We start from the raw sequence: 72,089 nt of genomic DNA, 5'->3' as shown, positions 1-72,089 counted from the left end.
GATAGATTGTTGACTTGACATCTAACTTTTTGACTGTGTGCTTTTGACAAAAACAAAGGCATCAGGGATGGAGGCACAACTCAGTAGTACAGTGCTTACAGCAGTCCCAAGGCCCTCAGTTCAAGCCCTAGCAGCACAAAAGTAAAAAAAAAAAAGACATATTTTTGATATAGAAAATGTCTTGTTACAGTTTCAGTGAAGTCTCTTCTGATATCACAATAAAACATAACTATATAGGAAGAGAACATGTAGCATGTAAGAAACTTATGAAGGCTGCTTTATTAAATTCTACAACAGCCCTAGAGGGAAGCACTGTAGAAGGAATTTGATGGAAAGGCAATAATCACATTTTAGAGAGGGAATAAGGTGTGCCTCAATGACAAACACTTAAATAAGAAGTTGTGGGTGGTGCAGGCTTCTGTGTAGTTGAGTTGTCCATGCATGTGTGTGCAGAGAAGAGCATTTTGTGTCTTCCTGTATTTCTCTAGACCTTATTTTCATGAGGCAGGGTCACTAACTAAGCCTGGGCTCATTGGTTTGTGGCTGGGCTGGCCTGTTACCAAGTTTGCATCCTCCACAGCACTGGGATTACAGCTGTGTGAAGCCATGCCCAATTTTTTGTGGGTTCAGGGGAACCAAACTCAGGTCCTTATGCCTGAGTAGTGAGCACTCCTACACACCAAGCCCTTTTTCCAGCCCTAAACCAATATATTTTCCCTCAGTTTGATGTAATTCCCATTGTAGATAATATTTTTATTAATATCATAATCATTACATCATTTTATTATTATTACCAAATTCAGAATTACTGATTGTAGAAAGTGCCAAATAAAGATAAAACTCGACCTTATAACTTATTACAAATATATTAGCTGATTTTCTTTAGTCTGTTTTTCAAAGAGATTTTTTTTCTTTTTTTTTTTTTTTTTTTTTTTTTTTTTTTTTTTTTTTGGTTTTTCGAGACAGGGTTTCTTCTGTGTAGCTTTGCGCCTTTCCTGGAGCTCACTTGGTAGCCCAGGCTGGCCTCGAACTCACAGAGATCCGCCTGGCTCTGCCTCCCGAGTGCTGGGAGATTTTTTTTTCTATTTTTAGATTTCTATGAATACACTGCATAATTTTATATCGTTTGGGAAGATTTTTAAATCTTTTTGCAGGATAGAGTAAAAGGAATTCAAATGATATGAGACTGGCTGAAAATAGGAGGAAACATAAGCTAGAAGAAGCGGAGAGAGATATTAAGAATTAAGAAACTGCAAACCCAAGAGCCTGTCAATCATTCTAACTTACGTTGAATTTTTTTTTTTTGGCAGTCTAAAAGGCAGCGTGTCCTATCACTGCCAGACCCATACTTAGAAGACACCTGTACCATCATGCAGCCAAACTTCCAGAAACTAAGCCAATTTCAATTAATTTCCTTGCCCTCTGTATCACTTGCACACGACAGTCATTTGGTTATTAAGGTAGCTGGGTTTTCTCTTTAAATGAAGAAACGGTCACTGTTGAGTGAAGTCGTGTGGGCTGTCTGTAGGGGACTCTAATTAACTATGAGAGCTTGTTAAGACTGTCCAGTGACAAAACTACAATAAAAGCAGGGGGGATGAATCCTATGACCCGTTCTCAGAAACTCTTTCCAGCTAGTAGTTTGAGATGGTGATCGGGAGCCAACCAAGCCCTGTGACTGATAAATTTGAATGAAGGTTAAATAATTATTTTCAAGGAGCTAATTATTATAATCTAGCGCTCAGTTCATTGCCTTAATAAATAGATCACCTTACTGCAGCCATGCAAATTAGCATGTACTCTGGAACCCATCCAAGGGAGGCTTTAAGACTTGTGAGAGCAAGTGAAGAGCTTCATGCCTTTCCAACCAATTAACTCCTTTATGGATGCTTTCCTGGAGCAAGATTTGTCTTTCCTGAGGGTTACATGTTTGCTTATATGAAGGTGTGTGCATGTGCATGAGTATTAATATGTATGTGGAAGCTAGAGGACAGCTTCTCATGTTCTGCCCCAGGAGTTGTCCATCTTGTAGCTCTCCAAGTAGGTTAAGCTGGCTGGTGAGGGAGTTTTGGGGATCTACCTGTCTCTGCTTCCCTTGCAGTAAGATCACATGCATGAACTATAATGCCTGACATTGTTAACATGTGTGTTGTGGATTAAACTCAAGTCTTCATTCTTGCAAATCGGGTATTTAGCAGGTTGAGTCATCTTGTCAGCAAAATATAAGGTGTTGTGACTGTTTAGCCATATAAGTCAATATTAAGTGTGATGTATGTATGTATGTGCATATATGGTAGGTGTTATGTATGCATGTGTTGTGTGTGTAGTATTCATTACTAAGGTGTGGTAGTATGTGTGTGTGTGTATCTGTGTATGTGTGTATATATAAGGTAGTGTGTTTTTGTTTTTCTTTATGGTGTTTTTGTAGGAGGTTGGTGTTTGTGTGTGTATTTTGTTATGTGTGTGATAGGTGTTATACATGTTTATGACATGTATGTGCATGTGTTAGGTAGTATGTAAGTGTGTATGTGTGCTATAGGTAGTGCATGTGATATGTATGTTCATATACTGCATATTGTATGTGAATGTTTATATTAGCAATGATTAGATTTGGTCGTGACAACGTCATAAGTCATAATAACAGAAAAGCAGACATGAGAATGAAACTGGTTCACATTGTTAACTATTAATCTAAACAGTACACATAGCTCTTCCGTAAAACTTAATTCACCCTTCCCTGGTGTTCTTTAGGCAGTCAATGGTTGCTGTGGGAGGGAGAGAAATTTTCCTAAGTGTGTAGCCACTGGTAAGTCATTCACGTTCCTGTACATAACCTCTCACTCATGCACCTGTACACACACACACACACACACACACACACACACACACACACACACACACAAAGGAAGAGAGCTAGTTAGGACGAGGAAAGAGTCAGCAGAAGTGGAAAAAAGACAAGAGACGAGACGGCAAGAGAAGTAACAGGGAATGGATGTGATCCAAGTGCATTATGTAATTCTGAAAAGGACACAATGAAACATTATTATGCAGAACTAATATGTGCTAGTGGAAACCTCTGAAAGCCACTTGCTTCTCTAGACCTCCTTGAGATCCATCATCTTCCCCACTGCATAGACTCAGGATTGCGGCAGGCAAGACCTGGGTCACTGCTTGCACAGTTGGCCTCTGTCCTTGCTCACACTGCTCTCTTCACTGCCAAGCTATCCCCTACTACATGGAAGGTGGCCAAGGACATCTGATAACCTCTACATCGGGTAAGTCAACACTATTACTCTCTTCACATAAGATGAACCTTGGAAAGCCTGAAAATGATTGATAAGTGAAGATTATAGTGTGAGTGTGTGTGTGTGTGTGTGTGTGTGTGTGTGTGTGTGTGTGTGTAAAGGAAGGAAAGTTGTCTTACAGTTTGAGAGGATTCAGGCCATCCTGGTGGGGCAGGTATGGCAAAAGAAGAGGGAGAGAGGGAGACAGCTGATCACTTTGAGTCTGCAGCCAGGAAATGGGAATTAACAGGAGTTGAGGCTGAGCTAATTCGAGGCCTTCCTCCAGTGACCCATTTTCTCCAGTGATGTTCTGCCCCCTGAAAACGTTCAGCAACCTTCTCAAACAGTGCCAGCATACAGGGATCAAGCTTTCAAACAGGTGAGCCTGTGGGAGACAGTTCCCATTCAAACTACAACAGCTTTTAGTGGAAGTTTGAGATCTGAAGAATATATATTTCACAGACGCTTCAGTAGACCTGACAGCTGCCCATATACCTCTTTTTCCCTTTTAGTAGCAGTCCAGTTTTTTTCAAACTGGGCATGTGGACTAAGTACCAGGTGTACTGTGTCAGTGTGGCTTGCTTCTGACAGAACTAAATGCATCTTTTTCAATGACAAGAATACAGGTGAGGGGCCGGCACTTAGCCAGTAACCTGGGATGACGAGATAAAAGGCCTCTTCTCAAGTGACTAAGAAGCAGAGATACATGCTCTTCAAAAGGGCATCAAGCTTCTCTGTTTGGGGTTCCAGCATATGGAGAGAGGAAAGGGAACAATCAAGGCCCATCCTCATTTGTCATCATTACCTTGTCTTCTGACAAAGACTAACCCGACCCAACAAGTCTGAGGGTCCTTAACATGTTCTGCAATAAGCACTGGGATTTCTCTTGCAAATGCAAGACATTTCAGAATTTTTGCAGGGAAGGGTGTGTGCATGGCTCAAGATAGGTTTTCTCTGTGTAACCCTGACTGTCTTGGAACTTGCTCTGTAGACCAGGCTGGCCTTGAACTAAGAGATCTGCCTGCCTCCGTCTCCCAAATGCTGGGGTTAAAGGTGTGCACCACCACAGCTTGGCTATATTTCAGAGACTTTGCTTGGATGAGATAGACATAGAATAAAGCCATTATTTATTATGCATCATTTATGTAATAAAGTTTCATATTACAAACTATTTTATTGTCTTATGTACTCTCTCTCTCTCTCTCTCTCTCTCTCTCTCTCTCTCTCTCACACACACACACACACACACACACACACACACACACACACATTTTGAAGACCTAGAATCATTTCCAATGTTTGTTGACAATGTGAGGTAGCAAGGCATGGGGAATTAAATCACTAGTTAAGAGCAATCACTGTTCTTGCAGAGAACCTGCATTTCGAGTTCCAGCACCCATGTTAGACAACTGCATGTAACTCCATCTCTGGGGGATGTAATGCCTCTGACTTCCATGGGCACTGCACCACCTGCACATATACATGCATATATCCACACCTCCCCACACACAGCTAAAAATAAAACAAAATCTTTAGTAAGAATGATTAAAGTACATATGAAGTATTCTGCAAGATGGTTCAGTGGTAAAAGCACTTGCTGCTCATTGTGAGGACCTGAGTTTCAAGCCTGGAACTTACGTGATAGAAGGAAAAACTGACTTCCTCAACTTGTCCTCTCACCAAATTTATGTGATGGTACATGCATGCCCTACACTCACACAATATAAGTGAATACCTTTTAAAAATATAGGGAAATACATGTCATATTTACCACTTAAAGTCCAGAAAGCTATGATCATACAATTTTTATCATATGTTTAGTGTTGCCAATAAGTCTCTAGTTTAGACACAGATTCCCTTTGAAGACCATACTCCATTTGTCTCTGGTTAGTTAATGAGTGCATTGTATCTGGCACCCAACGTTCGTGTTACGAATTCATGAAAAAGCTGTTTGCCTGTGGCCTTGTGATCCCCAGCTCAGGCCCACGTTACACTCAGCCGATTGTGGTGGCACACGCTGGTAGGATTTGCTGAAGGAGACAGAGGCAGGAAGATCCCGAGTTTGAGGCCGGCCTAGGAGGTTTGGGAGAAGCTTTGGCCCGGACTGAACCACAAACAGTGGTGGGACCATGGAAGCAGTGGCTACTGCTCCACGTTGCCAGCTCCTTCTCATCATGTTGGTGACTGCGGTGATGCTGCTACCTGGGATGAAGAGTTTACTGCTGCTGGTTCAAAGAAGAATTGCCAGGACCATCGTGTTACAAGAAAGCATCGGCAAAGGTCAGTTTGGAAAAGTTTGGCAAGACAAATGGTGGGGAGAAATTGTTGTGAAGATTTTCTGTTCTAGGGAAGAATGTTCATGGTTCCGAGAGACAGACATTTATCAGACTGTGATTGCTCCAAACCACAGAGGAGGCAAAAAAAAAAAAAAAAAAAAAAAAAAAAAGTCTGCAGGAAACCATGACCATGCCTAACAGTGACTTTGAAATCTTCAAAAAGATGACAGGATCCTACAATGATGATTCCACATGGACTATGATAAAGCCATTAAGCCGATTAACACCATGGAAAAATCGACTTTGGACTACAAACTGATCAGGACAATTTTGAGAGGACTAGTTGAGAGGATCCAGCCTGACAGACTACTCGAACAAGGACTTGAAACAAGCCCTGAACTTTCCTATTATGCAGAGACTGGACAAATGATACAGAACTTGATGATTAACCCAAAAATTTTCTTTTCAAGATTCCCTAAAGATGTCTTCAACCCTAGAAAGCAAAAAGAAAAAGAGAATAAGATATGAGATAGATCACTGAATCTACTCTGAGAAAAAAGATAAAGAAATAATAGGATAAATAGGCAGATCATTGAATCTACACTGAAGAAAAAGGGGAAGATATAAAAATGACAAAAGGTAGACTACTGAATGTATTATGAAAAAAAAGAGAAAATATGGATATGATAAGATAAAAATGGAGATTATGAAACCTACTTTTAAAAAAGAACTACTTGTTTTAAATAAGATAAGTAATGAAAATTTTTTGGTCTGAGTTTATCAGATGTTACTGGACTGGACATTGTTAATATATATATAATGGAGTTTTTTGTCTGGATCTGTCAAATGTTAATGGACTAGACATTGTTAATGTAATCTTGACTGTATATTGCATATACTTATTGAAGATAGTTTTTCTTGTATTAGTTATAAGCTTTTTTAATTTTAGACAAAAGGAGAGGAAATGTGGTGGTATTGTGTTCCCCAAAATATTGTGTACTCTAATAAATTTATCTGGGATCAGAGAACAGACAGTCACTAGATACAAAGGCTAGAAAATGGTGGCACTCACACCTTTAATCCTAGCATTCCAGAGATAGAAATCTCTCTGGATCTCTGTGAGTTCAAGGCCACATTGGAAATAGCCAAGCATGGTGACACATGCCTTTAATCCCAGAAAGCCAGCCTTTAATCCTAGGGAGTGATGGTAGAAAGCATAAATGTATATAAGGCGTGAGGACCAGAAACCAGGGGCTGGAGAGATGGCTCAGCGGTTGAGAGCACTGGCTGTTCTTCCAGAGGACCTGGGTTCAATTCCCAGCAACCACACGGTGGCTCACGACCATCTGTAATGAGAAATGGCGCCCAACGTGTTGGCAAGAGTTTCCACCTAAAACCTGAGAAAAGATTCTAAAACGGAACTAAAAACAGCTTCCTAATTGTCTCTCTCAAATGAGTGGCAGCCTGTCGGTTTGAGTTACTGGTGGGTTCCTAGCATACGAGCTCGGTCTGCAGTATGATGGGAATGAGGCCTCTGCAAGTGGCACATTAAACTGCGTGGTGGATTTAGCCTTTGCTAGTACAAAACAAAAAGAGGTTTCTGGGCTACACGCTGCTTGGATAAAAGCATAGACCCACGATGGCTTCCAGAGCCATGTTGGGAAGCTGAAGTGGGCGGAGCCAGCAGCCACAGCGCCGTTTCAGGCTTAAAAGGCTGCAGTTTAAAGCAATAGGCTCAAGGTAATATAAAAAATAAGCCACATAAAGATGGCTACCACACAGAGAATCTGGATTATGTTCTCTTTGATATTCATAACTGAAGAAAAACATTTGATTGCAAAAGCTGTTAAGTTATGCCAAAATGTGTATTTTAAAGGTACCTTGACTTCAAAATTTGGCTATAAGGATATGTTGCTTTGGAAAGGAGTCTCTGCTTTTGTTTCTACAGAAAGCCAGAGGCTATGGATTTGTTCCAGATTAAGATACATCAGGTTTGACCAGCCAAGACCACCTGAAAGGTCTCCGATGACACCATGGCCCAGATGATCCAACATCCAGAATCATTTCAAGGCAACTGGCTCAGATGATACAGCCTCACGGACTACTCCATGATCCTAAAATTTTCTTTGTGTCCCCATAAGATACAGCGCCCCCCTCCAGCAGGAAGTAGTAAGAGAAGCTACGCCCAAATTCCCAAATATACCAAGCTGACTTTGGAGATGTGTAAAAGTTAAAACCTTCCTTTTAAAAAAAAAGAAAGGGGAAGTGCTGTGGGACGGTCTGTATGTCAAATTGCTCTGATTGGTCAATAAATAAAACACTGATTGGCCAGTGGCCAGGCAGGAAGTAGGTGGGACAAGGAGAGAGGAGAATTCTGGGAAGCGGAAGGCGGAGGCAGAGAGACACTGCAGCCGCAGCCATGACCAGCAGCATGTGAAGATGCCGGTAAGCCACCAGCCACGTGGCAAAGTATAGATTTGTGGAAATGGATTAATTTAAGCTATAAGAACAGTTAGGAAGAAGCCTGCCACGGCCATACAGTTTGTAAGCAATATAAGTCTCTGTGTTTACTTGGTTGGGTCTGAGCGGCTGTGGGACTGGCAGGTGACAAAGATTTGTCCTGACTGTGGGCAAAGCAGGAAAACTCTAGCTACAACGTCCAGTGCTTTGAGGATCACTTATTACCTAAAATAATCTTCAGGGCTGGAGAGAGAGCTCAGTGGGCATACTTGCCTTGCAGATGTGATGGCAAGAGGGGACTTGTAATCCCAGCAGAGAGAAGTGTCCCTGGAGCTCATTACATTCGAGCTAACCTACTTGGCGAGCTCCAGTGAAAGACCTTGTCAAGAAAACAACAAACATCAAAACAAGGATGCTCCACCCTTAAGATCACTTGCTCTTTTCTCAGAGGACTTGAGTTTAGTTCCCAAGAGCCAAGAGAGGTGGCCCATGATTTTCTACACCCCCTGCTCCGTGGGATCCAAAATTCTCTTCAAGCCTCCACAGGTACTTATACACACAGACAAGGTTACTCATCTCTCTCTCTCTCTCTCTCTCTCTCTCTCTCTCTCTCTCTCTCTCTCTCTCTCTCTTACACACACACACACACACACACACACGCACACGCACACGCACACGCACACGCACACACATTTAACTCACTAGACTTTTCCTTAAAGCTCAAAGCCTTGCTTCTCTATTCCTGCTAGTAGCAAAAATATGGGACAAAAGCTGCAACTCATTTCTTAGAGTCACCATGCATGTTTGCAGAGATTCGTTAAAGATGAACATTTTCACCCCACTGCAGCTTTTAACATTTGGCCCTCATTGATGCTGATGTCTTTGCACAGTAAATGTGACATTTCTTTGTCCATGTGTGTGCATGTGTGAGGGTATATTTGGTGTAGGTGTGTAGCATATGTATAGTGTCTGTACACAGGTATGGGCAGGAACATGCCCCTATGTGGCATGGGTGGAAGTTGGAGGTTGGAGGGAGGGTGACATCAGATATCCTAGTCTATCGCTTCCAAACTTAGTTCTTTGAGACAAAGCCTCATTGACCATATAGCTAGCTTGGCAGCCAGCAAAGCTCAGTCATCTTTTTGCTCTTGCTCCCCTCAGTGCTACGGAGGTGTGTCTGTGCATGTGTGTGTGTGTGTGTGTGTGTGTAACATGTGTGTGGATGTATATATGTGTATGTGTATATGGCTTTTATGTTGGTTCTGGGGACTCAAACTCTTGCTCAGAAAGCACTCTGATCCACTAATTCATTTCTTCTGTCCATAATACAGTGTTTCTTTGGAGAATAACACACATTGATTTTCCTTAGAACTTTTCTATTTTCTTACTTAAAAGCAGCGGTTTTGCAAACCATGTTACTGTGTGACATAGGAATGTGCCTCCTGTCGTTGATTAAGTGGATTAAGGTGTCGACATTATGGAGATTTGAGGTAGACTTATTTGAAGTGGAAACAGACTTTGATCATTGTGTTATAATGAAGCCAGAGATGAGCAAGCTAGCCATGACTAAGCTTCAGCATTAATAAAGGGAGATACCAGGGGGAGAAGAGATGCTAGCAATAATTAGCTCCTTTCCCTGCATCCAGGTGTTGAACTTTGTTCTTTGAGCTTTCTCTCTGCAGGAGAGGAAAGCCTGCTATCACTGGAGGCAGAAAGAGGTATTCTCCCACTGAGAGACACTTGTACCACTTAGAGATGAGAAGCTGTGCTAATGAAGGTGGGCACTTCTGCTGTGTGTTTGTATGTGGCTAAATATATCACACATCTGCACGTGCCCTAGAGAATCTCCCAGCATGCCTCAGTCACAGTCTTTGTAGGACTTTCTTATGAGAGTTGTGTCTTCACCTTGACACGAAGCTGAAAGTCTGGGTTAAAGATAATTTTAAAAAAGGAAGCACTTTTATCTATGCCATTCATTTGTTTATTTGTTTTTACATTTGCATAAAGGCAGTAAATCAGTTTTGGGGGATTTTGAAATTCAAGTTAGGAAATGTTTACATAGTTTCATAGACTCCAAGGAGTGATTTTCAGATTTTAGATAGAAAATGTTGACCAAGAGGGCAAGGTTAAGTGGGTGAAGTGGGGTAAGTGTGCTCAGTACTTAATGTGCTCCCTGTACAAACTTGGGGTCCTGAATCAGATCCACAGGCCCATGTAAAGCCAGATGTGGGAGTGTGCATCTGTTACCCTAGCACTCCTCCAGCAAGATGGGAGTTAGAAATGCACAGGCAAACAAGAGACTCTGTCTTGAGCAAGGTGTACAGTGGGGATTGATACTCAAGGTTGTCCTCTGACTTCCATGTGTGTGCTGTGGCACATGTGCACCTGCACTTACATGTGAATATATACAAACATGCATCCACACTCATACATGCAGACACACACACACACACACACACACACACCATTTTAAAGAGAGAGAAAGAAAGAAAAGAATGAAAGAAGGAAGGAAGGAAGGAAGGAAGGAAGGAAGGAAGGAAGGAAGGAAGGAAGGAAAGATGAAGGGACTTGCAGAAGGAAGTGTGAGCTGGCATCAAAGTCTAAGATGGGATGCAGGCTGGACTTCCTCCAAAAGGACAGAGAATCTTAGCAGAGGATATGAGAAGCTCAAGTTCCCCAGCCCTGCCCAGTGACCAATGTCTTTCTATGACATACATTGGGAATAAATTTAAGTAGAGTTGTGGTGAGAACATGGGCTTGAAAGACTATGAGTTAGGAGTGTGATGATGAACACATGACAAGAATGCCTTAGAATACTCCTGTGGGTGGGGATTCTGGAATTGAGGTGGGCAGGATAAAAGAATACAGAAGACATGATGGGAGTGGGCAGAAACTGCTGTGGGCAGGGTAATAGAATACACAAGACATGAAGGTAGAAATGGGACTTCTAGGGGCAGACAAGTGTAAGTGGGGGTGAGGGGGAGGAGTGTGGAAGGAGTATCAACCAAAGGTGAGCATATATGAAAATGTCATAATGAAAACTGCTGGTTCATATGTTAATTTAAAGGTGAGTTGTAAAAAGTAAGAGGGGCTGGGGAGGCGACTCGGTGGGTGGAAGTGGTTGCTGCACAGGATGAGAACCTGTGTTCAAATTTCCAGAAACCACATAAAAAGTCGGGCGTGTCTGTGTGCATCTGTACCTCCAATGCTTGAGGCAGCGGCAAGGAGAGGAGGATCTCTGGGCTTGCCAACTTAACTGAAGTGTTCAGTTTTATGCCAGTGAGAGACACTGTCTTGAAAAAGAGAAAGAAAGAAAGAAAGAAAGAAAGAAAGAAAGAAAGAAAGAAAGAAAGAAAGAAAGAAAGAAAGAAAGAAAGAAAGAGACACTGTCTTGAAAAAGAGAAAGAAAGAGAGGGAGGGAGGGAGACAGACAGAGAGAGAGGGGGAGAAGGAAGAAAGGAAGGAAAGAAAGACGGAAGGAAGGAAGGAAGGAAGGAAGGAAGGAAGGAAGGAAGGAAGGAAGGAAGGAAGGAAGGAAGGTTGATAGTACCCGAGGAATGACACCTATGCTCTCTTCTGGCCTCCATATGCATATACACAAGCACTCATATAACTGCATACATGTGTGTCCCCCCACATGAAAACACACATAGGCATGTATACACAAATGTAAATACACAGATACATACATACATAATACTTACATACCACTGAATACTGAACAATCATATTCATTTTATGCAAAGGGCTATTCTAAGTCCTCAGGACTTGAAAAAGAACAGAAAACTTTAAATCTGAAGACATGCTAACCTACAGCACCAGAAGACTAGGAATCAAGACAACAGTGTGACAAGTGTCTGAGTTTTACCTTGAAGGATGCGGAGGACAGAGGGATGCATGGTTTAAAGAGAAGCTTAACAGTTAGTGAAGCCTACCTCCAGCGTCCAGTGGAAGAGGGTAAAAGAGGTTGGAAACTACTGACTAGACCTAGAGTCAGCTTCAGGTATGGTGAAGCGAGGAAGATGCCCAGAAAGGTGGAAACACCTACTTCTATATTTATCTGTGAGAGTGTTGCTAGAAATGATCAGCATTGGAGTAAGCAGACTGAGTAAGGGTCAACTGTCATCAGTCAAGCATGTGACTGAGAATCATCCAACCAACCGAGGGTCCATCAGCCTATTCAGAGACAAGAAAGGGGAATTTTTCTATCCTTTTCTATCTCAGATGTCCATCTTCTGCTGTGAGATACATAATTTGCTCATTCCTGTTTTATTGCTAGGAACTTTATTGGCTGAATTGTTTTTATTTTAAGAATTTTTTAATTATTAGAGAGCTTTATTTTTTTGCAGTGGACACTGGTTACTTCGGAGACTCATACTCATCAAAGTGCTGAGGATTCATGTGTGCTGAATTCTAAAATCATCCGAGGTTCAGGTAACATCACAGAAAATGGGGCAGAGACAAGACAGGAGCTGGAGAAACATGTAGAGTTGTGGAATACTATCTTCCAGGTCTGATGTGCACAGTGGGCCTTTGGATTCTCAGCAAAAGTGATTACTTGTACAAGACTGTGTTGTTTACACATAGTCATGGAGGAAGGGTCTTGTGAGGCCCTTCACCTGGTTGAGAATCTACAGGTAGTTAATGGTTGCTAAAAAAGTACATTTTCTTCATCTGTGTAGTAACTGATGAGTTGCCCACGTGCCTATAAATAACCCCTTACCTATGCTCTGGCAAGTAACCCCAATTAAACCCATTGGTTCACACACAAAAATAAAATATATTAAAGTTGATGGGACTAATTAAGAAAAGAAAGGGATCAACAGGAGTGGGAGGGGGACATGAGAGGTTGGTGGAGGATGAATATGATTAAAATATACTATAAACCTATTATTATATAACAGTAATATGTATGTTATATTACTGACAAGCTAAGGAAGATGTACTCACTAATACAATAGTAGTATGACTATTATGGGTATGAACAACCACTTTCTGGTTAGATTCCTTCCTTCTGACATAGGGGTGAATTCTGGGTCTTTATCCTTTGGGTTCTGGGACTTTGATGAATGTTTCTGCCATTGCTAAAAACATCTACAGACAAAATTCAGCCTTTTTATCAGGCTATGTTATGCTACAAATGTTCTTGCTTCTCCAGTTTGCAAATGTCATTTCATAAGAGTTCTTGGCCTCCACAAATCATAGACACCAATTCCCATAATAAATACTCTCTTATTTGTTGTGAGCATTCTGGGATTCTGTCCCTAGAAAATTATGGCTGATACAAATCAACTGTCCTCGCTTCACATCAACATTCTTGAGCCTTAATGTCATTATCTTAAGTTTTTATGGTATTTAACTTCTGAAGTTTTAAGTATGAAGGAGAATGATATGTGAAAAAATTTCTTCACTAAGTTTGGGAGCCAATTTTTATTTGACTTCAAGTTGCTTCTTGGAGTGTTTACAGGAGAAAGACAGGCATCCTGTGACCAGCTGTCAGCCCTACATATCACCACAGCAGTTCCTTGAAAGAGTGAAAAGTCTCAGGCCTATCTCCAAATGCCAGACCACTGGAGTGCCTACCCATCTAGCTTCTCTCTGAGGCAGCATCAGGTAATGAGTTTTCAACACCTGCTGTGTGTGGACTTGGAAGCTTCAGGAACTCCCATCCCAATCGAGAAGCAAAGCACCACCGCATCACCGGAGGAGCAGCATCTGGAGGAGCAGCAGGAGGGGGTGGGCATTTCTAATCTGAGAAGAAACACTTTGGGGTGCCTGACATTGTGGCAGCCTAATTCAATATTAATTAGAATTTAATGATTTTCTAAGAGCATCCAAGAGTCTCAGCTGCCTATACTCCTGACATGCTTATACAATGGCCATATTTGTCTCTAGAATTTGCCTTTTAGTTTTTTTCTTCCTCAAAGACTCTCTTCAATGTCTCGCATGACCCTTCACCCCATCATGTCAATATCAGTCTTTAAGAAGGTATAGCCAAATTTCTAAATGGTCTTATTAAATGGTCTTAAAAAAACCCAAGAGCCATGTATTGGGGTGAATTCCGAAAGATCAGAGAAGCAGAACAAGCCACAGCCAGCCTCACCTCGTCAACTCCTCAGCCAATTCTGTTTTCTCTAACTGGAAGCCTTTGAGTCCTGACCCTAATGGATCTCAGCTGAACTGCTGCTAAAAGCCTAAAAGCTAAAAAGCCTCTAGTTCCTGGTCCTCATGCCTTATATACCTTTCTGCTTCCTGCCATCACTTCCTGGGAGTAAAGGCATGTGTCTTTCCCAAGCAAGATATGAAATCTTAAGTGCGGGGATTAAAGGTGTATGTCACCATGTCTCACTATTTTTAGTGTGGCCTTGAACCCACAGAGATCCAGATGGATCCCTACCTCTGGAATGCTAGGATTAAAGGCATGTGCTACCACTGTTTAACCTCTATGTATAGTATAGTGGCTGATCTGTTCTCTGACCCCCAGAAAAGTTTATTGGTGTGCACAGTATGTTAACCACAAGTAGGCTTTGATAGTTTTAGGACAATGAAACAAATTTAAAGTTGAAACTTGAATGTAGGAGTTCCCATGTCATTGGGCCTTAGTCATTATGATATATCCAGAGAAAATATACTTTATTTTTATGAAAACCAGGAGGTTTATTTATATTTAGCTCTTAATTCATATTCTTAAATGAATATGCATATTCCTCCTTCCTTAGTTTGATGATTTTAAAAAATGTGGGCAATGTAAATTTTAGATGATTTATTCATTAAAAACAATAGTTTTATAATTGATATACTGACATATTTACTCATTCACTCAACAAGCATTTGCTAATGAAAAAGGTAAGTCTCATCTGGATTAAAGAGGCCGATAAAGCCCAGGTGTATGAGTAGCTTGAAAGAATGGCAGGAATGAGACAAAGAGCCCAGAGGATACCTGACTGAATGTTTGTCTTGTATTAAAGTTTACATAATAATGAATAATGTTAGAATATTTGAGCTGGGTGCTGGTGGTGCATGCCTTTAATCCTGGCACTCAGAGGCAGGTCCAAGTCTGAGGCCAGTCTCTGAGTTTGAGGCCAGCCTGGTCTAAATTGTAAGTTCTATGACAGCCAGGGCAACACAACCCTGTCTCAAACAAGCAAACAAACAAACAAACAAACAAACAAACCAAAGAACATTGACAATTAGATCTTAGGTTGGAGTACTTACACATGGGGTTATTGCCTTTATGGAGGAATGTAGATGCTTGTGAGAGAGGCCTTGTGAAGACACAGTGCTAAGATGATGTGTGACAAAGCAGGTTTTCATCTTATACTGAATATGCTAGTGGTCTGATTTCATACTTTCCAGCTTCTAAATCTGGCATAAACAAAATCATATTGTTTAGAAGCTCCTCAGTCTATAGTATCTGAAATAGCAGCTTATCTAGAATAAGATGAGTGACTGCTGGTTCCATTCATAAGAAATGAGGTTGGAGCTGAGTCATGAGAACGAGTGAGAGCTGTGGGTTCACAAGCACTAGTGGAATACATGGCAGGAAAAGTCCTTAGCTCATGCCTTAGTCTGGGGGTGAGAATTTGCTTGGCATGTCAAAGACAAACACCTGAATAATTTAGTGAGAGATCTCGAGCACCCAGTTCAAGTGCTGATGTTCCATGGTAGTTTCTCAGAACTGAAATGGTTTGACTACATTTATGTTTCATGAAATTGATCTGGAAGATGACAGTAGAAGCCTTGAGCCTGGGAGTCCTGGGTGCTGTAGGGTGCTATAAGTGTAGACCTAGCACATGTTTAACTTTTCAGGGCTAAAAGTGGTAAAAGTTTCCCATCCGTTAAACCTCTGGACTTTTATGGGTCTGGGGTTGTTTAGTGATTTACCAGTTTAACTAGAGTTTTAATTTTAGTAAAACAGAGGCTTTTTATTAAAAAAACAAAAACAAAAACAAAAACAAACAACAATAAAAAACTGGCCATGACCAAGTTATCAGCACAATGGATGATTATTTGCCCCTGAGGGACAAAGGGCAGTGAATAAGAGACAAAGACAAGAGATAGAAGACTAAGATGTGAACAGGCTATTTGCTGCAGAGAAACAAAGGACTGACTCTACGTAGAGAGGAGACCCATGTGGCACATAGGTATATGGCAGTATATGAAGGGAAAAAATGGAAACCCCATGTGATGGTGAGTTGGTTTGTTTCTTTTGGTCATGTTAATTAGGTGAGTCGAAAAGGGGTTTTTGATTGCTAGACTTCAATACTTTGATAGCTGGACTTTGGTGGTTAGCCTCAGGAGGAGGAAGTAGTCAAATAGGGAACAGATGTTGGCTAGCTTTAGGAATGTAATCTAACTATTTAGCAAGGCAGGGAGAATGGGGGAAGGGCAAGGCCTGCAAGAGCCATGTTTACCATACTTGGGCCTGCTAGAGCCCTTCAAAGACCAAATCAGAGAGTTCTCCAGGTAAGGCCTTGGCTATTGTTAGTCCAAGGATTTTAAAGGCAAAAATCACATCACAAGGCTGTAATTTGGGGAAACCAAGCTAATTCATATCCTCTCTAGGTGCAGGCAAAGTTTGATTTTGTAACAGAAGTCTAGCAATTGCCTCAGCCACCCAAACAAGTAAGTGTTTCATACAAAAATGAAACTTAGCAGTTAACCTGTTAATCTTGTGACCCATTACCTTATAAAAATAGCTGAGGCAGTGAAAGATTTTACAACAGTCAGCAGCTTTTAAGACTAGCCCAACTGCACAGGGTAGTTGTCCATCTCGGGCAAGTTAGCTAACAGGGTATGTTCAAGGTACTATCAACTTTATCGTGGCTTACAAGTTAAAACCAATTTTGGTTTTATAAGTCTTTTCAACACAGTAAATTATCCTCTAGACATAATGTTCAACATTACATGGACATCTGGGCAAGATGCCTCTTTGCTGTGCAGGAATACTCTGTGTATTATAGGATGTTACACCCTCCCTGTTTCTTCCCTGGATATGAGAAGGACCTCTATCAGGCATGCAAAACAAAGTGGTGACTGTGCATTGTAAATATCCCCTTGGCAAAATTCAATCCCATTGGAAAGACCCCAAAGGTGACCGAATATATTTTAGTACATATAGGTGCCAAGATTCAAAACAGGACCCTTAGAAATGTCCTTTTCTATAGATTAGCATTGTGTCTGGATTAGCACCCCACCTGCAACATATATACATGTGCACATAGATGTATTTGCCAAGTACCCACAGCCACACATATAACTCCACATACTATGAACACAGATGAAACTCAGGTTAAACTGAAGCTTCCAGAACACTAGGGAACTAAGTGGTGGTAAGTGTGGGTCTGAAACACAAGGCTGGGAAGGGGAGCCACAGTGCAGGGTGGGGCTCTGATTTGGAAGCTTGCACTCTTTTTCTACTAAGTCCTAATTGCTGTGGATATCGTTCTATATAAATAAAACACTGATGGCCAGTGACCAGGCAGGAAGTAGGTTGCCAGGCAGGAAGTAGGTGGGACAAGGAGAGAGGAGAATTCTGGGAAGCAGAGGCTGAGGGGAGAGACACTGCAGACACCAGCAGGACAAGCAGCATGTGAAGACGCTGGTAAGCCACCAGCCACGTGACAAGGTATAGATTTATAGAAATGGGTTAATTTAAGATAAAAGAACAGTTAACAAGAAGCCTGCCACGGCCATACAGTTTATAAGTGATATAAGCGTCTGAGTGATTATTTTATGAGTGGATTGTGGGACTGCGGGGCTTGGGGAACCTGGAGAGAAGCTCTCCAGCAACACCTAATTCCTGATCAATGAGGAAGAGGATGATGGCTTTGCATCATCGACAATAGGATTTTTAAGAAGGTTGGGTTCCAGGACCTGTAGGACCAGAGCTAACCAGAGGAGATCTATTCTACTTTCTTGATATGTGTTCTTAGGTAGTCTCGGCTATAGGCTCACTGACACCAGAAAGAAACCTTGGATATCATCAGGAGTCTGGGAATCCGTGTTCTCACCTTTCCAGTTTCTAGGTCTCTGACTCCAGCCAACAGCTTCAGTTCACATGCTTTCTGCTTTTGTTTACTTGTCTGTGAAATAAGGGAAGTAAAGTTGTTTTCATTGGTGAGTTAGGCTGTTATGAAGGGCCTCATAGAGTCTCACACTGGGGGAGCATGCTAAACAACATCTCTTTTACCATCCTTGCTACAAGTTTAAATGATGCAGTCCCTTTACATCTCAGATCACACACAGCAAGCAGTCTGGGCTCTTTCCAAATGGGGGACTCAGATCATTGTAAAATTCATGCAACCGTGCATCTCTCTATTAAACTTTATTTAATATAGTTCATGTACATTTATGTGTATGTGTACATGTGAGTGTGTAAATACATGTGCATTTGTGTTTATGTACATGTGGGTTCATGTGCACAACAATAAGTACATGTGTATATTGTAGATGTAACAGTCTTATTAAATAAGAAACACAGAGCCAAATGCAGAGTTAAAAGCCCAAGAGGTCAGAGCAGTAACTAAGAGCTGATACTAAAAACCCTTTCTTACCCTTCGCTGCTGCTGCCGTCCTTCCCCTCAGAAAGAGACCTACTTCTTGTGTGCCTGTCTTTTTATTGACTTTCTGTTCTGCCTTCTCATTAGTTGTAAACCCAACCACATGACCTCCTTGTCACTGCCTGTCTATACAGACCTCTAGGTCTCTATGGTTGGTATTGAAATTAAAGGTGTGTGTCTCCATGCTGGCTAAATTCTTGAACACACAGAGATCTGCTTGTCATGTGATTGGGATTAAAGGTGTGCACTACCACTGCCTGGCTTCTGCTATGGCTTGCTATTAGCTCTGACCCCCAGGCAACTTTATTTATTAACATACAAATAAAATCACATTTCAGTACAAATGAAACATTACCATAGTGTATAAAGACCAGAGGACAGCATTGGTTGTTGTTTCATGGGTACAGCCTACTTTGTTTTTCTTTTTCTATAGAAATTATTTATATGCATGTTAGTGCATTTGAGTGCAGGTATCTAAGGAGGCCAGAGGAATCAGATACCATGGAGCTGGAGTTACAGATGGCTCTGAGACAACTGATGTGGGTGCTGAGAACTAAACCTCAGTCCCCTGACAGAGCAACAAGTGCTTTAACTAGTGAGCCATCTCTCTAGCCTCCACCTCCTTTCTTGAGACAGGACCTTTCACTTTTACCCAGAGCTCTTCAAGAAGGCAAGGGTGGCTGGCAAGTCCTGGGCATTCACCTGTCTGCCTCTCTAGCTCTGGGGTTATGAGCATGAACCACTAAGCCTGGCTTTTTAAAAATGATTTATTCAACTTTTGAGATTTATAACATAATTACATCATGTCCTCTTTCCCTTTATTCCTTCCAAACCCTCCCATATACCCCTCATTTTTTCACTAATTTTGTTACACACACAAACACACATGTTGTGGAATATTAGTTGAAGATGTGTTATATTTATTTATGCTGTGGAACATTTGTTAAATGATGCAAAGATATGTTGCATTCTTTATGTTGCCTTTGTTTAACTCTGTGAAGCTGTGTAGCTTTGTCTGTCTAAAACACCTGATTGGTCTAATAAAGAGCTGAATGGCCAATAGCAAGGCAGGAGAGAGGGACAAGCAGTGTTGTCAGGCAGAGAGAATAAATAGGAGGGGAAATCTAGGCAAGAGAAAGAAGAAGAGAGGAGAGAATAAAGGAGAAAGAGAGGGAGATGGCCAGGGTCAGCCAGTTAGTCACCAGCCAACAAGCATAGAGTAGAACATGCAGAAACAAAGGGAAAAAGCCCCAAGACAAAATGTAAATAAAGAAAAGCAGGTTAGTTTAAGTTAAAAGAGGTAGCCAGGAATGAACCTAGGCTAGGCCAGGCATTCATAACTAGTAAGAAGTCTCTGTCATGATTTGGGAGCTGGTTGGTGGTCCAAAAGAAAAAGACTGCTACATTATAATTATTTTTAGATAGTTAATGAGTTTTTAGATATCCTTACTGTTATTTCACCCTCCTCCCTCCTTCTTCTGTATTTATTTTTCTCCATAACCCTTAATTGGAGCCCCCCATTTTTGCCATTTCCCCATTAGATCACATGTACCCCACTAATCCCCTTTGTACTACCCCCCCACACTCTATCAAAGGTCACTTCTGCTTTCCACATTTTTGCAATTACTCCAGGCTATATGCTCATACCTGAAGATTTGGAGCTAATATCCTCAGATGAGAGAAAACCTGTGATTTTTGTCCTTCTGGGTCTGGGTTATCCCACGCTATATGATCTTATCTGGTTCCATCCATTTACCTGAAAATTTCATTTTATTTTTCTTTACAGCTGAACAGTATTCTGTAGTATACATGTACTACATTTTTATTATCCTTTCTTCAGGCCAAGACAGGTACTTACTCAGCCATGTTCATTGCTGCTCCATTCATAATAGCTGTGTTTAACCAACTGAGCCATCTTCCCGACCTGACGGCCTGCATATTTTATTTTTGAGTATCAGATTTCTACTGCTGAGAAGACTCATGTCATAAGTCACATTATGTTAATTTCCAAGTATCTAGATTATTAGTAAAAACCTTACATTTGATTGGTCAAACTGAATACCTCTGTTGTAATATTAGTGACCCTTTAATATCTTTAAACTGATCTGATTAAGCACCAGAAATATTATCTTGAATGAAATTCTTTATGAGCTTTGATAAATCAAAATCCTATGTTTCAATATGCTCGAATCTGGGTTTTGTGCTGGTTTGAATGAAGCATTTCCCAGACCTTGAACATCTGAACATGGATTCCCAATTGGTGCTGCTGTTTGAGAGTTGAGACCTGGATGGCAGACGTACTTCAATGGGAGTAGGATTTCAAGATTTGAAAATGTGACCCCTCAGCTTCCTGCCATTGTTGCTAAGCCTTCACTCCACCATCATGGGCTCTAAACATGCAGAACTGAAGCTTCCCATAAACTCTGTCTTCTATAGGTCTCTAAACATGCAGAACTGGAATACTCCATTAACTGTGTCTTCTATAGGTCTCTAAACATGTGGAATTGGAACACCCAATAAACTCTGTCTTCTATAGGTTGCACTGGTCACGTGTGTTAAAGCAATAGAGAAGTAACCAATACAGGCTTGTATTCAGTTTTGTGTCATCTACACATGCGTGCACACATGCACACACAGACGTGAGCATTTGTCGTTGCCTGTGTCTCATATGCTTACCCAGATACCCACAGTGTGGGCTTGTTCAGCACCAAGAGTTCAACAAAATCCAGTATTTTTTGCTGTCCCTTGCCTCATGCAAGTGGAAAGACAATCTGCTATTTCCATACATTGCTTCTTCAAGAACTTCATTTAAGCATTTTGCATGTTAATTGCCATATCTGATTTACCTGGGTTGATTTATAAGGTGATGAGAATTTAAAGGCATTTCTTGCAAGGCATTTGTTTTCTCTGACACTGTTTTGTTGCTAGACTTTAGGATTTAACTATCCAAGGCAATGGCCATCCCTGGGCTTATTAATTAGGCATGCTCAGAAATTCACTTTGAGTAAATATTGTCAACTATATGATAGTATGTAGAATGCATCTTTCTTGAAGGTCATTTTGGAGATTACCATCTTATCTAAGCAATTAAGATAAGAAAGTCAGCCGGGCGGTGGTGGCGCACGCCTTTAATCCCAGCACTCGGGAGGCAGAGCCAGGCGGATCTCTGTGAGTTCGAGGCCAGCCTGGGCTACCAAGTGAGTTCCAGGAAAGGCGCAAAGCTACACAAGAGAAACCCTGTCTCGAAAAAACCAAAAAAAAAAAAAAAAAAAAAAAAAAAGATAAGAAAGTCTATTAAAAATTATGCTACAAAGATTTCAGAGCCATCCATGTCCATGTGTAATGGAATAATTGCTTGCCAAAAGTACTGGTGGCTTGCTATTGTTCTCTCTTTCTCCCCTGCTTCCTTTCCCCTTCTTTCCTTTTCTTCTGCCAGTACTGGCAACTGAGCATAGGAAGTCATGCATATTAATCACTGTTCCCTCAGCTACACCTGCCAACCACCTTTCCCTCATTTATACAGAAGCATGTTCGTCATGACCTTGAAGTCATCCCTAAAAGCAAACTTTAATATCAATCATGTTCTAAGTACTCCGTTCTAAGTACTTTGGTAGGAGCAAAGAAACAAATTTCATTAGCAATATTTTCACTGAAAGAGCTTTGAAGTTAGATACACTTGCATTTCATCCTGGCTTAATTGTTTGTGATTGGGTGGACCTAGAAGATCACACAGTGTTTGCAAATCCCATGTCCTTCTTGCCTGTAGAATAAAGACAGTAACATCCCTTCCATCCAGTGTCTTCTGGAGTGCAGGACATCCCTGCAGAGAAGCACACAAAGGTGCTCTTTGGTCATACTTCTCTGAGAGATCCCAAATTCCAATGGTTTCCATCTCAGAGATGTATTTTCTTGTTTCAACACTTTTCTCTTCCTCTTCTTAGTGTGTGTATGTGTGTGTGTGTGTGTGTGTGTGTGTGTGTGTGTGTTTGTGTATGTGAGTACATGTATAGGTGTGAGTGTTCATGAGTGTTTGTGTATGCATATGCATGTGGTCAACCTTGAGTGAAATTCCTCAGCAGCCAGCTGTCATTTTTGTGTCTGGAACAGGGGCTCACTTGGCTGATTCATGAGCCCCAAGAATCTGCTTGTCACTGTCCCCAGCAGTGACATCACAAGCATACACCACCGTGTTAAGCTTTGTGTTTGTCTGGTCCTTGTCCTTGCACGAGCTGGTCTATTTTGCACTTTACCAACAGAACTAGCTCCCTAGCTGGTCTCAGAAAGTGCTTCCCAAACACCTCCCTTTAGTGTTTTTTTCTTATTTCCACCTTCGGGGCTGGCCCCACAGCCAAGTGGGAAAACACCCCACGTCCACACTGGGAAGCCCTCTCCTCCTCCCCTCTCTCTGCAATTGAGCCAGCTTGTGCATTCAGGATCCTGGAGCTTCTCTCAGGCTGGTATTCTGAGCTGCAGGTCAGCACCTCTGTGGTGGTCAGGCTCGGGGTTTCCTTTGGCACTTGGGGTCTCAGCTCTGGCAGCTTCTCCTCTTTGTCTTCATTTCTCACCCACACATCACTATCATAAATGTACAAAAAGCTGGAGTATGACATAGTTGGAATAAAATGTACGGTGACTCAATATCCCCTTCCAGGTCTTTCCGGTGCTCCTTGTCAGTGGCTTCCTCAAGCTTCTGCTTCCCTTCTGCTCTTCTCTCTTAAGTCCTCTTTTTTTTTTTAAAAAAAAAAAAAAATATTTTACTTGGCTTCTGTGCTCTCTATTATTCCCTAACTTGAACCAAAAGTATTTCAAACTTCCTTCTGCCCAAATTCAGCATTAAAAAAACTTTTATTTATTATTATTTATTAGTGTGTGTGTGTGTGTGTGTGTGTGTGTGTGTGTGTGTGTGTGTGAACCTGGTGCCAGATGGTCCGAGGACAACTTTGGTGAGTCAGTTCTCTCCTTCCAACCTCATGTGGAGCTCAGGGGTTGAACTCAGGCTTCAGACTTCGTGCACCAAGGGCCTCATCTCTGAGCTGTCATCATCCTGGCCCACAGTGGCTGTCGTGTGCCTTTCTTTTCCATCCATGACCTCTCAGGAGAATTTGGCCTGGTTAGTCACTTCCTTTCTCCTGTGACAGTAGCTACTCTCCAAGCTTTCTTTATGTTGTACTGAACTTCCTGCCCTCATCATGTGCTGGAGTTGGACTTATTCCTTGGTCTTTGCTGCCAAGCTCCTTTCCCCCTGCCAATTTCTTGAGTATCAGAATGCCTAAGGTCACTGGAATGTCAGAGTAAATTCTAAGAATCATTCTTGACTTCTGTCTTTTTCTACTATCCCGAGAAATCATTCCCTAATACAGAAAATTCTAGATGATGTTTCTGTCATCTGTCTGCTTTTATGCATGTCTAAATACCACCATCTCTTGGTGCACACAGCATGGTGTGCACACCTAAGGAGCTCCTCCTTGTTAGCTCCTTTGGAACTGAGTCTCATATGACAGCTCTCTGAGTAAAAACAGAACAACACCCGAACCATAAGTCAGTATTCCATCCCATTACATGGTTCTGTCTATAGATTTCTATTGCTCCTCAAATAGCACTCACTCTCCTAAACATGGTCTCTCTGTCTTATTTCTTTTTTTATCATATATTTTTCAATCCTTACCCATTAGTTTTTCAATTTCATTGAAATTTTAAAAGATATATTTTATGTGTGTGTGTGTGTGTGTGTGTGTGTGTGTGTGTGTGTGTGTGTGTGTGTGTGCATACCCGTGTGTGGGTTCCTGTGGATGACAGAAGAGAGCATTGGATTCTTTGGGATTGGAGCTACAGGTGGATCTGAGCCATCTGATGGGAACTGAAATGGGGTTCTGTGCAAGAGCAGTATATATTCTTAACCACTGAACCATTTCTCTAGCCCAAAACTCATGAAATTTTACTCATAGATTTTGGATTCTGTGTCTTTATTAATCATGCAATAAAACTATCTTTCCATTTTGAAGTGTAACTTGAATTATGTTTTTGAGATACTGATGAGAAATTGGCACCTAGTTTCACTCATGTCAAATTCATTTTTTGGAAGCCTTTTGGTATTCTACAGGTTAGGTCTTGAAGGCTTGAATGATGCAGGAGATAGAGTGAAAAAAGGTCTAGGAATAATAGAATAGAAATGAAATTTTGAAAGCATAATTTGAAGGTAATTCAACAAGATTCTTTTACTAAGGGAGAGACTTTATAGATGAAATTCTCAAAAGATATGAAACTGTTCTATACTGAGAGTTTCAAAATTATGAGAGGCTTTCTAACTTTCTTGGGGTTTGGAAGAGCAATATGAAGATTCCCTAAAATTATTTCAATTTAATTATTCAGTGCTTTAATGTTTTGTGATCAAGCAAATAAAAGTCATTTAAAATCATTTTCTTAATTTTTAGAAAACATTTTTAAATCTTATAGTTTTTGCTCTGAACTTTTAATTTTCTCTGGAAACATATCATGAGCAACTTTTCAGATTAATATACGGAGATACCACTCTTGATTTTTACATCTGAGGAACACTTAATAAGGTGGTTGTTCTATAATTTGCCCACAGTTTTCATATTCATATGTCATTCCTATAATTTCTAGTACTTTGCTGTTTTTACTATTACAAACAGTGTTATACTAAAGAAAAAATCCAGGTACCTTCTGTGACTAAGGAAGTTGTTTTCATTATACAATTGTTATTAAATTTGTTGTTTGAAAATTTCATACAGGTGTACAATGTGTTGTTATGGTTCCTCTCATTCACCTTCCTCCTCATTTCCACCCTACCCCATCACCTTCTCTTCTTCCCTTCAAATTAGATTTCCACATTCACATCTTTTTGTTTTGTTTTGTGATCCACCGAGTTTAAGTAGGACTGTATGTGTGACCTGGGCTTGGGACTATCCATTAGAGCCTAGAGGGCTCTTTGGTGGATACAGAACTGAAGACTATAGCTTGGTATCATTAGCCAATTAGCCATATCCCACAGGGAGGTATGGAGCCACATCAGCCCTTTTTGATCCCTGACCCACTGTTGAGAGGACCAGTCTTGTGCAGACTCATTGCTGTGAGATCATGAGAGCAAGAGCTGTGTCCAGTCAAGGAGATTGATTTTCATAGCCCTTCTCTGCCTTCAGACTTTTTTATTCTTTTCATCTTTTCCTCGATGTTCTGAGGCAAGGAAGGGGTAGTGCAGATGACCTATTTAGAGGTGAGAACTCAACCATCACTTATTTTCAGCACCGAATCAGCCCTGAGTTTCTGCATTCACCTCCCTTCATTGCAAAGAGAAGCTTCACCGAATAATGCTGAGAGTAGGATTGTCTATGGGTATGAAAACAAATATTTAGAAAGCAGTTTGGTATCATGGCCATTTATTTAGACAACATCAGTGAGTTCCTTTCATTGGAATAATTTCCTCAAAGGTAGACTGCTGAGTCATTGGTTATTTCACTATTTATCTCTAACACTCTTTCATTTTGCAATTTTTATTTGTAAAAGCTGGATCTTCAAAAATTTGTATTTTCACAGTTGTTTATGGGGCTTAGCATTATCCATTCCGCAGTCTTCTGTGTACCAAGCTGTATGGGGAGACAAGGTTACACCTGCTCTCCATAGCTGATAGTATGTAACCCTCTTAAACTCCATATTCAGTGCATGATTAATGTGGTGAAGCATAACTAATTCAAACACTCTAGAAGGGGAGGCCAGAGTGACAGAAGTTCAAAGTCATGTTGTGCTATATAGCAAGTTCAGGCCTGTTGTGAAATATTACTCTAAGATGTGTTAAATTTGTTTATGCTGTGGAACACTTGTTTTAATGATGCAAAGATATGTTGCGTTCTTTTATGTTGCATTTGTTTGACTCTGTGAAGCTGTATTACTTTGCCTAAAACACCTCATGATCTAATAAAGAGCTGAGCGGTCAATAGCAAGCAGGAGAAAGAATAGGTGGGGCTGGCAGACAGAGAGAATAAATAGGAGAAATCTGGGAAGTAAAAGATCTAGGAGTGAAAGGAGGAACAAGAACAAAGAGAGGAGGATGCTAGGGGCCAACCACCCAGCCAGCCAGTCAGCCTTGGAGTAAGAGTGAAAGTAAGATGTACAGAAGTAAGAAAAGGAAAAAGCCTAGAGGCAAAAGGCAGATGGGATAATTTAAGAAAGGCTAACAAGAAATGAGCCAAGCTAAGGCTGGGCATTCATAAGAAAGAATAAGCCTCCATGTGTATTTATTTGGAAGCTGGGTGGCAGGCCCCTAAAGGAGCAAAAGAATGAAAACAACCAATAACACAGGCCGGATTAGATTATGTGAAACACTGTCTCAAACAAACAAGTGAACGAACAATTGCACAGTTAAAATTCCTGCTGTCATTGATCTTATACTCACCCATGGTCAAGAGACAGACATGGGTAAAAAATAAAGGAACTACTATGGAGGAAAGAACAAGTGGAGAGGAGTTGGAGGCATGTGTTTTGGTATATATATATATATATTGCATGTGGGATGTGTGTGTGTGTGTGTGTGTGTGTTGTTGTTGTTGTATTTGTGTCAACTATTTGTGCTAGCACTTAATATAGTCAGAAGTGAGTCTCTCAAATGTCAGCCCTTGGTCAGGCTTGAAGGAAGCAAGGGGAGAGTTGTGGGAGCACTCAGGGAGAATGGAGCACCACTACAAATCTCCAGTTAGGATACTTTGTGTTTCCAAGGTACAATAGGATGGGCATAATGGCTAGGAAGGAAGGAAAAGAGGTAAACTGAGAGAAAAAGACTGAGAGACATATAGACCCATAGCACTGGAAGAATTCTGCATCCCACTCTGAATGGACCAGGAGCTGAAGCCAGTACTGTGGACTGAATATCATATGCCCTTGACATCCATGGGTTCAAATCTTAACTCCTAAGATGATGACATGACTAAGTTGATTGCTTGGGAGGTGACTAGATCGTGAGGTTGAGGTCCTTGTGAATGGAATTAGTGTTCCCATAAGAGATCCTGTAGAACTCTCTAATCCTTATTCCAACATTCCAGGATGCATTAAGAAATCAGTAATCTGATACCAGGAAGAGACCCTCTCCTGGACTCAACCTTGATAACACCAGATGTTGGACTTTCAGCCTCCATAACTACGAGACATCAACATCAGTCGTTTGGAATGCACCCAGTCCACAGCCTTTGTTACTGCACCTTTATGGAGGTAAGGCAGCAACTATTTTATTTCTACTTTTGAAAATTGTCTGCTTATATTCTTTATAGATATAGCACCTAGATCTATTTATCTTTACTTAATGTATAGAACTCTCTGTATTATGTATAGTTATCCATTTCCTGCCTTGTGCTCTTACAGATTTTAAAGATTCATTTATTTTAATTCAAATTAATTGATGTGTGTGTGTGTGTGTGTGTGTGTGTGTGTTTGCATATGAGTGCAGGTGACCAACAAAGGCCAGTTGGGGGTGTCAGATGCCCTGGACTAGAGTTACAAGTGGTTGTGAACCACAGGATTTGGGTGCTGGCAACAGAACTCTAGTCCACTGGATGAGCAGTAAGGATTCAACTACTAGGCCGTCTCTCCAGTCCAATAGTATTTTATCTTAGACTGTAGTTTGCCTTTTGAATTTATGATTTCTTTTGCTCTGTTTGTCTATAAATAAATATATAAACAAATATACAAGTCATTAGTTTTGGTATTTAGGCTGCTAATATGTTCCAGTAGACTTCCTTACTCTGAAATTGTAAACTTTTTTGTATTGTTATGTTTAGTGTTTTTTTCAACTTTTACAATATGATTTTAAAGCTATATGTAACTTAATTCTGTTATATAAAGAATTCATTTAAATTGAACTTTGGTCAGAGAAGTTGGAAAGCTATGGCTTATAAACCAAATTTGGCTTGCTATCCATGTTTAAAATAAAGGTTTATTGTAACATATTTGCTTGCATAGTTTCTATAAATGCAAAATTTATAAAAGTCCTTGGGGCTTTCAAAATTGAAAATACTTACTATCTAGCTAGTGATAGAAAAAAGTTTTGTTTAGCTCATGAATAGGAAATTATTTCAATGTCACCATTAAAAATTTGATTTAAAACATACCTTTATCACATGTTACTCATGACCTTCATGTTTTGATTTGTGTCAAGATGATTTGTTTTATTGTCTCATCTATTTACATACACCAATACTACCATTTTAATACTGTGTGAACATTTAAAATTCCAAAAGCAAATTACATTTCATTATTTGTTAAAAAAATTCCAATTAGTCATTATTCTTCATACATTTTAGAAAAACTGCATTTTGGCTGTGTGTATGTGTGTGTGTGTGTGTGTGTGTGTGTGTGTGTAACTGTGTTTATGTGTGTATATATATGTGTATGCATGTTTATTATCTCTGTGTATGTACGTATGTATGCATGTGTGTATATATGCATGTATGTATGTATGCATGTGTATGTGTGCATGTGTCTATGTATGTACATGTGTGTATGTGTGGGTATGTGTATTATGAAACCTGAAATGGGACCATGAGTGGGGAGGAAGAGATCTGAGGGAGAGAGAAAGAGGAGTAAAAACAGAGGGTAATGGAACGCATGTGATCTGAAAGCAATGGGGTGTTTTGGAATGGAAGGAAGCCAGAAAGAGAGACTAAGAATGCCACAATTAGATTTTGTCAACTTGATACAAACCTAGACACATGAGAAAGAATTAATCTCAATTTAAGAACTACCTCCATCAGATTAGTTTGTAGGACGTCTGTGGGCCATTTTGTTGATTGCTAATTTACATAGAAGGGCCCAGCCCATTATGGGCAGTGCCATTCCTGGGCAGGTGGGCCTGACCTATATAAGACAGACAGCTGAGCAAGCCAGGGGACCAGACAGTGAGCAGCGTTCCTCCAGCGTTCCTCTGCAGTGTCTGCCTCAGTTCCTGCCTTCATGTTCCTGTCATGAGCTGTTGTCCGACTTCCCTCAATGACAGACTATAACTTGTGAGCCAAATAAACCTTTCCCTCCCCAGGTTGTTTTTGGTCAATGTTTTATCACAGCAATAGAGAAGCCAACTAGAACAGGAAGTGCAGTTTGTACACAGGGCAGTGAGTAAAAATGAGGCACCACAACACATATATTAGTATATGAAAATGCCGTAATGAAACCTGCTGCTTTGTATGATGATTTAAAACGTAATAGAAACACCTGAGATCCTGATTTTAGTTTGTCATGTCTCCAATATTACAACTCTTCCAGGTCTGTGAGATGGACCAGGAAGCAGAAGTGAGGTTAGAATTAGGAGCCAGATCATGTTCTGCCAAAGCCTGCCTGGTGACCACTTCCTCCAGCGAGGCCCCACCTCCTAAAGATTCCACAACCCTAAATAGCAGCACCAGTTGAAGAAGAACTTAAAAACACTGTCTGGCCTTGGGGGTGGGGGGATATTGCATATTCAAATCATGGCCATTCAATTTTTGTTCAGGATTTCATCTTTATTTAAAGAATGTCAATTTAACATTTCTTTCTGGCATCTATTTCTGATTGTCCTTATGGTTACTCTATAAACTTAATGACAACAAAGGACAGATTATTGTCTGTTCTTCCACTGTTGCCCTGTTGGTAATTCAGGTGAAGAGCCCAAGGGCACATGCCAGGGGAGGCAGGATTATTTTTTGGAGTGCTACAGAGATGGCCAGATTGGCAACTTTTGTGATACCCTGTGAGGCCTGTTGGACCCCATGTGCTTGAAGCTTGGTGATAGAATCCTATTGCATCACTGGTATCATGGTCAGAGTGTGCACTCCAAGGGGCTCCCTCTGAGCCAGTGTCCTCAGGCTCTGGACACTTACCACATCTTAACCCCAGGAGGTAGAACAATTTTTAAAGCACCCATAGATGTGCAGGGTTCTAGTTCACTCTGTCCCAACAGAATTGCATGTACTAATACGTAATTCCCTAAAGTAGTAGGCAGCCCGAGGGCAGAGTTGGTCAGCAGAGAGAGCAGCGGAGGGGGATCAGACTCCTGGCCTTTTTTCCTAGTGTTGGTTTTGGTCATTTAAACAGAGGGTTTTCTACTGCTGTCCCCATTCTGATTGAACAACAGCTTCCCTTGCTTCCCTCCTCCATTCCTTTCCCAAACCTTCCCTTGCCACGCCTTTGCCCTCCTCTCTGCTCCTCCTTCCTTTCCTCCCCACTTCTTCTCTAGCCCCTCTCCTCTTCCCTTCTTTTCTAACACTGTCTTAATCAGTTGATCCACTGTGATTTTATTATGTTTAATTAAGCTGCCTAGGCCACACTTAGAAGCAGTGTGACCTTGAGCTTGACACTGAACCCTTGGCTTCAGCAACCTTGTCTCTTTGTGTCTGGCTGTGAGAGTTGGTGGTAATATTTACCAAGTGGTTTGCAGGGTTCTTAATGAGGTGGAGGATATTTCCAGTGTTATTATTAAGTACTTAGTCATTGCCTTGGCAGCTTACCTCTGTTGGGGTGTCTCTGTAATTGAGTAAATTAGTAATGACCTCGGAGATGCCGTTCAGCATTACAAGTTCAATGTGTTCACTTAGGGGTGGAAGGACTTCCTGACACCAGCATAGCTCCAGTTCCTTGACCCTGAGAAGAGAAGACCTATGGGAGATGCTGTCTACAGAGGTCATTTAGAAAGAACCACACGATATCATAAATGGGTGTTATTTAAATTCTGGCTTGGCCAACACTGGAGTGATGGTGTTATTGTAGCAATTTCAGCAGGCCCAGGAGTGCAAATAGTTGTAATTAAAGGCTTCCCGCAACAGCCCTGTCAGGTCCTGGTGTGGATCACACTTGGCACATGTTTCAAAGCCGAGAGCGATATTAAATAGACCATCTGTTGGTTTTCATTAGGTTTCCTCTCATCAGCAGCACTATTAAATATAACTGAACCCACTTTAAAAAATCCCTGACATCTGTGCTTTCAATTGGAACATCGATCAATATTAATAACAGTGAGACTTCACCTGAATTTATTATTGATGAAAAGTTAAATATCACATAAATATAAATGTTTGCCCTACAACTCTTTTAATACTCCTTATCCAAACAAAGCCAGAGAAAGAGCCCTGTCTCAGACACAAAAGCCTGGACACTGGTGCCCCAATGAACTGGTGGCCAAATCACTGTGGCATCTGGGCAGGCAGTCCTTTCCAGCAAGCTGTCCCCTGCAAGATCCTCCTGCCCTTCAGAACCGGCTGTGGCAGAACCTCCACGTGGAAGCTGTCTTCATCCTTCTCAGGGTTAACTTTCTCTCTCTCTCTCTCTCTCTCTCTCTCTCTCTCTCTCTCTCTCTCTCTCTGATGTGCTGGTTATTTTTATGTCAACTTGACCCAAGCTAGAGTCATCTGAGAGGAGGAAATGTCAATTAAGAAAATGCCTCCATAAAATCTGGCTATAGGCAAACCTGTAGGGCATTTTCTTAATTAGTGATTAATGTGGGAGGACACAGCCCTTTTGTGGGTGGTCAACCCCTGGGCTTGTGGTTCTGGGCTCTATAAGAAAGCAGACTGAGGAAGCTATGATGAGCAATCAGTAAGCAGCACTCCTTCATGGCCTCTGCATCTGCTTCTGCCTCCGGGTTCCTGCTCTGTTTGAGTTCCTGCTCTGACTTCCTTTCACAATGGACTACAATGTAGAATTGTAAGCCAAATAAACATTTTCCTCCCTAAGCTGCTTTTGATAATGGTGTTTCATCATATCAATAACAACCATAACTGAGACATATGTCTTTACCACATTTACCTAAAATCTTGTTTCATATTTTCTTTATTAACTCCGTACTGTGTGTGTGTGTGTGTGTGTGTGTGTGTGTGTGTGTGTGTGTGTGTGTGTACACTCTTGCCACAGTGCATATGTGGAGATCTGAGGACTGCTTCCAGGAGATGGTTCCTTCCTTCTACCAGGTGGGTTCTGGGATACTGAACAGAGGTTCTCAAACTTGACAGCAAGTACCTGTCCTTGAAGAGATGTCTTACTAACTCCAAATTTACTTTTAATTTCTCCTCCTCACCCAGGAAAAGCAGAATCATGTATTAGATATGTAATATGAATCATATATGTATAGTTTGACATACATATATAACAATGATAATACACATACTACATGTGTACATACATGATATATGTATATATACGATACATAATTGTAACACAAATCTTAAATGGTCATATTAAATAAAAAAAAAAACACAGAGCTAGATATTGGGTTTGAAACCTGAGAGATCAGAGAAATAGGAAAAGCCACAGCTAACCTCACCTCACCAACTTTGCAGCTTCTAAAGACAACTATTTCCTATATTCCTGTGCCTATATAACTTTCTGTTCTGCCATCTCATTTCTTCTCTCAGCCCAGCTAAATTACTTTCTCTTTCTGCTCAGCTTTGACACTTCCTGTCTGTCTGTACAGACCTCCAGACCTCTATGGTTAGTGGTGGGATTAAAGGCATGTGTCTCACTTGGCTCTGTTACCCAGTGTGGCCTTGTACCCACAGAGATCCAGACAGATCCCTGCCTCTCACGTGATAGGATTAAATATGTGTGCTACCATTGCCTGACTCCTGTTTACTTATAGTGGCTGGATTTTTTCTCTGATTCTCAAATAAATTTTATTGGGGGACACAGTATATTGGGGGGACATAATACATCAGCAAACAATGTGAATCAGTATATCTTAACATTAAACCATTTGCATTTTAGGCTCTCAGGTGACATTAACAAAATTAACAGATAAATGAATGAATGAATAAAATGGAATTCTACTACAGGAAAGAGAGAAAACATGGCTGAACTCAATATTCTTTGACTTCCAAGGCTCAAGGAACACCATAGAAAAGAGAGTGGAAAGTTTGTAAGAGCCAGAGGTCAGGAAGAACCAGAGGGAAGCAGTGCCTTTTGGATGTGGAGTATTGATTCATTCAGGGACCCATAGAAGCTGGAGTAAGACCAGCACAAAATCAAGCTAATCAGCATTCCAGCATGGGGACAGGAAGGAGCACAATAGCCCCTGTTCCCAGCTGAGGAGCTACTGACAGTTGATGGATACTAGGGGAGAGGGATTCATTTTTTTTTCTTCAGCATGTGGCTCCTGGTAGGTCAATTATTCTCTAGTGAATGGCCCTATACCCATCTGTTAATTAGATTTAGTGGGTTACAAAGAACAAAAAAGATATGAGCTGAAGAGCACATATTTATCAAAGCACTTATTACTCAAGAGGCAGAGGCAGGCGGATCTCTGCGAGTTGATGGCCAGTGTGTTCTACATAGTGAGTGCCAGACTAGCCAGAGCTACGTAGTGAATTCCTGTATCAAAAGAGTGCTTGTGTGTGTGTGTGTGTGTGTGTGTGTGTGTGTGTGTGTGTGTGTATAAGAGTGAAAGAGGGAGAGAGACAGAGACAGAAACAGAGAGACAGAGACAGAAACAGAGAGAGAGAGACAGAGAGAAACAAAAAGAGAACAAAAGAAAAAAAAGATTTGAACCTGGGATATAGAGGGTGAAGAGTGGACCCAAGAGATGTCAGAGGATGAATGCACAATGAAATGTATGCATGAAATTCTGAAAGAATTAATAAAAATTATTTAAAATATATGGTGAAAAATCACACCTTTCCTAGCACACTAACAAAGAGTTTGGCAAAGATAAATGGGTTTCTAGGTGGGTCCTTATGGCACCTTTCTCTGAGGAGTCTTCCTTTATTCTGGTTTCTGTTCTTCCTCACTTGCTGTGCACTCAGGTTCTATATGCATACATGGCTCTTTCTGGTTTCAAAGATATTTTGGTTCAGCAGAGAGAAAGCTAGGAAACATATACCTATGTTTTCTGTCTGCTTTGCTTCCAGAAAACTCACCCAAGCTGAGAAGGTCAACTGTGTCAAAGCCAGCACTACTCACCTGAACCATGAGAAGGACATTGAAGAGCATCAGCTGTTACGTTAGCCCCAGACACAGCTGCTGAGGGGAGTGCTTGGAACTTCAACTCTTAAATGCATGAAAGGACTACTGCTATAAGATCACTATTGCTTGTGGGATTTGTGTGTGTGTGTGTGTGTGTGTGTGTGTGTGTGTGTGTGTGTGTGTGTGTAGACCAGAGGATGATGTTAAGTGTCTTCCTCTATTATTTGCTACCAATTTTTTTTTTTTTAATTTTGATACAGGGTCTCTCACTAAAACTCTAGCTCATCGACTTGCTAGACTGCTTGGCTCACAAACTCCAGAGATCCACTTGCATCTGCCCCTCAGCACAGGAGTTACAGGTACATGCTGCTACTCCTGGCTTTTACACTGGGTTTGGGCATGGAACTAGGGTATCAATGAGCATTTTCCCAGCCCCTGACATTGCTGTTTTAATGTTCATTTACATCCATGATTACATAAACTGGCTGAAGAAACACTGTCTAAGTAATCTGAAAGCTAAAGATCTTAATGAGCTAGTTGGGAATTTAAAGTTTAGACTATGGAAAACACTCTGTCGTGGAGGGAATACATTGCATGATTGACACAGGGCTTTTGTTTGTTTCTTTGGTTTTTGGTTTTGTCAACTTAATCACAAATTGGAGTTATTTGGAAAGAAGAACCTCAGTTGACTAAATGCCTCCATCAAATTTCCTGCAGGCAAGTCTGTAGGCTATTTTCTTGATTAGTTATTGATGGGCGGAGCACAGATTACTGTAGGTGTGTCATTTCAGTCATATGGTCCTGAGCTATATAAGAAAGCAGGCAGATCAAGCCATAAGGAGCAAGTCAGTAAGCAGCACTCCTCCATGGCCTCTGCTTCAGTTTTTGCATCTAGATTCCTACCTTGAATTCCTGCCCTGACTTCCCTTCATGATAGACTGTGACTTGTAAGCTGAAATAAACCATTTCCTTCACAAGTTGCTTTCTGTCATGGTGTTTTTCTCATCAATAAAGATCCTAACTAAGTCAAGGATAATATACAGGGCATGTACAGTAAGTGACTGATAATAGTTTCAAGGGAAGCAAGATGACTTGCACCTGAACAGCTAAGGAAGGCTACATGGATTTAGCATTTATTCTGACTGGCTTAAAATCCTATTTAGAAAAATGGTAGAAAAAAAAAAGAAAGGAAAGCATTCAAACTCTTAAATAAAAATGAGATTACTTCATATGGGAGACACAAGTATTTGAGGAGAATTTGGAATCAATGATATCAATAAAAGGGAAACCAAACCAGAAAGGACATGTGCCTCTGGCCTTCATACTAAAGACCAAAAAGCAAAGGTCAGATGGAGCTGCAAGGCTAAGGGTTGCTGTGTGTCACTCAGTCAAGATCTCTCATTGGACAAGTGTCAGTACTCATAGGAGCAAAGGAGTGCTTTGGAACTAGTAAGGAGTATTAACAGGAAAGCCATAAGCAGTCTCCAGCACTTATTAACTGGTAATATAATGCCAGTTTTGTGTTGGACTCAAGAGTTAGTTTCCATTTACCCTGTGCCCATGCCATGCCCTTCAGTATTTGATGTGTTTTTCAGCAAGATTTAAAAATAGTTCTTTGGCATCTTAATGAGGCCACCAAGACACCTCTACAGTCAATATGAAATTCTCTGCTGTTATCCAGCATTGATTAAAGTACCTCCTAAATGTTTTTGTGAACTTTGTTCAACTGAACACACAATCACAAATACCCATCCCATTTTACAAAAGGAATATGTTAGGTACCACCTAATAAATTTTCTTCTTCTTCTTTGAAGGAGATATTGATTGCAACGAAAAACTATTGACAGAACATGAAAGTCATTTCTTTGTGTGTGTAGCACTTTTTATGGCATTTGAAACTATGATGATTTGTGTTCTTATAAGACTAAAGGCAGATTTACTCTGGTAAAATATATTTTTTATTTAGGACAACAAAATAATATGTTTATTTATTAATTAATTATGCAGATAATTATAAAATCTTGGGATCTACTTATGGGTTTTCCACTGATAGTTGCTAAATTCTAATCCTCTTTTTGGGTGTAAAGGGAATTTACTCATATCCTGAAATGTGTCTCTTTGACAAGTGGGCATGTGTAGAATGATGAGTGGGTTAGGTCTCTGTGATTTGATAACTTAGAGGATTTCCAGGGCTGTAAGGGGGAACAAGGGAGAATAGCCCACTTGATGGAGTTATGTACAGAATCTTTCCTTTGGCTGAAAATCTCCAAGCCTTTGACTAAGCTACTTATAGCCTGGATCTCATAACAAAGATACCCACAACAGTTATCCCCCCGCCCTGCCCCTGAGGCCATCCGTATTGTTTTTAAACACAAGATATCTCATTGTCTTGTGACTAACTGATTTGGAAGCTGGGTGGTTGTCAAACCCCAGTGATCTGTGTGTCTCTGACTCCTCAGCACTGGGGAGTACATTCAAATGTGAGTTTTAAGATTCTATTTTCACATTCTAATGACTGAGATGAGTGAGGGATATCCATAGTTAGGTCTTAGTCAAATTCTGGCTGGAAATGATGCTATGAACTTCTCAAGCAGGGAGCATTCAATATGCTCTAATCGTTTCTATTCTAAGGGAAAATCTGAAATACAAATATTTATGTATTAAGATGATTACCAAAGTTATTCATAATTGTGGGAAAGCATCCAGAAATATTGAGGAATCTTGGAAACAGGAGCTTTTCTCTGTCCCGCCCTGGGCTGCAGCTGCTTTCCAAATTATCACACAGAGGCTTATACTAATTATAAATGTTTGGCTGATGGCTCATGATTATTATCAGCTAACTCTTACATTTAAATTAACCCATTCCTATTAATCTATTTATCGCCATGTGCTCTATAGCTTTCCGGTCCTCCAGTATCCTGCTTCTTGGGCAGCTTACAGCATCTGTCCTGACTCCACCCTTGTTCTTCCCCTCCTTAGCTTGTTTTTTCTGCATAACCTTATCTTGCCTGGCTATTGGTCAGTCAGCTTCTTTATTAAGCCAATCAGAGCATAATTTACTCAGTGTACAGGAATATTCCACAGCAGGATCTTTTGATAAAAGAGGTTGTTCTTGATGTGATATTGAGTGGAGGTAACAAAAAAATGTAAGATGCTCTGAACTATGACACACATACACCCACATATACACAGATGCATGTTCACACTATAAACTCACAGACACTCTGACACACATATGTGTACACACAAACACATACCATCTCAAACCCACACATGCACATCCCACACACTAACACATACTCATATACAGAAATGCATACATGCTTACATACACTCTCTCACACGTACTTTCACACACACAGACACGCACATATTCATATACACTCACATGCACACACCCACACACTCCCACATACTTTCATACACGTACACATACAAAAAAAACTCTTATGTGCACACACATACACAAAAGGAGAAAAGATAGGAAGGAAACAATTAAAATATTAAAGTGACATGGCCTTCCTCAAATGTGGCTTTTTCACTCTGTCTAAACTAAATTCTCACGTTTTTCTTTCCTATAAAATCTTTGTATTTTTTATACTCATAAAAAAGCAATTATTTTTCTCCTTGTAACATAGATCATCCTTTCAAAAAAGTACAGGAACTATTACAAATGAAGAGTACTTCTGTTTTGCTAGAAAGTAAAGTTATGACTCTAGTTTTGAAGATGGTTGTAGTTTGGATAGCAAATATCCCCATAGACTCATGTATTAAAGACTTGATTCTCATCTCTGCGACATTCAGAGTCAGAGAGTAATGGATCATGATGCTTTAACCTCATCAGTGGGTCATAGCTTCCTGGGCTTGTGCCATAGTTGTTTCTCTGAATGGGCTTTGTACTGAAGTCTTAAATCAAAACATCATGACATAATCACAAGATGAGGCCTCCGAACATTCCCTTGTGGAAGGAGCCAGAACTCTCATGGGGCTCAGGCATCTTCCTGGGACACTCACAAGGTCCCTCTAATCTGTGATGTTATAGAAAGAGTATATAATTGGCTGGATTGGGATGCTTTAGAATTGTACTTACCTGGGGAACAGCTTCTGAGGACTTATGCCACTTCTGTGGGATATTTTGTTGACACAACTGGTTTTTAATAATCTATGCTCCTATAAGTAACCCCAACAAATTCATTGCTTTACTAATCTAGACTTGGATGGAATAGTTTCTTTAGTCTTTTGGTGTCTGACCTTGTTTTTTAAATATTATATCTCTCCTGGAAAAGTAACAGAATCATTTGGTATTTGAACTGAGACTCAACACAGCCGAATAGGATTCTCAGTGGAGCAGTTGCATGGCTCCTGCTTTGAGTGATTAAAGCATGCAACTCAACACCATCTGAAAGTGGGACATCGTGGTGGAAATCCCCACACAGCTGTATTCCCACATGTGCTGTGAGATGCTGTCTCTTCTTAATATTATGATAGTTCTGTGGTCCCTATTAAGAGTGGTAAGATATACAGCTAAGACCGAGATGTTTGCCCAGAGTAAACTTATGCTCATAAGAGACAACTTTCAAGAGAAAAGATATAGGTGAGAGGCATCCTTCATATTTGCCTCTGATTTGGCAGATAAAGTGGGTAAGAGAAAAACGAAACCATAACAGGGGCAGCAAGAAACCACTGAACGCCGCCATTCTCAGTGGAGAGAGAGAATGGTTTATTAAAACCGCTGGCTAAGCCGGGCAGTGATGGTGTGCTGTGGATATTGTTCTATATAAATAAAACACTGGTGGCCAGTGACGAGGCAGGAAGTAGGTGGGACAAGGAGAGAGGAGAATTCTGGGAAGCGGAAGGCTGAGGGGAGAGACACTGCAGCCACTGCCAGGAGATGCAACCTGTAAAGACGCCGGTAAGCCACCAGCCACGTGGCAAGGTATAGATTTATAAAAATGGGTTAATTTAAGATAAAAGAACAGTTAGCAGGAAGCCTGCCACGGCCATACAGTTTATAAGTGATATAAGCGTCTGAGTGATTATTTTATATGTGGATTGTGGGACTGCGGGGCTTGGGGAACCTGGAGAGAAGCCCTCCGGCAACAATGGTGCTCGCCTCTAATCCCAGCACTCGGGAGTCAGAGAGAGGTGGATCTTTGTGAGTCTGAGGCCAGCCTGGTCTACAGAGTGAGATCCAGGACAGGCACCAAAACTACACCGAGAAACCCTGTCTGGAAAAACCAAAAACCAAACCAAAACAAAAAAGCAGCTGGCTACCTTGGATAGTTGAGGACAGCACCCAGCTATAAAAATGTGTTGCATATCATAGGGGTATATGACATGGGGGGAGCAGCTTAGACACTGAACGGTGGATGGTTACCATGGCGACTCTGTTAGACATAGGAGGTGCTGCCAGTTGAGGTCAGACCTGCTCAGGTGCTGCCAGCTGTGGTCAGGAGTATTCAGGTGCCATTAAGGGCTTCTAAGAAATGCTATGTTTCTGTTCCCCAGCAAAATCCAACCTAGGTGAGACCCAGACCTAAAATATTGCCATCAGCAGTGACATTTGGGGTCTGCTTTGTTACCTAACAGAAACTATTAATGTACTGCTTTATTGCTTCTGATGGTCTGGGTTGGAATAGGTCATGAGGGAAAGTAGACAAAGGGGCCTGTTGAGGTCACTTGAAAGAAAATGTGTCAAGCCAGAGTTCCCAGGAAAAGAAATGGACAAAATGCCAAATGCTGTACCTCTGAGCCACTGGAAGCCTTTAAAGTTTGAACAACAGCTGAATGAGATCTACAGTGATTTTCACTCCCATTGCTGTATAGAAGAAGGAGACCCTATGGGGTGGATCTGTCTCAGCTGCTCCCTCTCCCCAGTAGCCCTCTGCCTTTGAGAGACATTCAGGGCAACAGGAGGCCCCATGCTGAATTGCAGATCTGTGGATACCCTGCTAAGGTGCAGAGCATCTGGGATTTGTGTGCTCGAACCAAGTGTATTTTAATTCACAGCACTTCCAAAAGCACCACCAGCAATGGGAAGAAGGGGTGGATATGGAGAGAGAATGGTACAAGTGAAGGAGAAAAGACTTGTCCCAGTGGTAGACAATTATCTCCTAGAGTCTACTTCGTACATTTCCCCCTTGAACAGAAGTATTTCTGGGGTTGGCTGTCTGCTGACACACCTGACACACCACCATTGGAGAGGCTTTTGCTTGATTGTACAGATAGTAGGAGCAGTCCCCTGTGGTCTTGAGAGCCTATTCACCCAACAGAAAGCACTTTTGCCAGACAGATGTGTATGATAAAGAGGTCACATTGATCATGGGGAATGGTTGTAAGTTATGAATAGTTAGATAAGGTCGTATTCTTCATCCATGCCACCATAACTAACATTGCTCTTTTGACAGAAAAACTGATACAAGTTATGGGCTCGTTTTACTACTTCAGTGGACCTTGCTAATGTGTTTCTCCCTTGTTTTTCTTTAGCTATTGAATGTCAAGACCTTTTTGTACTTGCTTTGAACAGAAGACAGTAAATCTCCAGAGATCTGCCCATTCTGCTTAAAAAAGTTTCATTGCATAATGCTAAATTCTGTATGTCCCACAGATTTGCAAAAGAATCTGAAAAAAAAAAACACAATAAAAGTAGCATTTGGAGGGTTTACCACAAAAGGCACCTTGTGTGGGTGGAAGTAGGCACTCCCAGAAGATTTGAGACTATTCAGTTTAAATCCCAATGCCAGGAGTAGGCTGCCTTCATATGCTCTGTTATCCATGGGGAGTTGAGATCCACACATAATCCAGGTTATGCTATTGCTGTTGGTTCCACGCCAGAACAATATGATAAATTCTTACCATTGCTTTGTAGGACATGGAGAAATCAGGCTGGTATTCCACTGGAAACTCATTCCTACTGACTAGTGTTTTGAGTGTCAGAAGAATATATGCAGGCTGCTGGGAGAGAATTACCATCAGTGGCCCTGCTTGGTTCTGTATGCCAGATAGACATTACACTTTAAGTATTCTAGGCAAAATGCACTAGCTGTTACAATAATGGCATGACTGTTATGGACATAAATGACTGTTTTCTAAATATATGTAAGGATGCTTCACAGGAAGGAACATGTGTTTGGTATGGTAAACTAAGGCAAACCCTGAGGCTGGGAAAATCTTAGGCCACAGAGGGGAAGCTGTAGATTTTTTTCCTTTGGTTAGGTGAATATGATTTGCCAGCCAGCTTGCCTTCTAAACATTTAAGCTTATGACTGTAGATTATATCTAATGTTAGCTGCATTCAAAAGCTACTTCTTACAACAGGCTACAGCTACTGAAAAAAAATCCATAGTTGAGCTACTAGAAATGAGTAGCTGAATCTTTGGCATAGCATCCTAGTGATTGGCCCTGAATGAATTCATATATCCCACAGATGGTTCAGGGAATATTGTAGAGGAGGGAACAGGACAGAAATAATATTAAAGCAAGAGGAAGGAGTCGAGTATTTTGCAGTTATTTTCTTTTTTTCTATATTGAATATGATTATTTTCCTCATGAATAGCATATTTGTGATCATCCACGAAGATCTCATAAGATTGGGCTTATCAATATTTTCTATGGAGTGAGAGGTGTTCTCAGGGTTCATAAAGCTCATGAAGGTCATGAGTCTTCAGGAAGGCCTCATGACTCCCTCTTCTCCCTAACTTTAAACAAGATGTAAGAATTTGACTTAGGATACTTTATAAATACAGTTTCCTGTGAATACACAGAGGACTCTTCAGTGTAGCATTTCATGAGTTACCCATGCTGTGGGTGGCACTCTAGTGATGCTTTCATGAATCATAACCATTCTGGGATAAGGCCTTTATCTAATGCAACTTTGGTTGAGTCATTATAGTTCTTCTAACTTCTCATCATGCTCCTATAAGTAACCCTAGTAAAGATATGAGTCCACCAAGAAGGACTTACATAAAACCAAGATCTTCCAGTACTCTGTTGGTGGTAAATAGATTTTTCTTTACATTTATCAGGGTTAAATAATATAACATGGCTATTTGGAAGTAGGGCTAATGGGGGCATGATTTGGAAGGGCATGTTTTGCCACTGGATTTTTAGTTTTCTGTTTCAGGGCTGCTATGATGTGAACAGCTACTCTTCCATATGCTCCAGAGACCCAGTGAGAATAAGCTGAAACATCTAAAACCATGGCACAAGTAAATCCTTTCCCTTTGGGTTGTTGGCCTTGGGTATTTTGCTAAAATGATAGGAAGATGACTAACACAGTGGCCTTAACTGACTTTAGTAGAGATTCTAGAATTGGACAAGAGAAAGATTAAAATGATACAAAGTATTGCTTCCTGTCACATGTGCAGCTTATATTTATGGCTAGAGAGAAGAAAATGACATTAATAAAGAACCTACTTGGAAGTTTTTGCCACTTGCCTTGTCCATATTTGGTAGATAATGATTGACTGGAAATTCAGCCCCTACAACTGTCTGAGACTTAGTTGTTTGGTCATGAGGTACAGTTTGGTTATGTTTCAAGCTGTAGTATAGATCACTTTATTATGGAGATGCCTTGGGCTTGAATTCATCACTTAATTATGGCAGCAAATTTAGGGCAAACTTAGCTTAGTTTCATAGTCTTATGTATTAACTTTTACTTGGTGGCTGATAGACAATGAGTTAATAGTTTCTGTATCACAACATTTGATGTCTGCATTCTATATTCATTACATATTATATATATATAAATATACATTGATATAATTTTTCAGCAAATTATACAAAGTCTATTTTCATAATTGAAATTTCAGATTTACTCTTATCTTTTACTCTCCTCCCTCAAACTTTGACCAAATGTCAGGTCCTTTGATAAACTCTAAGTGGGGGAGGTGACAGGTTCCATCTCCCAGTCCAGGGACAGAGGGTTGTAAAGGACCAGGAAATTAAAGAAGATGTGCAGAGATACTGGGAGATGTGATGTACTTATTCATTCTAAGTGGAGGTGCATATTGTTGACCTCAAGGACATCACATAAAAGTGGTGTTTTGCCAGAGCTAACTATATAATGACTTACGTAATAGCCATCATTATTGTTAAGTTATGGTTCCCGATATAAATAATTGTTGTCATATTAACTGAGTAATTCTATATAACCACATGGGTACCATGTTGTTTAAATCCTTATTTGAACCTTGTAGCCTTTGTTCCCTTCACTAGGGCAGTACATTTCCTGTTACTCATACCTCAATAATTAATTTCTATTTCCTAGTAACTGTCTTTCTTCATGACTGGTGTTAGACTATTAAAGAAATAACCACTGTGGGCATGCAGAGAATAGATCATAAAGGATGCCTTGTTTTTCCAATGGGTACAGAAATGATAAGACCCTGTGAACATCAGCCAACAGCCTTGAGAGGCCAGAAGGAAAGTGGGAAGCAGACACTGTCTTTTGTCTTTTGTCATTTGAGAATGAATAACCATGGTGGGTGTTTGTGAAGAGGCAATGGCAGATTGAATGTGTGGAGGTGGCCAAAGAATCTAATATAAATACCTACCACAAAAACTGTGCTGCAGGCCTAAGGAAAGGTCTCAGAGGTTAAAGTGGCTGTCATGGAACCACAGGGACCCAAATCCAAGCCCCCAGTTCCCAGTAAAAAGTCAAACATGATGGTATACCTGTAATTTCAACATGGGGAGGCAGGCACAGGAGGATCTCTGGGGCTCACTGGCCAGCCAGCGTAGCCAAATCAGTGATCTCTGGACTCAGTAAGAGACCCTGTCTCAAAAGTAAGAAGGATAAAGAAAGGGGAACTACAGAGAACTACAGAGGAAGACACGCAAGGATAATCCCTGGCCTCCTCATGTGCATGCACAAGTGCACATACCCACATGCATATGTATAAACATAATACCACACCACCACCACCACCCCACACACACACTGTGCTACAGTAAGTGTATTCCTACTTATTACACCTTGCCAAAAACTACCGTTTGGCTAACATTTTCTCTTTTTTTCCCTCAGGTCTGATCAAAATTTTATTTTCATAGTTTTGGTCCCAGCAAAGATGTCCATCCAGTTTAGTGCAAATCTACCTCATGGGAGCCTTCTGACCTGGTCCCACAAGTCCAGTGCAACAGGCTCACTCTGAGTTCCCACTGGTTTGGTTCTCAGCTTACTATTCCTACAGAAGCACAGGGCAAACCCACTGTGTGTGGATGAATTCTGGTTGGCACCCCTGCCCCTTCTCTCCTTCATTGCCTTTCTCTCTGTTTCATTCTTTTTTGTTTTCTTTTAAATTCTCTGTCAGTAGTGAAGATTTACATAGAAGCAGATGAGCAAAACAGATTAGATGAATTAACCTTGAAGCTGTCTTGCCTTCAGTTTGGGGTGTGAATGGCTCTTGATTTCCACACTGACAAAATCTGTGATGTATTGAAAATTAGATGGATATTATAACTCTCTGAAGCCCGCAGGGGGCTCTGTTAATTACATTTCTTGGACAAATATTTCATGGAGCAGAATCAACACATTCAGAAATATCGATTTGAAGCCTTCCCGGCACACCAATGTTGATGCTTAGGGTCTGCTTTGCTACTTTGAAGAGAGAACTCAGTCTTAATTAGGCTGGACCACAGAGCTGCATCTGCTCTGCTCTGCCACAGGGCTAGGCAGGTTTCTTGAGAGAGAGGGAAAACATTGTTGTTTCCCACTGCTCCTTGTCTTACTATGTCTGTGATTTGGATATATTGAGAGTGACTGGAGATTTGGTCATCAGAGTGGCAGATAGGGGAGATGGTATTTGTATAGAAATCTTCTTAACCTGGAAATGCTCCCTCCAGGAGGAAATCACATGGCTAGGAAAGATGAACCTTTCAAGACTCACTAGGATCCCTCCCCAGGGTTACAGCAGCAGTAAACGTCTCTGGAAGAGGAGATTGAGCAGCAGGATGGAGGTTTCTCAACTCGTTGAATGGCCTGAAGTGGTGGCAATGGCTCAAGGGATGCAGCTTTTGAGGGTCATCACCTGTGCTGGGGTGGCTTGTCTGTGATGCACCTGTTGATGAGTCATCTCTAATCATGGAGAACCCCTCACCCACACTCCTCTAAGTAACCCTAATAAACTCAATGGCTCACCAAGCTAGGCTTTCATGCATTTGCTGCTTTGGTCTGTGAATTCCCTTTCCACAGTGAGTAGACACATCCTCTCTTCCCAGAAAGTCTCTCAGGCACCAGAACATCCCCATTCAGAAGACAGTGAGGCAGTTCTTGAGAGAGGGTTATTATAAACAGAGAAAGTATGGCTTTCTGATCCTGGTTCAAGATGGGATGCTTCCTCACTGACACTCTCTGCCATTAATCACATGGCCATCACCAGAGGCAATACTGTGTAGTTTGTACTTTCAACCTCTAAAAGTGTGGACTAAACAAACCTTTTTGCTTCACAAAGTTAGACTATATGAACTATTTTGTGACAGCCAAGAAAACCTTACATTCTATATGACCCACAGTTTATTTTCCAGTCTTAGGATTTCTTAATAATATCTATCTCTCATAGTATTTTTCATCTCATCTAGTACCTGTAATTATTTCCTAACAGGCACCCTTATTTCTTATTGTTTTGCTTGCTTTGGAATAGTCCTGATTTTGCCTACAGTCTTGGTTTAATTATTAAAATCATTCACATTTATGCTCAGCCATGACTTTATGTAGGTGATAATTGTATGGTTATTATATTAATTATTTTTATTATTACTATGACCAAGAGCCCAAGAAAGCAAGTTCAGAAAAAAGATGTTGGCTCATGTTCAAAGATATAGTCTAGCATCCCTGGTGACCTCACTGGCTCCCAGAAACACTGACAATGTAAGTTCTGATTGGACCAAGAAGTGAGTGACTTTTCCCAGCTGGACAGCTCAGTCTCTAGGCTCTAGGTCATATGGCACATCCTATAAAACACATCCATAAAATCATCCACTATGATCAAGTAGGCTTCATTCCAGAGATACAGGGATCATTTAACATATGAAATTCTATCAATGTAATCCACTATATAAACAAACTTAAAGAAAAAAAAACATGATAAATCCAATGTCCCTTTAAGGTAAAGCTCTTGGAAAGATCGAGAATACAAGGAACATACCTAAACATAATAAAGGCAATTTACAGCAAGCCCATAACCAATGTCAAACAAAATGGAGAGAAATTCAAAGCAATTCTACTAAAATCAAGAATGGGACAAGGCTTTCCAGTCTCCCCACATCTATTCAATATACTACTCAAACTTGTAGCTAGAGCAATAAGACAACAAAAGGAGATCAAGGGGATGCAACTTGGAAAAGAAGAAATCAAACTTTCACTATTTGCACATGATATGATAGTATATATAAGTGACCCCAAAAATTCTACCAGGGAACTCCTACAGCTGACAAACATCTTCAGTAATCCATTAATGTGGCAGGATATAAAATTAACTAAAAAAATATCAGGCCAGGCAGTAGTGGCACACCCCTTCAATCCCAGCACTTGGGAGACAGAGGCAGGCGGATCTCTGTGAGTTCAAGGCCAGCCTGGGCTAAAGAGTGAGATCCAGGAAAGGCGCAAAGCTACACAGAGAAACCCCGTCTCAAAAAAAAAAAATTAGTAGCCCTCCTACATACAAGTGGTAAATTGGCTTAGAAAGAAATCAGAGAGACATCACCCTTTACAATAGCACAGATAATATAAAATACCTTGGGGTAACTCTAACCAAACAAGTGAAAGACCTGTATGACAAGAACTTTAAGTCTTTGAAGAAAGATATCAGAAAATTCAAAGATCTCCCATGCTCAAGGATAGGTATTATCAACATCGTAAAAATGTCATTCTTACCAAAAGCAATCTACAGATTCAATGCAATCCCCATCAAAATTCTAATAAAATTCTTCACAGACCTCTAGAGAAAAATATTCAACTTCATATGGGAAAAAAACCCTCAGGATAGCTAAAATAATCCTGTACAATAAAGGAACATCTGGAGGCATTACCATCTCTGACTTCAACCTCTACTATAGATCTATAGTAATAAAAACAGCTTACTAGTGGCATAAAACAGACACATGGACCAATGGAATCGAATTGAAGACTGACATTATCCACACACCTATGAACACCTGATGTTGAACAAAGAACCTAAAACTGTACAGTGGAAAAAAGAAAGCATCTTCAACAAATGTTGTTGGCATAACTGCTTGTGGACATGTAAAGACTGCAAATAGATCTATATCTATTACCATGCACAAAACTTAAGTCCAAATGGATCAAAGACCTCAACATAAATCCAGTTACACTGAACCTGATAGAAGAGAAAGTGGGAAGTAGCCTTGAATGAATTGGCACAGGAGACCACTTCTTAAATATAGCACTAGTAGCACAGATCTAAGAGCAACAATCAATAAATTGTACCTCCTGAAACTGAAAAGCTTCTCTAAGGCAAAGGACACAGTAAATAACACAGAACAACAGCCTACAGAATAGGAAAAGATCTTCACCAACCCCACATCTGACAAAGGGCTGATTTCCATAATGTATAAAGAACTCAAGAGACTAGCTATCAAAACACCAAATAATTCAGTTTAAAAATGGACTACAGAGCTAAACATTATTCTCAACAAAAGAATCTCAAATGGCTGAAAGACATTTACGGAATTGCACCACATCCTCAGCCATCAGGAAAATGCAAATCAAAATGACTCTGAGATACCATCTTACACATATAAGAATAGATAAGATCAGAAACACTGTGTTTAGCCTATGTTGGAGAGGATGTGGAGTAAAGGGAATACTCCTCCATTGTTGGTGGGAGTGCAAACTTGTACAGTCATTTTGGAAATCAGTATGGTGACTTCTCAGAAAGTTGCAAATCATTCTATCTCAAGACCCAATGATACCACTCTTGGGCATATCCTCAAGGGATGCTCAATCATACCACAACGGATACTTGCTCAACTATGTTCATAGCAGCATTATTCATAATAGCCAGAACCCGGAAATAACCTTGATGCCCCTCAACCAAAGAATGGCTAAAGAAAATGTGGTACATTTACACAATGGAGTATTACTCAACAGCAAAAATCAGTGACATCATAAAATTTGCAGGCAAATGGATGGAACTAGAAAATATCATTCCCAGTGAGGTAATCCAGACTCAGAAAGCCAAACATGATATGTACTCACTCATAAGTGAATACTAAATGTAAAGCAAAGGATAACCAGACTACAACCCCCACAGCTCCAGAAAAACTAGGTAATGAGGAGGATCCTAAGAGCAATGCATAGATCACCTTGGGAAGGGGAAATAGATGAGCTGTCTGGAGTAAACTGAGGGAGGGGGTGTGGTAGAGTATAGGGGATGGGAAATGAGAACACAAGGGAATGGTGTGGTTGAGCTGGAGGATGGACAGAGGGGAGAGCAATGAAAGAGATATCTTGATAGAGGGTCCCATTATAGACTTAGGGAGAAACCCAGTGCTAGGGAAATTCCCAGGAATCCACAAGAATGACCCCAGCTAAGTAAGACTACTAGCTATAGTGGAAAGGGTGCTTGAACTGGCCTTCCCATGTAATCAGATTGGTAATCTGTCATCATAGAGCCTGTATCTAGTAACTGATGGAAGCAGATGCACAGATCTATAGCCAAACAGGAGGTGGAGCTCTGAGAGTCCAGTCAAGAAGAAGGAGGGATTAATGAGCAAGGGGGTAGGGTTAAGATCATGACAAGAAAATCTACAGAGACAACTGAAGCAAGCTCATGGGAACTCAGCAACTCTAAACGGATAACTGTGGAGCCAACATGGGCCCTAATTAGGCACCCTGCATGTGGAAGACAATTGTGTAGCTTGGTCTGAGTGAGGGTCTCCTAGCAGTGGGATCAGGCTCTATCCCTGGTGCATGAGCTGAATTTTTTGGAACCCATTCCCTATGGTATAAGGGGTAATGGCTTGGTCCTGCCTCAACTGAATGTACCAGGCTTTGTTGACTCTCCATGGGAGGCCTTACCCTTTTGGAAGAGTGGACTAGGGGTGGGTCAGGGGGAAGTGAAGGGGCAATGGGTGGAGGGGTAGGAGGGGGAACTGTGGTTGGTATGTAAAATAAAAAAATGTTTTAAATAAATAAAAAGGAGACAATTAAAAAAATCAAAAACAAAAAGACAAAGATATCTATTATCTATTCTGGTGGCAAAGGCCTGAAGCTGTAGCAAAAAGAGTATGAGGTTCATGTCTGAGCAATCAGGAAGAAGAGATGCATAGGAAAATAGACCATCTTACACACTCAAGCTCCCCCTCCAAAGTGACCCACTTCCTCCAGTTTAAGTCTCCCTTCCTGAAGGTTCCACAGCCTTAAGACAAACCATGCTACCAACTGAGGACCAGTTATTAAAACACATGAGCTTGTGCAGTGCAAAACAGTGAGAATTATATATTCATATTCTGGATATAACCTCCAAGATTTGGAGAATATTGTGGGGAATGGCATGAAAATGCTTGCTTAGTTCAGTTTTTATAGATTATAAAGAAAAATACTCAGTGACTAGAAATTGATCAATTCCATTTTTATCATTTGTTCACTAATAAAAAACATGTATTGAGCACCCTGCATGCTACAATGGGTAGTGATATACTGTGGACACCACTTGGGGGGAAATCAGAGAGAAAGCAATAGAAAAGTCCAAAAGAGAAACACAGGGCTGTGAATGAAATAGAAATAGCAATTTAATTAAACATTAAGAGAGATAACTTTAGGAGGGGTGGACATAAGATTCCATAGTTTTGGATGGGAGTTCTGAGGAGGTTGATGTTGTAAACTTATTTGAGAAAGAGTCAGACAGGCAGCAAAGAGGGGAAGATCATCCGAAAAAGGGAGCAGAGTGAATTAAGACTTTGACTATTACTGAAAATCAGAGAAAAACCCACAAGAAGACAGCCCTGAGAGGAAGAAGAACAAACTTTTGTGAGCAGCAGCTGACATTACATTATATATATATATATATATATATATATATATATATATATGGATATATAGATATATAATCAAGACTCTATCATTCTATTTTATTAATAAAGACACAGGAGCCAGATGCTGGGGTGAGAACCTGCTAGCTCAGAGAGGTAGAGACAGTGCCCAGTTGTTTTCTCCTCAGCCATCATCCCAGAAAGAGAGCTTCTGCTATGCCAAGTGAAATGGAAAACCTCCTCCAACTGGATGTCCCTCCCTTCTACTTCCTGTGCCTCTCTCGCTCCATCCTCCTGTCTTCCTCTTACTCTCTATGATTTTTTTCCTATCAACTGGTTGCTTGCTCCACCTCTTGACCTATGGTTGATTTTATTGAATCCTGTTTACAATATTCAAATAGAAAGCCATTGGATTAAAGCTATGTGCTAGGGCTGAGTCACACCACAGTTATAAGCAGGATTTTTTCATTAAATAATGCAATCTTGGGGTTCACAGTGTGATCAAATATCCTAACATATATATGCATATATACATACACATGCATATACACATGTATGTATTATATGTTAATATATATTTTGTGTATTTTTTTAATCTTAAAATTAAAAATGTTTTGGGTTCAAGGATAGAAGAGCTTTTAAATGTGTTTTCTATAAATAGTACAAGGAAACAGTCTGTTAGTAAGTAAATACAAGAAAGGACAGAATAGCTAGAGACAAAGTCAAGGTAGATATTTCTTCCTATAAATTTTGTATTTAAATCCATATATATGTGTGTGTGCACCTGTATGAGTTTATGTGTACCATGTGCATACAGGAGCCTGTGGTGGTCAGAAGACAGTGCTGGATGCCCTGGAACTGGAATTTTGAGTGGTTGTTAGCCACCGTGTGGGGATGATGGAATGAATGCAGATCAGCTACAAGAACAGCAAGTGCTCCTGCTTGCTAACCCATCTTTCTAGCCTCCTCTCCCTGAAATGTTTAAAAGCATTAATTATCCAATTGAGTCTAGAGCCTGGGAAGATGGATCAGTCAATGAAGTGCTTACTGTGATGAGTATATGAGCTCAGATCCCTAATAGACAGGTAAAATTACAGATGTGGTGATATGCACCTATAACCCCAGAGCAAAGAAGGCAGAGAAAGAAAGACCCTTAGGGCTCCCTGGACATCCATCCAAATCAATTCAGTGAGTTGCAGGTTCGGTGAGAGACATGCTTTCAAAAAAAAAAAAATAATAGTGGGTATGACTGAGGACGACATCTACCTCTGGCCTCCATATACATGTGTGTAAATGTGCACATGCACCTACACACATGTACACACATGAATATATACACACATAAATGAATCTAATTTATGTCTTTAGTCATTGTAGGTGACAATCTTAGCATGTACAGAAAATAATGACAGGTGTACACATTAAAGAACAGCCTTTGGTTTATGCCCAGCTGTTGTACGGTATTCTCCAAGTAGAAACAGTCTCTCAAGAAAGGAGAGGAGAAGTATATCAGACCCAAGAAGTAACAAACTTCACTCATCTAGAAAAGACGAAACTTCCAACACCCATGAGGGCCATTTCCTGGCTATAGAAGCGATAAACATGAGGTGGGGGAGGAGCTTCTGCTCTGCTGAGCTGCAGACTCTCCATCCCATTAGAGGAGCTGCAGACTCTCCATCCCATTAGAGGAGCTGCAGACTCTCCATCCCATCAGCTGAGCTGCAGATAGTCTCTCCATGCCACTAAGCTACCCAAAGATCCAGCAGAAAGTACCAGGGGTGCAACTTTCATGACTAGTAACCAGTGTTGGGTAGGCTCCTCACTGATGCAGCCACCTTTGAGTCATCCCTGCTCCTGTAAGCAAACCCTCACTCATACTCTTGTAGGTAACCCCCCCAAAGCTAATTGATTCATCAACTTGGATTTTTGTGCAATCATTATTTTGCTCTGTCATGGTTTCTTATCTGGGGTGAGTAGAAGTTTGATTATTTTGTCTCCCCAGAAAAAGTGTCTCAAAACACTGGTATGTAACAATCACCATCTCTTAAAAGAGGTTGGATGAAATCATAAAAACTACAATGTTGCTATTTTGTCTTGAACAAAATAAGGCATAGAATTAGCCAGATCAGGAGACACTCTGGCTCCTCTGATAAACCCTGATGAAGGCAACTTTAAGAGAAAGATCCTTAGCAATGAAGGTCAACAAACTCAGCATTTTCCCCACAATCAGTAAACAAAGGAATCAGGAATCAGCATGTGAGTGTGAGTGTGAGTGTGAGTGTGTGAGTGAGTGTGAGTGTGTGAGTGTGTATTTGTGTGTGTGTGTGTGTGTGTGTGTCTGTGTGTGTGTGTGTGTCTATGTCTGTGTGTGTGTGTGTCTGTGTGTGGTGTAAATATATCTTCCATCATAGATATGCAATTCTTGAAACTCATTTTTCACTGAACCATCTTCTATTTTGATGACAGAATTATAGTGGAACATCAAGCCTACATTGATACTGAGACCTCATTTCCGTATCACTCCAATTTCCTGTTTAGAGTGTTTATTGTTTTTGACCTCAGAAGTTGCACCACTGTGTTTACTGAGACTATATCACACCTTATGCAGTCTTACACTGGATCATTCCCTCTTACATTGCCATTCTGACTTAGCATTGCCTCACGGAGGGTGGGTGGGAGGGGAGGTGCATTCTCATTTACTTATTTTTTAATTAATTAATTTTCCCAGACCAGTCACTGATGTGGCTGCCCTTGATTTTCCCCCTTCCCTCCTTCCTCTGCCCCCGGTCCCTCCTACCAGCCTCCTGTCTCCCTCCCACATCCACTCCTTCTCCTTTCTGTAGATGTAACCAACCGTCTTATTAAATAAGAAACACAGAAACAATGTAAAAGAGAAAGCCGAGAGGTCAGAGCTCAGAGCTAAAATCTCACCCTTCCTCCTGCTGTCCTGGCTTCGCGAAAAGAGACCTACTTCCTCTCGGTTCGTATTTTTAAAGTATGTTGTTCTGCCTTCTCATTGGTTGTAAACCCAAACACATGACTGCCTCGTCACTGTCTGAATGTACAGCCCCCTAGGTCTTAAAGGCATATGTCTCCAATGCTGGCTGTATCCCTGAACACACAGAGATCTTATGGGATTAAAGGCGTGTGCCACCACCGCCACACTCTTGCTATGGCTCTAATAGCTCTGACCCTGAACACACAGATATCTATGGGATTAAAGGCATGTGCCACCACCGCCACACTCTTGCTATGGCTCTAATAGCTCTGACCCCCAGACAACTTTATTTATTAACATACAATCAAATTAATATTTCAGTACAAATCAAAATAATATTTCAATACAATTAGATTACCACCACATTTCCCCTTTTCTATTTTAATAAAAAGAAAAAAAGCAAAAGGTTATGACTAACAAAAGAAAAACTATATACAAAAGTACAATAACTATATACAATATATACAAGTAATAAATACCTAAACAGGTATTTGACAAATCAGAGAAAATAATTCCATTATCTATCCTATTTTGGTAAATCCAAGATGTATCTAATGCACTTTCTATCCTAATTAATTTTCAACTATAACTAACTAATCTTCAACCATAACTAACTAATCTTCAACTCCCTCAGAGACCCAAGAAGGGAATAATAGTAGCTAACAAAAATAAAAACAGGAAGTGCATGCAAGCAACTTCCAAAAAAATTTTGTGAGTTGACAGAAACAGCCAGCTGCCTGGGCAGTCACCTGAGGTTTCTCCGCAGTGTTGGGGCATCATCTTCAGCCTATAGGCTTAGTGTATCTGACAGACTCATTTGTGAAGTAGGATGTACACAAGGTCAACAGTTCAACCTCACATTGGGTGAGAGCAGTCCACGTACCAGAAACACCTGAATTCCACTAGTGTCCTGTCATGATTCAGGATTTTAAATTCTGGAAATTGTTGACAGTTTTTTAATTCAGCTGTCCATTCTTCTTGGCTGTGTATATATGGCTTCATCTCAGCATCCCCTTCTTTTCCACATCCCTCTATTAAATGCTAGTCTACTTTCGAGAGGCATGAGCTTTCAGCTGCTGTTCCATTGTACAACAGAATCCATCGGCCCTCTGCCTGTTAAGCTGCCTTCGAAGAAAAGGGCACCGTACCTTTTCCGGATGCGAAGGCCACTTCAGGGATGGGGCCATATTGTCCTGGCCTCAGAAGATGCCTTTTGATAAAGCCATAACCACACTTGTTTTGGCAAGAATCAGTAGTCCCTTGTTTCGTGATCTGTCTGTCCATTTTGTCCTGTTGATTCGAGGATACTTTGTTGTCCAGTGGCTAACTTTTGCCAGAATGAAAGTTGACTCCATATACAGTTTCTTCAACGCCCATATTTTCTCTAAAGTAGATTGGTACTGCCAGGAGCCGACATGTCTCAAAAAAGAAAAATTTTCTAAGTTATTAAAACATTTTAAATGCCATATTCTGTAGATCTCTGAAGGGTTTGAAGATGACCTGTCTAAAACATCTCTGCTCAATTTTTAAAACATATCCAATATGACTACAAGTTCTATGATAATGTCTAACTACTAGCTTTCATTTCTTTATATCCTAATAGTTGATAATAATAACATTCAAGGATCAGAAATTTGCATTACATTGTTAAATGGATGGAATAAATACAATTAGAAATATACATATAGCATTTTCTAACAATATCAGTTTCAAATTTGTGTACAATATAAAACAATTCAATCCAATGTAAAGTATTTAAAACTAGTAATTGTCTTTCTCTTTTCTTTCTTTTTTTTTCTTTCTTTCTTTCTTTCTTTCTTTCTTTCTTTTTTTTTTTTTTTTTTTAAACAAGAACCTTAAATCTAATCTCCTTTGCTTAGCCTTTTTCCTAACCCTTGACAATAACTTGTAACTAACCCCCCTAAATACTGAAAATTATCCCAGACCCAAAACCCATTAAAAAGACCAAAAAAACACCTGCCCCACACCACCTCTTTGGGAATGTGGGCGTCGTATTCTTAAAATTGCTTCCTGCTGGGTATGGGCGAAGTTTTCTTTATCCTGAAAGAAAAACTTTAGGTTAATTGTCAAATTCTAAGAGAGGTAACTATATCCTTCACTATCCAGTCTGTGTATAATGCCAAAGTTCAGGGTTTATCTCAAGTCCTTATTCAAGTAGTCTTTGAGACTGGATCATCTCAGCTAGTCATCTCAAAATTGCTCTGAGCACCTTGTAGTTCAAAGCTGATCTGTGGATGATGTTTGTCAGCTTAATGATATTATTATTGTCCACGTGGAATTGTTGTTGTTGTGGGGCCCCATCTTCTTTCTGGAGACTTCAGTTGATGTTAGGCCTGGCCATGATTTCCTGCAGAAAACTGATAAGAGACTCGAACACAAAAACATATATATGCAGCTAGCCTTTTTTCTAGAATTAGTTAGTACTCTATGTGACCATTCATATCTTAACAAAGTTTAAAATGTATATATATATATATTAATCTTGTAAATTTTGATATAAAATTTATACTTTGAGAAAAGTTTAAAGAATCAGAATAGAATCAAAGAGTTGAGATTAGTAATAGAATAGTCCCTTAATTAATTTTGCTTTTGTCCTGTACCATAGCAGAAGATGGCTCTTATTCTGGCATGATACAGGGAGTTTGCATTTTCCTTTTAACAACATGCTTGATTTTAAAGAAGGAGAGCCATTCTCCAACTCCAAAGTCAGCTTTAAATTTTAATTGAACTGGGACTATTAGAAAACCAAGAGTGTTAAATCTTTAGAGAAAAGCAGAAACAAACATTTAGGAAGACATAAAATTTTTTTAGATAATATATACCCATACACCGTTTCACTCTGTTTCTTGGGGTAGATGATTTGTCCCTTTTCTTCTGTTGTCTCATTTGTCCAGTGTTCTTCAGATTCCTTAACCTTCATTCTCCTAAAAGACAAAAACAAAAACCTTTCCCCAAGACTAATTTTGGGGATGTTCCTTTTTGGCAAGTTATTATCTGATGAAATGAAAAGGCATGTTTTATTGATATAAGTTAGTTTAAATTGGATGTTCATGCTGGTTGATGAACTATCACCTCCTCTAATTAAGAGGTCTCTCTTGTTCAAATCGAACCTTTATCAATTTTGATGGTACCCACAGCTTATCTTCTCCTGTAGAAACAAAAGCAAAACCACGTCCCCAATGTAATACATACCCTGGTTTCCATTCTGAGGTCAGCACATCCTTAAAGTATATAGGCTGATTTAATTCTGTAGTTTTTTCTATTATCCAATGTCTCTCTGCAGCTGTTGTTCCTTTCTCATTGGCATTCAGAAAATTCAAAGTTAGAAGAGCATTATGCAGTCTATTTCTGGGGGTTTTTGTTACCCATTTCTGTTTATTTAGCATATCCTTTAGAGTTCTGTTTGATCTTTCTATAACTGCTTGACCTGTAGGATTATGTGGTATGCCTGTAATATGCTTTATATTGTAATAAGCAAAAAACTGTTTCATTTTAACATAGACATATGATGGAGCATTGTCAGTTTTGATTTGTGCAGGTATACCCATGATGGCCATAACTTCTAGCAAATGAGTGATTACAGAATCAGCTTTTTCAGAACTCAAAGCAGTTGCCCATTGAAATCCTGAATAAGTATCGATAGTGTGGTGTACATATTTCAATTTTCCAAATTCTGCAAAGTGAAACACGTCCATCTGCCAGATTTCATTTCTCTGAGTACCCTTTGGGTTACATCCTGCTGGTAATGGCGTCTGATTGTAGAAGGAACAAGTAGGACATTTCTTTATTATTTCTTTGGCTTGTTGCCAGGTTATGGAAAAATCCTTTTTTAAACCTTTACTATTAACGTGATGTTTTTTATGAAATTCTGAGGCCTCCAGCACATTTCCTATCAATAATTTATCAATCTCTTCATTGCCTTGTGCTAGAGGGCCTGGCAGACCAGTATGGGATCGAATGTGAGTTATATATAAAGGATGATTCCTTTTCCTGATTGTATCTTGTAATTGAATAAATAGTGAAGTTAATTCTGAAGCATCAGGGATAAATTCTGCAGTCTCAATATGTAACACCACTCTTTCAGCATACTGAGAGTCAGTTACTATGTTGAGAGGTTCTGAAAAATCCATTAATACCAACAGAATAGCATACAATTCTGATTTTTTAACTGAATTATACGGACTTTGAACCACTTTACTTAAATTTTCTGATTTGTAACCTGCCTTTCCTTCTTTGTTGGCATCTGTATAAAATGTACGAACTCCAGATATGGGTTTTTGCCGTACAATTCGAGGCAAGATCCATTCAGCTCTCTTTATAAGATCAATTCTATTGCTTTTGGGATATTTGCTGTTAATTTCTCCCAAAAAATTACTGCAAGCTCTTTGCCAAGGTTCACTTTCTGTCCATAATTTTTCAATGTCCTCCTTAGTTAATGGTACGACAATTTCTGCTGGGTCTATGCCTGCTAATTGACGAAGTCTCAATTTTCCTTTGTAAATCAAGTCAGAGATTTTTTCCACATAAGTTTTTAATTTTTTATTTGGTTTATTTGGTAAAAATATCCATTCCAATATAATATCTTCCCTCTGCATTAATATTCCAGTAGGAGAACGCCTAGAAGGTAAGATAACCAAAATGCAATCCAGCTTTGGATCAATACGATTCACGTGTCCTTCATGCACTTTCTTTTCTACCAATGCTAATTCTTTCTCAGCTTCAGGTGATAATTCTCTTGGACTATTTAAGTCCTTGTCACCTTCTAAGGTTTTGAACAAATTAGTCAGTTCATCATTTTTTACCCCAACAATAGTTCGTAGATGAGAAATATCTCCAAATAATCTTTGAAAGTCATTAAGAGTCTGTAGTCTATCTCTCCGAATTTGCACCTTTTGGGGTCTAATTTTTTGTAGCTCTATTTTATATCCTAAATAATTAATAGAATCTCCTCTTTGTATCTTTTCAGGAGCAATTTGTAATCCCCAGCGAGGCAAAATTTTCTTTACTTCTTCAAACATTATTTCTAAAGTATCTGCATTTGAGTCAGCTAGTAAAATATCGTCCATATAATGATAAATTATAGATTTAGGAAATTTTTTACGTATCACTTCCAATGGCTGTTGTACAAAATATTGGCACAGAGTTGGGCTATTCAACATTCCCTGTGGGAGGACCCTCCATTGAAATCTTTTAACCGGTTGAGAATTATTATAAGTAGGCACTGTAAAAGCAAATCTTTCTCTGTCTTTTTCTTGTAAGGGTATTGAAAAGAAACAGTCTTTTAAATCAATAACTATGAGAGGCCATCCTTTTGGTAACAGAGTAGGCAAAGGCATCCCAGATTGTAGAGAACCCATTGGCTGAATTACTTTGTTAATTGCCCTAAGGTCTGTTACCATTCTCCATTTACCAGATTTCTTTTTAATAACAAATACAGGAGAATTCCAAGGGCTGGTTGATTCTTCAATATGCTGAGCATTTAACTGTTCTTCTACCAGCTCTTCTAAAGCCTGGAGTTTCTCTGTTGTTAAAGGCCATTGCTGGACCCATACAGGCTTGTCTGTTAACCATTTTAAAGGTAGAGCTGTTGGTGTCTTTGGAAGATCATCAGTTATTGTGCCCTGTTCTTGTATAATATGGATGGCTGGTGACCACTCATTAGAACAATATCTTCTAATATTTCTCTCAGTAACATGTGCTAGTTTATGATTTGTTTCTGAGATTGGAGGGATGTTAATCTGAGTATTCCATTGTTGCAATAAGTCTCGACCCCACAGGTTCATAGTTATGTTAGCCACATATGGTTTTAATTTTCCTCTCTGTCCTTCTGGACCTATACATTCGAGCCATCTTGCACTCTGTTTCACCTGAGATAATGTCCCAATTCCTAACAGTTGAACGTTTACCTCCTGAAGAGGCCAAGTTGGATGCCAAAATTCTGGTGCAATTATGGTAACGTCCGCACCTGTGTCTACCAGACCAGACAACAAAACACCATTTATTTTTATCGTTAATTTTGGTCTTTGTTCATTAATAGAAGTTTGCCAAAAAATTTTCTTTATGTTTTCTCCTGAATTTTCTATTCTCTCTGTTTCATCATTCTGACCAGCATGATTTATTCCAATAGGTATTTGGTTATTTAATCGCTCTCCAGAGTAGGCATTTCCTCTATGGCTGCCGGAAAGGTTTGAACTGGATTTGCACTGGGGGCCTGCCCTCTGGGAGTTTCCCGAAGACTGAGGCAAAGGATTACCCTGTCTGTCCTTTGTTGATCTACATTCGTTGGTCCAGTGTTTTCCCTTACCACACCTTCTGCATACTCCAGAAGGAAGGGGCATTCTGTTGCCATTGTTCCTTGAAGAAACATTGTTTCTGGAAATGACCTGTCTACAGTCCCTTTTCAAATGTCCTTGCTTTCCACATCCAAAACATCTAACACTCCTCAAACCTTTTGAAATTACTTCTCCTACCCATGTATCATCATGCTCATCAGCTTCAACATTAATTGTTTCTCTAATCCAATCTTCCATAGGTGCAGATCTTGCCCTTAATGGCCTGATTATTCTTTTGCATGCTGCATTCGCATTCTCAAAGGCCAAAGATTCAATTATTGCCTTACCAGCTTCTGAATCCGAGACCGTTCTCTTTACTGCTGAAGCCAGTCTTTGTAAAAAATCTGTAAAAGACTCTTTTGGGCCTTGCTTCACCTTTGTAAATGACTCAGATTTTTTTCCTGGTTCCTCAACTTTGTCCCATGCATTCAAGGCTGCCGTTCGACATAAAATTAGGGTTTGGACATCATATAAACATTGTGCTTGTGCTGAAGCATATTGGCCTTCGCCCATAAGCTGATCCTGGCAAACTTGTACTCCTTTATCCCTCCATTGTTTTTCTATGTTTTTAGCCTCCTCCTTAAACCAAGTCAGAAATTGAAGTCTCTGGCTGGGTTCCAGAACACCTTGTGCGAGGTCCCGCCAGTCCTGTGGTACTATCCTATTATATGTTGACCAAGTGTTTAACATTTGCTTTACATATGGGGAATGCATGCCATAAGATACTATTGCCTTCTTAAACCTTTTTAAATCCAACATTTCAATTGGAGCCCAAGTATTTTGTGTAGCCATTTGATCAGGCATCTGCTGTACTGTTACAGGATAAATTAAGGGTGACTGTGTGAAAACAGGCTTTCTTTCTGCAACCTTATGATCCCGACTTGAAACAACTTCACTGTTAATTTCTTCTGTCTGAATTTTTACAGGTTTAACAAGTTCTTCTAACGCTGTTATCCTGGCACTTAAATTGACTATCTTTTTAAATATTAAAATGTGGATTATTATAGTGATGAGGTGCATAATTCCACCAATACTAATATTATATAGTTGTTCCATTGCCAGACTGCCTAAAATTTCGAACAAAAACCAATTTTCTTCCAATGTACACATAAAACCCATTTGTTTTTTAATGTGGAAAAAAATTCTCTTTTAGATAGTTTCCTTTAAAATATCTGATATATTATGACTTACCAAATCTGCGTAGAACAGTAGAAATCCGAGGGGATTTTCAAAGCAGCCACCTAGTGTCCCAGGTGTAAATCCAGAGAGAGAGAGAGAGAGAGAGAGAGAGAGAGAAAGAGAGAGAGAGAGAGAGAGAGAGAGAGAGAGAGAGAGAGAGAGAGGAAAGAGAGAACGCACAAGAAAGCGTAGCCGGCTAAAGCTTAAATGCAGCCACGTGTTCCCTCTTGTGCCGAGTCAAGGCTTGGGTCTGGCTTCCTTAAGCTCCGACCATGTGCGTTGGCTTTACAGGCAGGGCCCTGTTCGGCAGGGCAGGTCTGAGTTGTTTGTAGCACCGGCTTTAGGCAAGCTGCTCACAGACCTAGGCCCGGGCTAGAAGTTGCTACCCGGACTAGGACGCCAGCAGCTCGGACTAAGAAGCCGATCGCCGCCGGCCGCCGTGTGCCGCCGCTGCCGCCGCCGCTGCCGCCGCCGCCGCCACGGGCCGCCTGCCGCCCTTGCGGGAAAGCGGACCTGCCGCCAAGCCAAGCAGTTTTTAATGGATTCTTGTCACGTTGGGCGCCAGATGTAGATGTAACCAACCGTCTTATTAAATAAGAAACACAGAAACAATGTAAAAGAGAAAGCCGAGAGGTCAGAGCTCAGAGCTAAAATCTCACCCTTCCTCCTGCTGTCCCGGCTTCGCGAAAAGAGACCTACTTCCTCTCGGTTCGTATTTTTAAAGTATGTTGTTCTGCCTTCTCATTGGTTGTAAACCCAAACACATGACTGCCTCGTCACTGTCTGAATGTACAGCCCCCTAGGTCTTAAAGGCATATGTCTCCAATGCTGGCTGTATCCCTGAACACACAGAGATCTTATGGGATTAAAGGCGTGTGCCGCCACCGCCACACTCTTGCTATGGCTCTAATAGCTCTGACCCTGAACACACAGATATCTATGGGATTAAAGGCGTGTGCCACCACCGCCACACTCTTGCTATGGCTCTAATAGCTCTGACCCCCAGACAACTTTATTTATTAACATACAATCAAATTAATATTTCAGTACAAATCAAAATAATATTTCAATACAATTAGATTACCACCACACCTTTCTGTTCAGAAAAGGGCATGCCTTGCACTATGACCCTGTACTTCCTCTCATATTAAGGCTGTACAAGGCAACCCAGTAGGAAGAAAGGGTCCCAAAAGCAGGCAACAGAGTTAGAGACGCCTCTACTCTCACTGTTCGGAGTACCACAAGAAAACCAAGCTACTCAACAATGACATATATGCAGAGTGCCAAGGTCAGTCCCTTGCAATCTCTCTGGGTGGCTGTTCAGTCTCTGTGTTCCCCTATCAGCCCAGGTTAGTTGATTTTGTGGATTTTCTTGTGGTGTTCTTCGGCCTGTGGCTCCCACAATCCTTCCCCCTTCTTCCACAGGATTCCCATGGCTCCACCTATTGTTTGGCTGAGGGTCTCTGCATCTGTTTACATCAGTTGCTAGTTGAAGCCTCTCTGATGACAATTGGGCTAGGCAATGATCATCTGTGAGTATAGCAGAATAACATTAGGAATTGTTTCATTGCCTTTTTTTTTTTTTTTTTTGCTCATCATGTTTGCATGTTTGGTTCTATCCTCGGTCTCTGAGCTGTTCATCCTCTGGGTCCTGGCCCTCCAGGCAGTGTCAGAGGTGGGCTCCCTCTCATGGTGTGGGTCTCAAGCTGGACCAGTCATTGGTTGGCCACCTCTGTAATTTCTGCACCCCCTTTGTCACAGCATATCTTGTAGGCAGGGACAATTGTAGGTCAGAGGTCATGTGACCTGGTTGAAGTCCCAGTCTCTCTGCTGGAAATCTTGCCTGCTTACAGGAGATGGCCAGTTCAGGCTCCATATCTGCCATTGCTAGAAGTCTTAACTAGGGTTGTCCTCAGAGATTCCTGGGAGTTTCTGTTGCTCTAGGTTTTAGCTCATCCCAGAGATGCCTCCAGACTCCACTTGTCTTTCTCAGTACTCTCTTTCTCCATCCTCTCCCAACCTAACCCCTCCTGTTCACATGTCCATCTCCAATCTACACCCCTCCTCCCATCCACCTGTAATGTCTACTCTATTTCCACTTCACAGTAAGATTCATGTACCCGACCTCCCCCCACAAGACTTCCTTGCTACTTAGCTTCTTTGGGTCTGTGAATTTTAGTGTGGTTATCTTTTATTTTATGGCTAATAGCCACTTGTAAGTGAATACATGCCATATTTGTCTCAACAATTAATAAGTTGTGTGGTGGTATTGTATTCACCAAAATATTGTGTACCCTAATAAACTTATCTGGGGTCTGAGAACAGAATAGCCACTAGATACAGAGGCTATTCTGTTCTCATACCTTTCATCCTAGCATTCCAGAGGCAGAAATCCCTCTGGATCTCTGTGAGTTCAATGCCACATTGCAAACAGCCAGGCATGGTGACATATGCCTTTAATCCCAAGAAGTGAGCCTTTAATCCCAGGGAGTGATGACAGATAACAGAAAGGTTTATAAGGTGTGAAGACCAGAAACTAGAAGCATTTAAGCTTTTGGCTGGTTAAGGTTTTAGGCTTTTGAGCAGCAGTTCAGGTGAGATTCATTCTGGATGAGGCCTCAGAAGCTTCCAATCTGAGGAAACAAGATCAGCTGAGGAATTGGCAAGGTGAGGTGACTGTGGCTTGTTCTGTTTCTCTGATCTTCCAGCGTTCACCCCAATCCCTGGCCCTGAGGGTTTTTTTTGTTTTGTTTTGTTTTGTTTTATTAATAAGACTGTTTAAGATTCCTGCTACAAAACTGGACCACATGAAGCTGAAAAGCTTTTGTAAGGCAAATGGTAAAAGATCTTCACCAATTCCACTTTCATTTAACAGACGGCTGATGTCCAAAATATATAAAGAACTCAAGAAGCTAGACATCAACAAACCAAATAATCCAATTTAAAAATGGGGTACAGATCTCAACAGAGGATTCTCAACAGAGGAATCTGAAATGCCCAAGAAGCACTGAAAGAAATGTTCAACATCCTTAGCCATCAGAGAAATGCTAATCAAAAGGACTCTGAGATTCCACCTTACACCTGTCAGGATAGCTAAGAACAAAACACAAGTGACAGATCATGTTGGTGACGATGTGGAGCCAGGGGAACACTCCTGCATTGCTGGTGGGAGTGCAAACTTGTACAGCTACTTTGGAAATCAATATGGTTGTTTCTCAGATAATTGGTAATCAACGTACTTTAAGACCCAGCTATAACACTCCCGGGCATATACACATAGGACACGCTACCATATCACAAGGACACTTGCTCAACTATGTTCATAACAGCTTTATTCATAGTAGCCAGAAACTGTAAACAACCAGATGTCCCTTAACCAAAGAATGGATAAAGAACATGTGGTACATTTACTCAATGAAATAACTCGGCTGTTAAAAACAACGACATCATGAAATTCAAAAGCAAATGAATGGAACTTGAAAAAAATCATCCTGAGTGAGGTAACCCAAACCCAGGAAGACAAACATGGTATGTACTCATTCATAGGTGAATATTAGCTATAAAGTAAAGGATAACCATGCTACAACCCACAGACTCAGAGAGGCTAAGTAACAAAGAGAGACCAAGGGAGGACACTTCAATCTCCCTGGGAAGGGGAAATAGAATAGATGTCTCAGGTGGACTGAGGACTGATGGGGAGGAGAACAGGGGGATCCATTCAGGGAGGGAGAAAGTACTGGAAGAGACAGCTGAAAAAGGGAGGAGGCATTTTGGGGTGAGGTAGAAACCTAGTGCAATGGAATCTCCCAGAAATGTACACAGTGACCCTAGTTAAGATGCCTAGCAATAGAAGATAAGTAGCCTACACTGGCCATCTCCTTAACCAGGCAAGACTCCCAGTGGAGGGATTGGGAGGCCAACCCAGCCAGATAACCTTCAACCTACAATTTGTCCTGCCTACAAGATGTGGCACAGAAATTGTGGGAGTGGCCAACCCATGGCTGGTACAACCTGAGACCCATGCCATGAGAGAGAACCCATGCCTGATAGTTCCTGGATCGCCAGGAACCAGAGGGTAGGTAGCCCAGAGACCTAGAATAGAACCAAACATGACTAGTAAAGCAAATAAACAAATAAACAAGTAAACAAATAGTCAATGTAATGATGCATTATGATATTCTGCTATACTCATAGATTGGTGCCTATCCCAATTGTCATCAGAGAGGCTTCACCCAGCAAGTGATAGAAACAGATGCAGGGACCCACAGTCAAACATTAGGAGAAGCTCTTGGGAGTCCTGTAGAAGTGGGGAAGAAGGAGTCATCAGGCTCAAGGACATTACAAGAAAAACCACAAAATCAACTAACCTGGGTTCATAGGATCTCACAGAGACTGAAATGACAACCAGGGAGCCTACATGGTCTAGGCCCTCAGCATATATGTTACAGTTGTGTAGCTTGGTCTTCTTGTGGGATTCCTAACAGTGGGAGCACAGACTGTCTCTGACCCTGTTGCCTGCTTTTAGGACCTTTTTCCTTATACTTGGTTGCCTTGTTCAGCCTTAATACAAGGGGAAGTGCCTAGTCTTACAGCAACTTGATACGCCATGTTTGGTTAATAACCATGGGAGGCCTGCCCTTTTCTGAAGAGAAATGGAGGCGGAGTGGATGAGGTAGGGAGGAGTAGTTGGGAGGAGAGGAGGGAGGGAAAATTGTGATAGGTGTATAATAATAATAAAATCATTTAAAAAGATTTATTTATTTTATATCTATGCATGTTTGCATGCTTTATTCATGTTCACCAAGTGCATGCCTGCTACTCTAGGAGAACAGACAATTGCATTGGATTTCCTGGAGCTGGAGTTACAGGCAGTTGTGAGCCAATGTGTGGGTGCTGGGAACCGCACATAGTCCTCTGCAAGAAAAGTAAGCACTCTTATTGTCTGAGCATCTCTCCAGCCCCAAACTTCTAATTTATGTTCTGCTATTGATTTCTGGAGGTTAGCCTTCACAAATGCTCCTTTCTGTAAGTCTAGTGCTGTTCTTCAGGATTTTTATCAACTCGGAGAGATGATAGGTGAACCCTTATCTTACCTCACACGACCCCAGAAACCCCATGTGCACACAGCATCTTAAACATTTAAGAACATCCATACTACATGGGGAGTCTATTAACTCTTGCAAGCCTGGTTTGTGGCACAAGCCTGTAATTCCAACTACTTTTAAGGATGAAGCAAGTATAATTCAAGGCATGTCTGAGTTACAAGAATTAGTTCAAACCTGGATGGAAACCTTAATGAGATCCTGTCTCAAAAACAAAACAAAATAGTATTTAAAAAGATGGAGACCAGGGACAGGAACTTGGCTAGCATGAGATAGGTCCTGGATCCAGTCCTCAGCACCACACATAAAAAGTAGATTTAGGATCATCACCATCAGAGATTATGATAAAGAAGCATTAGTTGGCAGTAGCCACATGCCCAAAACAGTTATTTAATAGTCAGGAACTGTGACCCTCATGTTACATGTTGGATTCAATTCACCTTGGAGAAAGAAGGTTCTGGGAAGGTAAACACTAGCTTGTAGATCAACAAACCCAGCTGAAGTTCCAGTCACATAAGACTGTGCCTTGATTATGTTAGTATTAGTAATATATACAATTTCTGAATTAGATAGACAAAGATATTTGATCTTTTCTGATAGTTCTTTGTTTGTTTGGTTGGTTTTTCGTTTGTTTGAGACAGAGTTTCTCTGTATAGCCTTGGCTGTCCTGGAACTCACTCTGTAGACCAGGCTGGTCTCCAACTCATAGAAATCCACCTGCCTCTGCCTCCCAAGTACTGAGATTAAAGGCATACACCACCACTGCCTGGCTACTTGATAGTTTTTAATAGTTTACTTTGATTCTCCAAACCTGTCAGTAGGCATAATCTAGTTAGGAGGAACTAGTCACCCCATGGAACTCACCAGGGGATGGTAAACAAAGGTTCCCATTAGTTACACGTCCTATTGCTGTGTCAAAATGGACTTAAGAAAGGACAGGATTATTTTGACTCACAGTTTGAAGGAGGAGTCTCTCAAGGTGTAGAAAGTGCGGTAGCAATAGTGAGTCTGGTGTGGCCGTAGGAGTGTGAGGCAGCTGGTCACATTATAAAATCAGAAAGCAGAAAGATGGATGCTGGTACTCAAATCATTTTGCTCTTTTTATTTATGGCCCCAGACAGTGGGGTAGCACTTCCCACCCTCAGGGTGGGTTTTGCCATGTTAGCTAAACCTCTTTGGAAGCATCCTCACTGAAACTCACCGAGATCTGTCTCTCAGGTGAGTGTGAGCCCTTTAAAGTTGACAGTCAATTAACTATTTTCTTGCCTTTCTGTGGATGCATCTGGACTGAATCTTGCTGTCTTCACTGTAAATGACCCTGTCAGTGGTGGCATATAGCTATCCATTGTGGATGCTGCCCGGTAAGTGGTCCTGTAGACATACAGTGTAAAAGTAGCTTAGGTATCATTTTATGCTACCTAATGCTGCCTGCATTGTACTGGGGGCCTAGGGAGTACTTATAGGAAAGTGTACCTGCTCCTTGGCTGAGGGCAGAATTTTTGTTTCCATTTAGCTCATTTTAGCTCTGCTGTGATGCACACTAAGTGCCTGATACTGGTGCCTCTATCCACTGCTCATGCCCTGTCTCTGTTCTGTACCTACAGGACCAAGGGCATTTAAGAGCTTTGTAATTTTGTGCTCCTGTGCCCCAAATTGGCTAATTGGTTATAATATAATTGTTGTTGATGATGCTTTGTTGTTATTAATCCCATTAATCTATGTTAAAACATTATTGTGGATTCTGTTTCTTTTCCCTGAGGGAAGTTTAGATTGGGTAAGAACTTTTTTTCTTCTCTGATTTTTATATTGAAGTACATTATAATGCTAATGGTTTGTGTTACCATTTTCCTATCCATATTGTGAGAAGCTTTTATATGAGGAACAAAATAACTAAATTCCCTTTCCATAGAAGAAAGGGCCCCTGCTTCACAAATCTGGATTATTTAAAATGTCATTGTTTGAAAGACCTGCTTCGAAATAGTTTTAATATATCACACCTATTCATCCATTTGCAAACCTTTGTGCATGAGGTTTTGTGAGCTCACATGGAAGAACTATAATACAATAGTGTATGTAATTCAAAATGCTATAAATTCAAATTTTAATAACCTTGTAAATAATACATATGTACTATAAGAATGTACTGCATAAATAACCTGTAATAGTGCTTATGATTCTAATACAAGTGCAAAAGTGATGGCTTTGTTTATTTTTGGCTTCTGGGAATCTCCTTATTGTTTAGGGTCTGTCCTACTTTGATTTCTGTTGCTTTCATAAACCACCTTGACCAAAAAATACGTAGATGAGGAAATATTTATTTGGCTTGCAATTCCAGGTCACAGCCCATCACTGAAGGCTGAGTAGAAACTTGAGCAGAAACCATGGAGGAACACTTCTTGATGGCTTATTTGCACATGCTCAGCGAGTCTCCCTAAATATTCAAGGACATCCTACCTACCCAGGAATGGTGCTACTCACAGTGGGCTAGGGTCCCTTGAATCAATTAACAATCAAGAGAGTCTCCACATCATGCCCACAGGCCAATCTGATTTTGGCAATCTGTTGTTTGAGTCTTTCTTCTCAGATGTTTCTAGACTGTGTCAAGATGAGAGGGGAAGCTAATCAGAATAGAGGCCATAGCGGGCATTACTTCATTCTTCTGTCTTCTCCCTGAAGTGGATATTTCAACATTTAGAAGAATTATTATGGAGTTTTTCACTCAAAACTTTAGAATTCCTTCTCTGAATACTGAACCTTGCTCAAGGGAGAAAAACTAGATAAGGGATGAATTTCTGGTATCAGGGAAGGGAAAGACCTAGATCCATGCACTATCTTCCATTGCTGTAGAGAAGCATGCATTCACATAGGAGAATGAAGCAATGGAACCCAAAGTTCCTGATTGCTCTCATAGGAGAAAACATCTCCACCCAAACGCTGTTGCTAACATACAGTCTCAATCCCTCTACAGTTTACTGCCCCTATTCAATCTCTAGCCAAAACAACAGCCAAATAAGGTCATATTTACTATTAGAAATATTCCCTATATTTCATTTATTGTAGAACATGAGTTAAACCTCTTGTATGAAGTCCATTCTCTCCATCATCTTGTTTAATGCAGCCTTATAACTCTTATTTCCACTACATTCATATGCTGGAACTTTATACTCACACTGATATTAAAATATGGGCCCTTTGAGAGGTATTTAGGATAAAAATCAGTGTCCTTACAGAGAGGCTTTAAAACCTTGCTTGTGTACTTCTGCCCCATCTGTCATGTCAAATTCAGAGTGTGAGAGGCGCTGTACTGAATAGTTCCCATCAGATACCAAGTCTGCCAATGCCTTGGTCTTAACTTTCCAGATTCCAGAATTATGAAACAGTGAACTTTTGCTCCCCATAACTTACCACTCTAAGTCTTTTGTTATAGCAAGAGGAATGGAGTGAGATGCTAACATGCTTCCTTCCTCATGTTTCCTTTGTCAGGGTGAACTAAGCTACCCACTTGTTCTAAATGTATCACTCATTTTCCACTCCTAGTATCTCTGTGCGTAGTGTTCTTTCAAACTATGGGAAACATGAAGCCATTTCTGTCCATCCTCTAAGGTAGTGGTTCTCAATCTGTGGGTCATGACCCTTTCATGGCCATGTATCAGATATTTACATTACAATTCAGAATAGTAGAAAAATTATAGTTATGAAGTAGCAACTAAATAATTTTATGGTTTGGGGTCATTACCACAACATGAAGAACTACATTAAAGGGTTGCAGCATTAAGAAGTTTGAAAACCACTGCTCTAAGGGTTATGAAATGACTACCTTTTTTAAGTTCTCCAAAAGTGACACAGATATCAATCTTCCTGTCCTCTGTTCCTTTACCCATAGCTGGCCCCTTTATAGCAGAGTTGGCATGCTGAGGTAAGCTGCATGTCAGTCATATCGGGAAGAACTCTGTTTCTTTGGCTCCACAGTCATCTGAGTTCAGCACATGGACTTGAACAGATGTCAACAAGAGAAGGATGGATTGCATTCAATATGTAAGAACTGTAAGAATTCTCATCTTTGTATGAGCACATCTGGCACTGTTATAGGAACTAAATACCACAAAGAACAAAGGAAAATGAGATAAAATAAAGTGGCCACATATACTGCATTAATTTTGTTTATTAAAGGGTGTGAAAGTTAGGCGTATCAGCTATTTTCCTGGTCTCTATGGCTAATACTGAATAAGATGTAACTGAAAGGAACAGTTTTATTTTGACCCATAGTTTAAGGAATACAGTCCATCATGGTGGGAAATGGCTGTAGGAGCATGAGATGGCAGGTCATGTTGTGTCTGCAGAGAGGAAACAGAATAACAGAAAGTAGAGCAGACAGTTGGGCATCAAGAGCAGCCCACAGTGACTCAGTCCATCTAGCAAAGCTCCAGCTTCTACAGGGTCTACAGCTCTCCTATCAGCAGTATCATCCGGGAACCACGTGTTCAAACACATGAACTTATGGTGGAATTTCACATTCAAACCACAACACTGAAACATGGAAGAAAAAACCATGAAACATTTGAGACTATAGAACATAGTCCATTGTTTGATACAGAGACTGGAACTTGCTCATCTTTGGAGTGAGAAAATTAACATTAGTTTACTGATATTCAGCAATCCTAAATATGTAACAGGAAGTAGACAGTGTTAGCTTAAAATCTTTTCTGTGCCTCTCAATTACTGTGTGACCTTGGAAGTACAATTTGACTCACTGAAGACACAATTTCCACTTCACTGAAATCAGGACAATGATCACTGTAGCTGAAGGTTTCTCTGTGTCCCACCCAGTCCACAGCCACTCAGACCCAAGGAAATACACAGAGGCTTATATTAATTAAAACTGCTTGGCCATTAGCTCAGACTTCCTACTAACTGGCTCTTATATTTAAACTCAGCCCATTTTTTGTTGATCTATATATTGCCATGTTTTCCATGGCTTTACCTGTGTGCCATTACATGCTGCTCCCTAGACCCTGGACAGCAGGCTGGCATCTCCTGACTCAGCCTTACAGTTCCCAGAATTCTCCTCCCTCTTTGTTCTGCCTATACTTCCTGCCTGGCTACTGGTCAATCAGCACTTTATTTATCAACCAGTCAGAGCAACACATATTCACAGCATATGAGCAACATCACATATCAGATAACTAAGCAGAGATCAAAGTGATGTACACCAAGTCCTGTCACATGAGCACTAGCATTTAAAAAATTCTTATTAGTAGTTACAAAATTTGTAGTTAATACATACTTTTAAATTTTGTTAACCAAATTTTATTTTTCACTTGGTGTGTGTGTGTGTGTGTGTGTGTGTGTGTGTGTGTGTGTGTGTTCACAAGGGTTTTAGGGTGTCTTCCTCTGTAGCTCTCCATATCACTTTTTGAGACAAGGTCTCTCACTATACTTGAACCTCACTGAGGTGGCTGGACTGGCTGGCTAGAAAGCTTCAGGGATCCTCCCATCTCCCCTTCTTCAGCACTGGAGTTACAAATGTGAATCGTGGTGCCTGGATTTTTACACAGTGCAGAGGATCTGAACTCAGGTCTTATGCTTGCATAGCAAACACTTCCTCACTGAGCTGTCCCCCCAACCCACTCTGATACAAGGACTATTGAGTACCTGCAATGCCCTTTAGCTCTGAGGTATGTTTTTCCAAGAGTCGTGTAAGAGTCTCTCTATTGTTTCTCTCACACATGTAATACACACACACACACACACACACACACACACACATACACACACACACACACACACATATACACAGTAAAATATGTTAACTATGTAGAGAAGCACCATCATTTAGACATTTTTAGTGTCTGTAAAGATTTTAGTGGACAGGGAACACTGAATAATTTAGCACTCTACTTCTACCCTTGACCCCAGCACCAACCCACAATATGGCTTTGGACATCTACAGATTCAAAT

This window comes from Peromyscus maniculatus, chromosome 11 (assembly GCF_049852395.1).
Source record: "Peromyscus maniculatus bairdii isolate BWxNUB_F1_BW_parent chromosome 11, HU_Pman_BW_mat_3.1, whole genome shotgun sequence".
Lineage (NCBI taxonomy): Eukaryota > Metazoa > Chordata > Mammalia > Rodentia > Cricetidae > Peromyscus > Peromyscus maniculatus.
This window is presented reverse-complemented; position numbering follows the sequence as displayed.